This window comes from Panicum virgatum, chromosome 9K (genome assembly GCF_016808335.1).
Source record: "Panicum virgatum strain AP13 chromosome 9K, P.virgatum_v5, whole genome shotgun sequence".
Classification (NCBI taxonomy): domain Eukaryota; kingdom Viridiplantae; phylum Streptophyta; class Magnoliopsida; order Poales; family Poaceae; genus Panicum; species Panicum virgatum.
This window is the reverse complement of record NC_053144.1, coordinates 16,637,550-16,709,638: the sequence shown is the minus strand read 5'-3', so window position 1 is coordinate 16,709,638 and position 72,089 is coordinate 16,637,550. Positions and strand designations below refer to the sequence as shown.

The window sequence follows — 72,089 nt, the reverse complement described above, 5'->3', positions numbered from 1 at the left end:
TCAGGAAGCCAACGGCTACTTCAGTTGCTGTGAGTGACCGGAAGAACCGATGCCCCTGCACCGGAAGTTCCGATGCCTACGCAGAAAAGCTGCTAATGGCTACAAACGGCTAGTTCGACTTGGAGGCCTATATATATGTGCTCCCCCAGCCATTTGAAGATTGCTGGAGTCCCAAGACATCACACACACATCCAAGAATACATTCAAGCCATCCAAGAGCATAAAGATCAAATCCTTTGTCCTTAGCACAAGCTTTATGAGTGTTAGTGCTAGGTTAGCTCTTGAGTGAATGATCAAGTAAGGTTTAGATCCTTGTGCTGTGGTTCTAAAGTGAACCAAACCTGTATCTCGGTGCGCCGGCCTTTTTGGAGCATTGGTGGCTCGCCGGCACATCAACGACCCTCCGGCTTAGTGTGGAGCGGCGTCGACAACTTTGTGCGGGAGACGGAGACTCCTCCTTCGTGGGCAATCTCCCTTAGTGAAGATCGGGATTAAGGTGACCGTGATTGTGTTCACGGAAGAGACTTGATTGTTGGAAGCGATACTCTTCGTGAATGCTTCAACAACGTGGACGTAGGGGCGCCTTTGTGGCAATCCGAACCACGGGAGAAATCCTCGTGTCGAGAGTTCGCCTCCTCTCATCCCTCTCTTTAAGCTTCCATATTTCATATTGCAACTTGTGTGCCTTTACTTTTTTAGTGTAGTATCTTGCTAGGATTGGCTCTAGATTGCAAAAAAAATTTTGGGATGAGGTTTTCACACTAAGGTGAATCGTAGTTGCACATCTAGATAGTTTGATTTAGTTTAAGTTTTTGTGCAAACTAGTTGGAGCCATAGGTTAAGTTTTTATAGTGCCTAATTCACCCCCTCCCCCCTTTTAGGCTAGAGCAACCGATCGCTTTCAATTGGTATCAGAGCCGGGACTCACTTCTCTAAAAAACCTAATTCCATTGGCAAATTTATGTTTACCGGCTCATTAGATTGGTAGGGTTAACCACCTAGTGAGTTAGATCTTAGGGGGAAAGGATGGATCCTTTTATACCTGCTCCATGGTTCGACGGCACGGTCTTCCAACGATGGAAGATTTTAATGCAAGTCCATCTCCAAGCGACGGGACTAAATGTTTGGAGAGTTGTGAGTGGAGGGGTAAAAAATAATGGCCTTCAAGAGAAGCAACATGATGTCACCGCTAAATGTATAATCTTGTCTTCTCTTTGTGATAATGTGTTCAATCATGTTTATTCTTGTGAAAATACTAAAGAGCTATGGAAGACTGTCATTGAGAACTATGAGGGCACGGAGGATGTTGCCAATGAAAGATATCATGTTCTCATTGATAAGTTTAATAGCTTTAAGCAACTTGATAATTAGAATGCCGAATCTATGTACTCACGATTGAATACTCTTGTGAATGAGATTAATTCCTTAGGTGTGAAGCAAATTGAAGAAATATACTTCACTCACTCCGAAGGCCGGACTATGATTTGGTGACCACAATTCTATATGAGAAAGAGCGCAACACATTGACACCAAATCAAGTCCTTAACAAGGTGATCGCCCATGAGCTACGCAATGACATCAAGGCAAAAACGTCATCTTCTTCACCAACACATAGTGCACTTGCATGCAAGCAACTTAAGAAGTTGAAGAAGATGACCATCAAAGATAGCTCAAGTGATGAGGAAGAAGAGGATGCAAGGAGCTCCTCAAATGATGAAAAAGAACCAATGAACCCCAACCTCTACAAGCGAGTGAAAAAGATAAACAAATGCTTGAAGGAAATCAACTCAATGGGATATATGGTCTTTCTCAAAGATAGGCCTCACCATCAACTCATGAAGGTTGAGAAGAAGTTCAAGAAGAACAAGCAAAAGAAGGAGAAGAAGCCCAAGCATGAATCATATGTCATGTTTGGCGAATGGATAAGCGATGGTGAAGAATCAAGTGCAAATTCAAGTAATGAATCAAACAAGAAATTCACCACCCGCATGTGATCATCATCCAACACTTGTTTTATGGCCAAAGATATAGATAGCGATATAAGTGATGATGACTCCGACTCTCATTCAATTGATGAACTTCTAGACTTAGTTCATGAGCACCAAAAGTCATTAAAAAGCAATCAAAGGAAATCAAAAACCTTAATGCTCTCAATGATCTAAATACTTCTCTTGCTACAAATTATGAAAATTTGTTGTGCAAATTTAAATTGCTTAGCAAAGAGCATGAAGAGCTCAAATTAAAATTTGAGAGCATTAATGATACTAATGACCTTTTGAAAATGAAGCAAACTATTCCGTATACAATTTATATCTCTAGATTAGATGCTTCAACTTCTTGCAATGATTTAATTGATGAATCTTGCTCTAACCCTTGCAATGAGAAATGCAATGAGAATGTTGTTGTAGAATCATGTGATGATCTCATTGCCAAGGAGAATGATGAGCTCAAGCAAGAAGTGTAAAGGCTCATGAAGGACTTGTATAGATTGAAGGGCAAAGGCATAGAGAGAGATGTCCAATCTTCTCAAGATAACCGTGAAGACATGGTGAAGAAGCTTGAGAAGGGGTCCACCGTGACTTGCTCAAAGTGCCACAAAGAAGGCCACAAGTCCAACAAGTGCCCTCAACTAAGGAAGAAGCTTCCAGATGAGAAGAAGAAAAAGAACCTCACAATCAAGAGTTCTCTCATCTACACCAAGCCCAACCGAAGGAACAAAAGCAATAGCACCTCCTATATGATAAAAAAGAAGACCAATGGCAAGGTGGTTGCTCACAAGGTTGGGAAGAAGGAAAGGAGTTGGAACCACTCCATTTGGGTGCCCAAGGACATCATCACCAACTTGAAGGGGCCTCAAATGGTGTGGATTCCAAAAGTGACTTGAAACCCAAGAATGACTTCGGGGGATTTAGAGGCTTAGCTCACAAGTTGAAGTGAATATTTAAGCCAAAAAAGTTAAGATCAAAACTTGGACATTTGTTGCCCAAATCCCCCATAAAACAATGGTAGTTAGATTTCAATTCAAGCATCATGTAGCTCCATTGCTTTTACTAGGATGTTTGCATGTATTGCATGTTCTAGTGTTATATATGGTGGGTTGCTTGTGTCATGATTCTAACCCATGAGCAACCTACATGGTTTGATAAGTGTGTAAAAAGCTACACAAGGTTACCCTTCATGGTACATGGAATTCATGAGGTATGTATTTCATATATGTATAATGAACACAAGCTATAGGGTAAACTTTCTAATTATGTCAAAATCAATGTGCATACATTTGCTTGGTGATTCAAACACTAAATGCACACATTTAGGGGGACCTCATCCTATGATTTGTGATTTTGAGACTAACATGTTTGCAAGTTTAACTTTTGTAGTCTCATAATGGAGTTAACACTCTAAGAGAATATTATTCACACTCAATGTGAACAAACAACTCCATAAGAGTGATTAGATATATTGTGCTTCATGCATATTGAGCCATTCTCTATTAAATTTAAATGCTCATATCTAAGTTCATATGATATGTGCTCATACATTTGCTTAACTTTGGTGTACCAAGTGCTTATCTTTTAAAGACTTCAATTGTTGCAAGTCACTTTCAAATTTGTACATGCAAGGTAAATAAAGAATCCCCGGAGGTATGCAAGGTTCTAAATTCATTCAATTGGTATCTTTGTCAATTTCTTATCTTTTTTAGAGTTACCTCTGTGCATGATATGATCTAAACTTTCTAGTTATAATATCTAGTTGTGCACTTAATTTTCACATTATCATTTTGTGCACATACTTATGGAAAGCTTAGCTCATGTCATGCTAGTTTCGTGATTTTGTGATCCACCGTATTGAAATTTTCAATTAGTATTTTCATTGATATCATACTTTTGAATCATTAACTCCCTAGGCTACTAATTTTCTCTTGAGCTATACTGTTTTGCAAGGCCTTTTAGGTGCAAGAATTTTTAGGTGATTTGATTCCAAAGGGGGAGAGATGTGGATCAAAGCAAGACATGTTCCCAACAAAGGAGGAGAGATGTTCCCAAAATAGAAAAGTATATTCCAAATGGGGAGAAATACCGAGTGGATCAAGTCAACATATGAGAGAGGAGTAGCAAATAGGGGGAGGAACAAAGGGGAAATCATGGTTTTAGGGGGAGGTCAAACCGTCATTAGATGGTGGTAAACATCCAAGCGAGTGTAAGTGGTTAAATTTGTCAATTCTTGCAAATTTTATGCTTGCTTTAATTGTGTTGTCATTAATCACCAAAAAGGGGGAGAATGTAACGAACATGGCACCATTTATGCCATTTCGAGTGATTTTGGTGATCGTATGACAACGCAATCAATGGGACTAATGGTTTTGTTAAGTGAACATTTCTAGATCCTAGGGATGAAGTAAAAAGACCATACAAAGCATAACACGAAGAAAGAACTCAAAGAAATGTTGAATTGGATGAGTTCTACTGAAATCAGTAGCACCGGAAGAACCGATGCCTATTGCATCGGTGCATCCGATGATTGCCGGAAGATCCGACGCCCTGGCATTGGTGCAAGACAGAGCGCCTCTGGAGATCAAATGAAAAAAGAAGTGAAGCACCGGTTGAACCGACAGTGTCAAGCCAAGCATCGGTACATTAAACGTACTATGTTCCAGAGACGATGTCAAGTGCCCAGGAGCCAAGTTTTCAGCACCGGTTTAACCGACGGTGCATCAGAGCATAGCGTCGGTGCAATGATGTCAGCAGAAGTGAAAGGTCCAACGGCTAGTCCTGGCGCTGTGTGTGACCGGTTTAACCGATGCCCTATGCATCGGTTTAACCGATGGTCCCTGGAGTCGCTGCAACTGTGTCAGGAAGCCAACGGCTACTTCAGTTGCTATGAGTGACCGGAAGAACCGATGCCCCTACACTGGAAGTTCCGATGCCTACGCAGAAAAGTTGCTAATGGCTACAAACGGCTAGTTCGACTTGGAGGCCTATATATATGTGCTCCCCCGGCCATTTGAAAATTGCTGGAGTTCCAAGACATCACACACATATCCAAGAACACCTCCAATCCATCGAAGAGCATAAAGATCAAATCTTTAGTCCTTAGCACAAACTTTATGAGTGTTAGTGCTAGGTTAGCTCTTGAGTAAGTGATCAAGCAAGGTTTAGATCCTTGTGTTGTGGTTCTAAAGTGAACCAAACCTGTATCTCAGTGCGCCGGCCTCCTTGAAGCATTGGTGGCTCGCCGGCACGTCAACGACTCTCCGGCTTGGTGTGGAGCGGCGTCGACAGCTTTGTGTGGGGGACGGAGACCCCTCCTTCGTGGGCAATCTCCCTTAGTGAAGATCGGGATCAAGGTGACCGTGATTGTGTTCATAGAAGAGACTTGATTGCCGGAAGCGATATTCTTCGTGAGTGCTTCAACAACGTGGACGTAGGGGCGCCTTTGTGACAATCCGAACCATGGAATAAATCATCGTGTAGAGAGTTCACTTCCTCTCATCCCTCTCTTTAAGCTTCCGCATTTCATATTGCAACTTGTGTGACTTTACTTTCTTAGTGTAGTATCTTGCTAGAATTGGCTATAGGTTGCAAAACTTTTTTTGGGATGAGGTTTTCACACTAAGGTGAACCGTAGTTGCACATCTAGATAGCTTGATTTAGTTTAAGTTTTTGTGCAATTTAGTTGGAGCCATAGGTTAAGGTTTTAGAGTGCCTAATTCACCCCCTCCCCCTCTTAGACTAGAGCACCCGATCGTTTTCATAACATTTTATCTATTTTAAAATTCATCTAATTTTAACTAAGTTTATGAAAAATATAGACCGAGACCTGTTTTAGTCTATCCGGTGTACCTAATTTAATAATGTAGATATTTATGGATTTTTTTATAAATTTGATCAACCATGTTTAACTCAGATCAATACTAGAATCACTTATAGTTTGGAGTGAAGGAATTAGACAAATTATCGGTGTTTTACCGGTAAGACTACTTAAGGTAGTAGATTGTAGGCAGGTAGTTGCCAATATCAAGAACACGATAATGCAACCAACACAAGGTTTAGACAGGTTTAGACCGTAAGTTGCGAAATACTCTACGTCCTGTTGGATAGTTTGTATTGCCTGAGGATGATGTATGATGAGGTGTATGCTTTGGAGGGGGTCCATGTCTGCCCTTATATAGCTAAGGGACAGAGTTACATGAAACCCTAGATCGATATGAGCCTAGGAGTACTTCTTTAGTAGTTTAATTCTATACCGATCATTTCTAATGCTAGACAAGTACTTTACATGATGTATGGGTATGAGATGCCACATCAGGTATCCCGTGGGGGAAGAGATGGAGAGATCTCGAGGAGATGGGAGGGGGAGAGGAAGGAGGTGGGAGAGCTTAAGAGAATGAGTGGGAGAGAGAGGAGAGACAGAATGAGGTACCAGGATGATTTTGACCTATATTTTTTCTTCTCGGGGCCGTAATCCAATTCTATTTCCCTCTATATAAAGGAGTGTTCCTCTACATTCTTTTTTTTTGAAACCCAATATAGAAAATTATATTTGCATGCACACTCACTCCTATGAATACATGCATGCAACCCTCCTCCAGTGAGCATCTTCGAGAGATTGAGCCGGTAGATTCTCGAAATTGATTGATAAAGTCAACAGAGAAGACACGTTATCGGCGGGCACATCGCCTACCATTGAAAGAATAGCACTGGATAAATCTTGAAATAAATTTAGGAAAATGCGAGTATCTGTGCCGAGTCGAAGACTTGAACCCGGATAGGCTGATTCCACCCCAATAAACCTTACCAGCTAAGCTATGCTCAGTTCGTCTCTACATTCTCTTTTCTACTTCAGGCCGTTATGAATTTTAAACCTCTCACCCTTCTTGCCTCTCTTCTTCACCAAAGCCTGGTTTAGATGCAAAATCCAAAATTCAAAAACTATCACATCGAATGTGTGGGGCACATGCATGGAGTATTAAATCTAGACGAAATTAAAAATTAATTGCATAGTTTGCTTGTAAATTACGAGATGAATCTAATGAGCCTAATTTGATCATAATTAGTCACTAAATTGCTACATTAAATATGTGCTAATGATGAATTAATTAGTCTTAATAAATTCGTCTCGTAGTTTACAGACGAGTTCTGTAATTAGTTTTGTGATTAATCTATGTTTAATACTTTAAATGTGAAAACATTCTCTTTCAAAAAATTTACACGGTGCATCTAACTGAGGTGCAAATCGAAAATGCTTTACTCCGAACTTGAAGATCGGAGAGGATATGCATGCGCAGAAGAATACGGAAATTATGGAGTATGGGCATCAAGAAGTGGGATACCATAACAAAGAGGTCACATATCTGGCTGTTGACAGTGGCATCAGGCACTCCCTCTCTCTTTGTGTTACGCGCTTTTCATTCGAACGATAAAATCTTTTTTTTTCTTTCTTAGTACTTTGGATTCCATTAGAATATCAGATTTCTCATTTCCTAATTCTTTATCCACATGTGAAATCATGCTTATGTAGAGCCTATCGTGATTTATGTCTCACATAAGCAATGGTATATATGTTAGCTAAATGTTAGGATCGAGTGGCATTACTAGGCTGTACTAATATGAGTGGGATCTTTAGTACCGGTTGATGTTATCAATTGAAATTAAAAATATTTTTATAGACTTTCATCCACCTCAAAAATACCAGTATGAAGAAGATCCGGTCCATGCCGGTATTTTTGTGGTAACCTTTAGCTATTTTCTAGTTGTGATTGTGATAATAGCTGATTGCAGAACATGTTTGCAGCCGCAAGCAACACGTTGTCGAGGACGCTAGATTGGGAAGGCAACTGCATAGCTGATGAAGAACGCACGAGAGTATACTGCGCAAGGCCCAACAAGAAGTCAGGGAGACCTTCAAGGGCCAAAGCAAGCTGAACGAGGTGGACATGGTCAAGCTGCACTACACACAAGACATAACTGTTGATCAAGGAGATGCTAAGGCTGCAGCCTCCCGTCCGACTCTCGCAGAACATGGAGCTCGCGCTCGCTAGCTTTCTGTTCCATTTCGATTGGGAGCTGCTTCCTGCCTGGTGGCGTCAAGCTAAGCTTGAAGATTTGGATATGAGTGAGACGTAGGTATCAATATAAGAAGGAAAACCAAGCTCTGGCTTAAGGCTGCCCAACCCAACAAAGCTGATCCAACCCGCCCGAAATAAACCTAACTCGACCCCCAACAATCAATGTGTGGGCTCAACTCAGGCCCAATCAATGTGTAGGCTGGATTTGGGTCGAAATTTTCAATCTGACACAAAAATTAGGCCGGGCACGAGCCAAATTTTTCGACCCAAAATCCGACCCAACCTTACCGGAAAATCGGGTTTCTCCCAACCCGAATCTGACCAGAGCTTGGGCCAAAAAATCCAGCCCGATGGTCGGATCTGACCGAGTTCGGCCCGAAGAAAAAACTACAGCATATTTTTTACCCTATCCCAACATGGTCTATATGATCAGATCTACCCTGACTACATGCCAAGCCTTGCAATCCTAGAATGAATTAGATATTTAATACAACTAACTGCTACTACAGTGTTTGTCTGGTTTCGCATGAGAACACAGTAAACCTTTGCAATTCAATGAAAAATAGTTTGCTTATATGTCACTTACACCTCATATTGTTTATTCTACACACATGGTATTAAATAGTATTCAACGCACCGGAATAAAATTCTCATGATATTTACTGCTGCAACAGAAGGTCTTGCTACAATAAATACACAGTAATGTGTCACGTCATAATTTCCTGCACACTTTTAGTGCACATTGATTACGCATTCTCTTCTCCCTTTATTTCTCTCGCATACCTGGTTGCAACCGACAAGCCAACAACATGTAATACTTTTCTAATTTTTTTTATAAAAGTTCTACATACAAGCGTAATTCTTAGTTTATGGTGTGTGGTTGGAATACATTTTCTGCCGTTAATGCACTTGAAATATATGGAATATAACTTGTAACTTTGATTTACAGTTCTTTAGTGCTAAAATTACTACAATCAAATTAATGTGCTTGGAGTATATGGTACAAGTGCCGAGAAATTTGAGCATGATATGTGGAAGCCTTTTATTTGAGTTGGTCCCATGTGACCGGACTTTGAATTCCAAGAACTGCAATTGAGTATTGATATTAGTAGTAATATTATCAATATCAAAAAGTATTATTATAAAACTAGAGAAGTAATAACAACATAAACAACTTCTCTATCATTGGGTCGATATCATAATTAGTTTTACTCCTCAAAATTTGGTAAATTACTCCTAGATATTACATGTCTAAATTTTCTAAGAACAAAGGAGTATTTTGTAAAGGAATAATTTCTAAAATTGTGTTTATATAGATGAATGGATTAAATGTCAAGTAAGGAATAATATTGTGGAACAAGGAACAATTGGCCATATACACAAGAAATAAAAATTGAGACTAAAGGAATCTATGTGTTGTATGAGTCCATCATGTGGTTTTTACACATTCTGTAATCATGTTACAAAATGTTGCATCCATACAAGGATATCTCATTTTAAAATACAAATGGATGCTAATTACTCTCCTAAATCTCACTCAAGTTAGTTTCTGTGCATCAATGCTTTTAACAACCTCCTGAAATCCCTCATCCTTCAATTTTATGACAACTGCAGATTCAATGCATTCTTTCTATACACAAAGGCCTGCATATATTTCTCTCACAAATCTCGCTCAAACTAGTAGGCTGGCATGTAGGTTTTGACTTCCTCCTAAAATTGCTCTCTAATGCAAGTTTAAAATAACATCAATAGAGATTCCATGCGTGCCGCATGAACATCATGCTCAAAAGATTTTGCATGATGACACATGCACTCCATGGACGAAAATGTTTTTTTACCGCGGACCACGCACCTCCTCATACGGATTATTACCCCTTGTGTGTGGCATTGGCACGGGCATGACGTTGGTGCACAAGATGGCCGATTGACAAACTCGTTACACGAGAGAAAAAAATGGTGATTGCAACATCTCTGCTACGGTGCACCACTGCCCAACATTCTAACATGCTGCCATCCACGCACAACAGGAGATGACCACGTTTCGAGGGTCCAACAGTGCTAAAAATGGATGCTGACAAAAAAATGATGGATTTTACGGTTGCGGAAGCTTGCCAAACCTCTTTGCAGCCCCAAGGTACACGCACCATGCTCTGCGCACAGCAAGACTCGGTGGAACATGCAACAAATCAACAACGCTAAAAATCAGATGCATAACTAATGTATAACCAAATTTTACGATTGCAGCACATAGCACGTAGGTTTTTACGGTCCTGGAGGCTTGCTGGACCTCCGGCTAGAAGCGCCGCCACGGACGAACCACTAGGTTTACTTCCACAACACTATCGCTGATGAACCACTACTTTTTACTTCCACACCATCCACTTTATACTCCATCCGCATATTTTCTACAGCTCTAGTGTTGCTGACGGGAACGCCGCGCAAATGACCCATGCATGGCGTCGTTTTTACTTGTTAATCAGTGCTTTATTAATGTCAGAGCAGTCAAACGTGCATTAAAACAGACCACAACCATGACAAAACCATTGGCTCCAGGGCCATGTATGCATTAAAAGTACACTCTTAACCAAATTTTACTACCCTTACATTGTAGCACTGTAATTTTGTCTTGCTGAATGCTGACTCCCCCATGGGCGATATATATATAATATTATTTCTTCATTGTCTTCCGCCTTCATGTTTCATTGTTTGCAAGGCTTCATCCTGGACCTTGGAAGAAAAGCCCTTAAGATTTTTCATAAAAAAATATGAAAACTAACGAAACGGAAAACAACGTAGAGATAGCTTCATAATCAAGTAAACAAACACATGCCAACAAGGTAGGAGCAGGTGAGGGAGACCTGCCTTGTGGCACGAAATATTTTTTGGCTGGCGAGCAGCTAGCGTACGTTTCTAACAGATTACTCATCCTTCACACCTAAAACACACTACTCTCCATTATTAATAACTACTTTGGTATTTTTTTTAATGATTGCTATAACAAATTATCAAAATTCAATCACCACATATAGGGTAGAGGGATGAATCTCTTTCATTTAGTTGAGAGGGAGGAATGTTTTGGTTATTACCAAAAAAATTAGATAATAAGAATTGAATTGTTAATCTGCTAAGCACCTCCAATCAAAAATATTAATTTTTGGTGTTAGAAAGATGTGTGAGCAATCTGTTAAATGTTGGAGATGCTAACCCCAGCGCCCATCTCTGTCATACAATCTTGTCAACATATACAAACAAATGCAGAAATGATTTCTTAAATGTACACAAGGAACACACACAAACTAAACATCTCCTCCAGTACTTCATAATTCTTTTTTTTTCGAATCGGCTAATGATGAGGACATCACTCCTATGGATATACAAGAGGTTCCTCCGCTGGACATTCAAACCATTCAAGGTCCAATCACAAGAGCTCGCGCGCGATAATTAAATTTAGAGGTGAGCTCGCTCCTAAGCATTTCTATTAATAATTGTGAGAATGGTTTGCTACCTAATTTTTACAATGTGATTAGGAACCAAGGAGAGGGCCAGGGAACACATGGAGAGGAGCATGGAGGCGTGGAGGAACAGCAAGGGCCGCCAAGCCACATGGAGGCCCAATACAATTTAATTTCGAGTCCACCTCGGAGTCCAGGAGCAGCCTGACATAAATTAGACGCCCAGGCCACATCCGAAGTCCGATTTCGACGATCCACATATGGATGGAAAGCTAATTTCAATGAGCTTCTATTGGCGTTGGTTTCAGGCCCAAACTCATTCTGAGTCGTCGGAAATTGTCCGAGGAAGTTGGTGTCCAGAATCTGTTCCGGTGCTGCAACATCGTAATTTGGCCTTTGGGCCGTGTATCTTCGTTGTGCCCATTAGGGGCTCGTCCAGGGGGAGCCACGTCCCTAACCCCTATATTTCAGTAGGCTCCGCCCTCATTAGGGTTCGGGTTTTGCTTAGATTCATTCTGTCAAGAACAGTTGTCGCCGTTCATCGGTTTGAGAAACCCCAACTCGTGAGATTAATCATTCATCTGCAGAGTCACTTCATTTGAGCTGCGTTTCGTTCGAGTTCTTGCTTTTGTTCTTCATTGCACTTGCAGAGATTAGCCTTCTTGGTGAGGTCAACCGGGTTGTGACACGGTTGATAACCAGAGGAGTTGTGGTGCTAAGATTGCTGGATTTGGGTCTTAGGATCTGAAGCCGGATCGGTGTGTCTCGCTCCGCCTACAACGAGAGTTATCTAGAATCTGACGGAAGATCGGGAACCCACGTCCCCATCATTTGGTAATTAGAGTTTCAGGTATACCGTCAGGTTCACATCTATCTTTAGTTTCATCAATTTCGCCTTTGTCCCACAGTCCACCAAAAAGCCCTAGAAATTTTTGTGTTCGTGCTGTTTTCCCATCCCATTAGCCCATTTTGCCGCTGCAATTTTTCTTTTCAGATTGTTTTTCTGAATTTTGGTCCCTCGCCGTGTCGTTGTGTTTGCCGTGTCTAGATCTTGTTCTAGGATCTTAGTGTCGATTGCCTGCTTGCTGATTTGCTGGTGCATGTATTTTGGTGCAAGCGGTAAGTTGTAAAAGAAGTTGGCAAGTTTAGTCATCGTGGAAGAGAAAGAGTCGTCTTGTAGTTCTGTTCCTAATTTTAGGTGAGTAAAAAAATAAAAGGAAAGACTGCTGCGTGGGAAAAAAGGAAAAGAAAATTTGGCATGTGACGAATGGAATATTAGTTTCCTTGTATCTCTAGTAGTCGCCTGGTCCTTTTTGTGTTCAGATTAGAGAACATGCAGGTGTATCGCCTCGAATTCCTTTGATTGCAATCAAGTTTGAGTTGATCTCTGTATTGCGGCACTTTCTGAGAGAAAAGAGTAAAAGGCAGATGTGCTGAAAAAAAAGTCACACAAAAAAAGAAGGAAAGAAAAAAGGAATAAAAAAAGCAAGGAAAAAGAAAGAGAAAAAAAATTCAGAAGTGCTTGCATCCTTTGAGTCTTGGTGCTGAGTTATATTATTGCTTGCTTGAACTAGGTCCGAGACAAGTTTAGGCCGGCGACATAGACTAGCTTGGGACTAATTTTCAGCTTTGCAATTTCTGAATTGAATTATTGCTATTCCTTGCTACCATATTTTAAGCCTCCCAAGCTCCACATATATACTTCAGATTGGTACAGAAAAAGGATCCTTGCAATTTTGGTACCCTCTTCTCACAGGTTTTCACCATCCACCGGTTGTACCATCCCACTGCTTGTGTTGGTAAGGACTTGGTAAGACGCGTGTGAGGGTGTGATTCCACCAACAAACCCACCTATTTCATAGGGTCTTTTTGTTTCACTAACCATGACGAACGACAAGCCTGTTTTGTCTAGTGAATTGCAGGCCATGAAGGACGAACTCAAGGAGTTTTTCGCTAAGGAGATAAACAAGGTGGCGCAAGACGTCCAAGGGGCCAATCATACGATTGAGGGTGTGAACAAACGCCTCTCTACACTGACCGACAGGGTTCAACATCTTGAAGTCAACCCTTCCAAGAACAAAGATGACGATGATGACTGGCTAGAGGACGATGATGAAATCATTTTTGGGTCTGATGGCGAGCCTGATATGGCTAAGACTCGTGCGGAGAAGGTCCGTCGTCAACATCTTCGCAAGAATAAAATAGGTATGGGAGGAACCAAACATCGGCGCACTACAGGTAATGATGATCCTTATGCCAAAGTCAAATTTACCATACCTTCTTTCCATGGTCGTTATGATGCAGGGGAATACTTAGATTGGGAGATGACTGTTGAACAAAAATTTGCTTCCCATCTTGTTCCTGACCAACATAGGGTTAGACAAGCCACTAGTGAATTTAAAGATTTTGCTATAATCTAGTGGCAAGAATGTGCTCAATTAAATATACAACCTGATTCATGGGACATGCTTAAGATAGCAATGCGTGATCGTTTTGTTCCTGCATCTTATAAGCGTGATATGCGTAAGAAATTACAACATTTAGATTAGGGTGATATGTCTGTTCAGGAGTATTATGCAGAGCTTCAAAAGGGCATGGTTCGATGTGGTGTAGTTGAGGATGCTGAGGGTAAAGTGTGTCGCTTTTATGGTGGTTTGAAACGTGAAATTCAGGACATTGTTGACTATAAATCTTTTACTACCACCAACCAGTTGTTCCAGCTTGCTATGCTTGCAGAAAAAGAATTGCAGGGACGACAACAACAGCAGCAACCACCTCAGAGCAGGAGCACCTCCAACAGATCCTACATGCCCAAGTCTTTTACTCCCAAAGGTGCTTCCACGGCGGTGTCACCAGCTCCAGCGACCACGCCCGCCGATGGTAAGCTTCGTGTGCAGGAACCGACCAAGAGTGACTCACCAGCAGCGCGCTCTTCCTCTGGCATTCAGTGCCATCGCTGTCAGGGCTTTGGCCATGTGATTCGAGAATGCCCAAGCAAGCGGACATACATTGCCACTGATGATGGTGGCTACATCAGTACTTCGGATGCTGAGGACGACACTGAGGATGACCCACCTTCTAATGAGGGTCTTTCATTGAGTGCGGGTGATGCGGGCTCTCAGCGGATTTGTATTGTCCATCGTGTCCTCAGTACACAATTGGGACAAGTAGACAAGATGCAACGCCATAATTTGTTCCAGATTTTATTTGTGATCAACTATCGGCGTGCACGTGTCATCATTGATGGAGACAGCTGCAACAACCTGGTTAGTGCTGTTTTGGTCCAGAAGTTGGGTTTGGCCACTCGCCCTCATAAACATCCTTACCATGTTCAGTGGCTAAACGACTCGGGTAAGGTTAAGGTAAATCAAACTGCACGGGTGCATTTTTCTCTTGGTCCATATTCTGATTATGCAGATTGTGATGTGGTACCCATGGACGCATGTTCGCTTTTGTTGGGTCGTCCATGGGAATTTGATAATGACGCTGTCCACCATGGTAGAAGTAACACATACACACTTATGTATAAGGGCCAGAAAATCACTTTGCACCCAATGACCCCTGCTGAAATTGTACAAGCTGATAAAGAACAACTTGCTTCACCTGATGTTGCTGCTCCAGTTGCAACCCAGCCCGCTATTAAATTGAAAAATCATAATATGCTTGTAACCAAATCTGATCTATATGATATGGATGCTTCTACTGTGTGCTATGCTTTGATATGTAAGGATGCTTTATTTCCTATTCGTGATATAGCTAGCACTTTGCCTCTTGCGGTCGCTGACATTTTGCAGGCGTATGAGGATGTGTTTCCAAATGAGCTCCCAACGGGATTGCCACCTTTGAGAGGTATTGAGCACCAAATTGATTTGATTCCGGGAGCGTCTTTGCCCAACCGAGCAGCATACAGGACCAATCCCGAGGAGACTAAAGAGATTCAGCGACAAGTCCAAGAGCTTTTGGACCGCGGGTATGTGCGTGAGAGCCTTAGTCCTTGTTCTGTACCTGTGCTTTTGGTTCCTAAGAAAGATGGTACATAGCGCATGTGTGTAGATTGTAGAGCCATTAACAACATAACTATTCGATACCGTCATCCTATACCTCGGTTAGATGATATGCTTGATGAGTTAAGTGGCGCTATAATTTTTACAAAGATTGATTTGCGTAGTGGATACCACCAGATTCGCATGAAGTTGGGTGATGAATGGAAAACTGCTTTTAAGACAAAATTTGGTTTATATGAGTGGTTAGTGATGCCTTTTGGTTTAACTAATGCACCTAGCACTTTCATGCATTTGATGAATGAGGTTTTACGTGCTTTCATTGGTAAATTTATGGTGGTTTATTTTGATGATATCTTAATATATAGCAAGTCACATGAGGAACATTTGGATCATCTACGTGCTGTTTTTGACGCCTTGAGAGCGGCGAGCTTGTATGATAACCTTGAGAAGTGCATTTTTTGCACCGATCGAGTTGCTTTTCTTGGCTATGTTGTGACTCCTCAGGGCATTGAAGTGGACGGTGCAAAGATTGATGCCATTAGGAGCTGGCCTACCCCTCAGACTATTACACAAGTGCGAAGTTTTCTTGGTCTTACAGGGTTCTATCGGCATTTTGTGAGAGATTTCAGCACCATTGCCGCCCCACTACATGAGTTGACGAAGAAAGGTGCTTCTTTCCATTGGGGCCCAGCACAAGATCAAGCTTTTGATACTTTGAAAGAGCGGCTTACTTCGGCGCCTTTGCTGCAACTTCCTGACTTTGGTAAGACTTTTGAGCTTGAATGTGATGCCAGTGGCATTGGCATTGGTGGCTTGTTGATGCAAGGAGGTAAACCTATTGCTTATTTTAGTGAGAAATTGAATGGGCCTACTCTGAATTATTCCACTTATGATAAAGAATTTTATGCTCTTGTTCGTTCTCTAGAGACGTGGCAACATTATTTATGGCCTAAGGAATTCATTATTCATTCTGGTCATGAATCACTTAAGTACCTTCGCATGCAAAATAAACTGAACCGTAGACATGCCAAGTGGGTTGAATTTATTGAATCTTTTCCATACATCATTAAACACAAGAAAGGGAAAGATAATGTTATTACTGATGTCTTGTCTCGTCGTTACACCATGTTGTCTCAACTTAATTGTCGTATTTTTGGACTTGAGTCGATTAAGGGACAGTATGAACTTGATGCTGCTTTTAAAGATGTGATCCTGAATTGTAAAGAGGGTCGTGCTTGGAATAAATATATGCTGAATGATGGGCATTTGTTTAGAGCTAACCGCCTATGCATTCCAGTTGGATCCGTTCGTCTTCTCTTGTTGCAGGAAGCACATGGTGGAGGTTTGATGGGCCACTTTGGTGCCACAAAGACGTTGGATGTGTTGGCCAACCATTTCTTTTGGCCACAGATGAGGCGAGATGTTCAGAGGTTCGTGAGTCGCTGCACTACATGTCAAAAGGCTAAGTCACACTTGAATCCACATGGTTTGTATATGCCTCTTCCTATTCCTTCTATTCCTTGGGCGGATATTTCTATGGATTTTGTGTTAGGATTGCCTAGGACTAAGAGGGGGAGAGATAGCGTTTTTGTTGTGGTGGATCGGTTTTCTAAAATGGCACATTTTATACCATGTCATAAAAGTGATGATGCTGTTCATATTGCTGACCTCTTTTTCCAAGAGATTGTACGCTTGCATGGCATGCCTTCTACTATTGTTTCAGATCGTGATGCGAAGTTTTTGAGTCACTTCTGGCGTACTTTGTGGAACAAGTTGGGTACAAAATTATTATTTTCTACCACTTGTCATCAGCAAACTGATGGACAAACGGAGGTGGTGAACCGTACCTTGGGGACCATGCTGAGGGCTGTTTTAAAGAAGAATTTGAAGATGTGGGGAGAATGTTTGCCTCATGTGGAGTTTGCATACAATCGGACAACACATTCTACCACCAAGGTAAGTCCTTTTCAGGTAGTGTATGGTTTTAACCCCCGCGCTCCTATTGATATTTTACCTTTGCCTACTAGTGAGCGAATTCATAGTGAGGCTAAAGAACGTGCTGAGTTTATATTGAAAATACATGAAACCACTAAGCAAAATATTAAAAAGATGACTGAAAAATATAGAGATGCTGGTAGCAAAGGTAAGAAAGAATTAAAGCTTGAATCGGGTGATCACTTGAGAAAAGAACGTTTTTCAGATTTGAGGAAGTCTAAGTTAATGCCAAGAGCTGATGGTCCATTCAAAATACTTGAGAAAATTAATGATAATGCATACAAACTTGAGTTGCCTCCCGAGTTCGGGGTTAGTCCCACCTTTAACATTTCAGATTTGAAGCCTTACTTGGGAGAAGAGGATGTGCTTGAGTCGAGGACGACTCCGATTCAAGAGGGGGAGGATAATGAGGACATCACTCCTATGGATATACAAGAGGTTCCTCCGCTGGACATTCAAATCATTCAAGGTCCAATCACAAGAGCTTGCGCGCGACAATTAAATTTAGAGGTGAGCTTGCTCCTAAGCATTTCTATTAATAATTGTGAGAATGGTTTGCTACCTAATTTTTACAATGTGATTAGGAACCAAGGAGAGGGCCAGGGAACACATGAAGAGGAGCATGGAGACGTGGAGGAATAGCAAGGGCCGCCAAGCCACATGGAGGCCCAATACAATTTAACTTCGAGTCCACCTCGGAGTCCAGGAGCAGCCTAACGTAAATTGGACGCCCAGACCACATCCGATGTCCGATTTCGACGATCCACATATGGATGGAAAGATAATTTCATGGATCTTCTATTGGAATTGGTTTCAGGCCCAAACTCATTCTGAGTCGTCGGGAATTGTCCGAGGAAGTTGGTGTCCAGAATCTGTTCCGGTGCTGCGACATCGTAATTTGGCCTTTGGGCCGTGTATCTTCGTTGAGCCCATTAGGGGCGCGTCCGGGGGGAGCCACGCCCCTAACCCCTATATTTTAGTAGCCGCCGCCCTCATTAGGGTTCGAGTTTTGCTTAGATTCATTCTGTCAAGAACAGTTGTCGCCGTTCATCGGTTTGAGAAACCCCAACTCGTGAGATTAATCATTCATCTGCAGAGTCACTTCATTTGAGCTGCGTTTCGTTCGAGTTCTTGCTTGTGTTCTTCGTTGCGCTTGCAGGGATTAGCCTTCTTGGCGAGGTCAACCGGGTTGTGACACGGTTGATAACCAGAGGAGTTGTGGTGCTAAAATTGCTGAATTCGGGTCTTAAGATCTGAAGCCAGATCGGTGTGTCTCGCTCCGCCTACAATGAGAGTTATCCAGAACCTGACGGCAAATTGGTAACCCTCGTCCCCATCAGCTAATAATACAAATACTCTCTATATATTGGCTCCTCGACTACTCGAGACTCCCAGCAATAGCTGCAGCAACAAATTACTTCTCCCTTCCCCTGGCGAAATGGACATCAGGATCCTGTTTCTTGCCATCTTCTTCCTCGCACTCCTCCTCAAGCTCATCAAGAGCTACATCACGCCCTCACGCACCAAGCCATCGTCGGCGCTTCGCCTCCCGCCGGGGCCATGGCAGCTGCCGCTCGTCGGCAGCCTGCACCACCTCCTCCTCTCGCGCTTCCGCGACCTGCCCCATCGGGCGCTTTTGGAGATGTCCGGAGCATACGGGCCGCTCATGCTGCTCCGCCTGGGCTCGGTCCCCACGCTGGTGGTCTCCTCCGCTGAGGCCGCCAGGGAGGTGATGAAGACCCATGACCTCGCCTTCTGCAGCCGACACCAGAGCGCCACCATCAACATCATCAGCTGCGGCGGCAAGGACATCGTCTTCTCCCACTACAACGAGCGCTGGCGCGAGCGCCGCAAGGTGTGCATGCTCGAGCTCTTCAACCAGCGGTGCGTGCTCTCCTTCCGGCCCATCCGGGAGGAAGAGGTGGCGAACCTCCTCCGCTCCATCTCCGGCGAGTGCGGCAGCGGCGGGCCCATCAACGTCAGTGAAGGGATTTGCCACGCGATAAATGACATCGCCGTGCGCACGGCCATCGGAGACCGGTGCAGGTACCAGGACGAGTACCTGCGCGAGCTCGACGAAGCCGTGCGGCTCACCGGCGGGTTCAACCTGGCCGACCTGTACCCGTCCTCGCCGCTAGTGCGCCGGTTCAGCGCCGCCGCGAGGGACATGGCAAGGTGCCAGAAGAACATGTACCGGATCATACAGAGCATCATCCAGGAGCGCGCAGTCATGCCGACGCCAGAGCGAGATGAGGACCTTCTCGGTGTGCTCCTGAGGTTGCAGCGGGAAGGTGGCCTGAAGTTTGCTCTCACCAACGAGATAGTCGGCACCGTCATTTTTGTAAGATGATAAGATCAGCTTATCGAACATCCTCCAATGCACACAATACTTTCCTATGCACACAAACTTTTTTCAAATTTAGTGTGAATCAGCAGACTAATTTTTCAAATTAATCAATGTATTGCAGGACATATTTTCTGCCGGGAGTGAGACGTCATCAACCGTGCTGCTGTGGGCGATGTCTGAGCTTGTTAAGAACCCACAAGTCATGCGCACGGCCCAGGCAGAGGTGAGGGAGACCTTCAAAGGGCAAGACAAGCTAACTGAAGGTGACATGGTCAAGCTAAGGTATCTGCATCTGGTGATCAAGGAGACTTTAAGGCTTCACACGCCGGTACCACTCCTGGTCCCCCGAGAGTGTCGCGAGGCATGTCAGGTCATGGGCTACGATGTCCCAAGAGGAACCAAGGTGTTTGTGAATGTTTGGGCAATAGCAAGGGACAACGAGCGCTGGCGAAGAATTCAGGCCAGAAAGATTTGATGGTAGCGACATTGATTTTAAGGGCACTGACTTTGAGTACACTCCGTTTGGAGCAGGCAGGAGGGTATGCCCCGGCATCATGCTCGGGCTGGCCAACGCGGAGCTCTTGCTTGCTAGTCTTCTTTACCATTTCGATTGGGAGCTGCCGGACAGTGTCAAGTCGGAAGAACTTGACATGACAGAGGACTTTGGTATAACGTTGAGAAAGAAGTCCAAGCTCTGGCTGAAGGCTAAGCCACACATTAATGTTATAGGCGTATCAAACTAACCGGTTGATCTCTGCTGTGAACTATATTTTCAGATTGTGTCTATATAGTCCATGAATCTTTGCTACTTACGTAATTTGTTGCGATAAAGAGTGATGTATAATATTGTATCAGTTTGTGCCACAAGACAGTAAATGAATGCATAGTTTGGTCGTGTGCTTATGTTATACTGATAAATTCAAGTTTTCTTTTCTTCTTGTTGATGAAACTAGAATGAATAAGACATCAAGAGCACATCGATCAAGCACACATCAATATCAATAGCTAATGCTTGCTAACCTGCTGCAACTTTACCACTTCTTCTATTGGAAGTGGCCTCTAAGCTTCTGTGGCATCAATCTGAGGAATGTTGAGTACTCTATCCTGCTTGTGATGAGTGAATTGTCAACCGTGCGGTGTGATCGTGCGCTTGGTCTTTGGCTTGCAGGTACACGGGCGTCGAGTGTCGACGGGGAGATGCCGTGGAGGTGCTGTGGCCGATGGACCGTACGGTGAACGGCGGTGAAGGGCAGCCGGGACCGGAGCTCGGACCGGGCGGCAGCTGTGGCGTCCACTCCTGGATCGAGAGCGCAAGCGGTGACGGAAGGCGAGTTTCTTGGTTTGCGCCACAAAACTAAGGAGGCGGACGGCGGTTGAAGACGCCAAGTCGTGGAGGCACGGGCGTCAGTCTCGGGACTGACGGAGGCGACGGACGTCGACGGCGTCTAGGGCCTCGCTGCGGGCGAGGAGGTGACGGGCGTCGGGCGGCGTCTAAGGCCGTCAGAAGGCCGAGGCGGGAACGGCGTCTAGGGCCACGGCGTGGAGGCGGGAATCTTCCCGCGCGTGAGGTTTTGGCGGTTTTCTTAAAACCGGCCACCTACCCGGGTTTCGCGGACCCTCCAAAACCGCGGACCGGATTTTCGTCGACGTGGCGGCATCGCAGCAAAGACTTCGAGTCGAAGAAAGAAGCTCCGCCGTCGATCGAGGCTGTACAGCGGGGTGCTGCTGCCCGACCGGTCTGACCGGTCACCTGGACCGGTCTGGCCGCAGCCGCCAGGTATAAATACCCCAACCAGCCCGTGGTTGGGTGAGGCTCTTGAGTCCTTTTCGGTTTTTCCTTTCCCCTTCCTCCTGCTCAGGTTAGGGACAAGGTCTCCAATGCAAAAAGGGTCTAGATTATAGCTAGTCTCTTCGTTTTAAGAGGGTGGATGATGGGTGGAAGGCTCTAGCTGTTGTATAGGTGAATTCCTCGTGATTTAATGAATGAAATTTGGTTAAGATTCACTTGTGTGTGCTGAGCATCTCGTCCTCCCTTCCTCCTTTGCATTTTGGATTCAATTCTCCTCTTTTGGTGCGATTCTTGTTTGGAGGAGAACAATCCTTGTCTCCGTGGTTTAATGAACTCTTTGCAATGATTCTTATGCATCTAGCCTAGTGCTCCACCCACTGGAATCATGAGTTCTCACAGATTGGCGATTTCGTGTTCTTGAGAAAACCCCAATCCTCTTCGATTCCCCCTCGATTTCTCACGATCTGTTGATCCTTCGGGAGAGATCTTTTGGGGATATGTTCATGGGGTAGTTACGACGCTTTCCTCCAAGTTTGATGAGATTTGGACTTCGTTTGCTCAAGATTTGCGATTTGGAGTTTTTGTTCGCGGGCTGTCTGGGAGCAACCGGTCTGACCGGTCTGTGAAATCGGTCTGACCGGTCGGCATTTTCAAATCCCAGCCCGACCGGTCTGACCGGTCCGAGCAAGTGGTCAGACCGGTCTGACTCAGCAGAGCCGCAGTTTGAGAAGTTTTCTTGTTTGCTTCCGTTTTGGAACTTGGGTCTTTTGGCTTTGAGATAGCTTGTCCATAACTATTTTCATTGACCTAGGTTCGAGGGTTTGCGGTGTATTGGGATATAGGCCGACAGGTTTAAATTTCAAAGAAATTTTGATCGGCTCCCATTCACCCCTTCTGGTCGCCAGTTTCGGTCCCACACAATCAATCTTGAGAACAACCAACTCCAAGCTCCTGTCAGACGCCAATCTTCCTACTGTATATTAGCTTTTTTAGCTCAGAAAATCTAAACCGAAAGGCCTCTCCATTTAGTCTTAAAAGGAGAGCCCTCAATCTTTCTTAAAATGAAAAGTATAATCTCACCAGATTTTCAAAAAAGGAAAGTTCTCATTTTTATCTTAAAAATAATTTTAGAATTCGTGTTAAGAAAGTAACACAGTGGATCGGAGGCGAAGAAGAAGACAATGCGGTTTTCTCTTTCCTTTTTTTAAGCAAAGATAATATAGGGGTGGACCCGGTGGCAGGGACGAGGACTCTCGCCTATTGTTTATCTAGAGAGCGCTCTCCCCCTATCAGCCTCAGTTGAAGTACCGTCAGTTGGCTAGGATTACATAACTGTTATTAGTTTTGGTTTAAAGTTAAATGAGCAAATTCAGTCATATTTAGAGCCTGCTTGGTTGGATGTCAAAAGATGGACATGCCAAAACGAGGACATGACAACCTTTTTTACTAAAATATTGGCAAGTTTAGAATAGCACTTGGTTATGTAGGTTATTATTTTTCACCTTCAACCAAATAAGTGCTAAAATTTCTATGCTTACCCATATTTTGGTATGTCATATTTTAGAAGCAAAGGAGTCAGACCTGCTAGTAAGCATCGTCAGTAGAGATAAGGGCTGATGAAATGCGCACTATAATGATGTGACGTGTACGGAAGCATGTATTTTTATTGTACCATTACTGTCAGCCTAGATCATCGAATCTGGTAGTGGGCGATGATTATTATGGCCATTGTCAAACATTTAACGCTTGCTGGGCATGCTTGTGTTCTCTTTTGACAAAATAGCTAAATTCATCCCTAAACTATGCGGTCCGGATCAATTTGGTCTCTGAACTATACAAACGTCCAATTTAGTTCTTGAACTATCCTAATTGGCCCAACTTCAACCTTGAATGTGACGTTGCACATCACGTAGGCTACTCCAATCACCGCTCAGTTAGTTTGGAGTATGAAATGTCCTTTTTACCCTCCATCTATAAAGCAGACTTAACACAGACAGCTTTCAGTATGCATCGAGCTGACTGAAAGCTGCATGTGTTAAGCCTGCTCTATAAATGGAGGGTAAAAATGATATTTTATACCCCAAACTGACTGAACGGTGACTAGAATAGCCCACATGGCGTGACACGTCACATTCATAGATGAAATTGAGCTAATTATAATAGTTCAAGGACTAAGTTGGACGTTTTTATAGTTCAGGATCCAAATTGAGCCGAGACCCATAGTTTAGGGACAATTTTGACAATTTTGCCCTCTCTTTTTCCATATATATATCCAACAAACAGAAAACTCAAGATATATTTTATTGAACAACTGAATGCTTATTCTTGGTTCTAACAGTTGGTTGTGCAGATGTCAATATCCTTAGGATATTGACGATTATATCTAATAGTTTTCTCTTGAAAGATTCGGATTTTATATGTCATATTCGGATTGAGAATTTTATTTGGATTCACAGGCACAAGGTATCTATGTATGCTCTACGTTACTGTGCACCTCAGTCAAGGTGCGTTCCAATTTTATGATTTTTAAACTGAGTTTTATGGAATAATGGTGATGTTTTTGAACCAGTACATTCTGGGAAAAATAGCTAGAGGGCACCGATAAAATATGGTTTTCTTTGTTATAGGTCATTAATAAAAGATATCTTTATCAAAAAAACAATATAATTTGATGCTTATTTACTGATGGACATTATGGCTTATATAATGTCCTGTTTGGAACTTTGGAATTGAATTCCATTCTAATAATCATAATTTAGATACAAATCTATTAAGCTAATATCATTATATACTGTATGTTATGTGCTATAGTTCTACATAGAGGAGTGAGCCAAAGACCATACTATAAGTTATGGTAGAAACATAGCTTGGTGGTGTATATAATCAATTTCCATCTCTCATTCTATGAATTTAGGATAGACTTATATGTAAACTTTAGAAAGTGGTGGTATCTTAAATTCTAAGACATAAATAGTATAATTTATTAAGTAGATTTCAATTCCTCCAAAATGAGAGGATTCAAACTGCCCCTAATAATATTTTCTACTCAAATAGGACACAAAAGCACTCGTAAAAGACAAATATACCCTTCCTCTTCAGTCTTCACCATGCTGCCGCGCCGGTGGTCTGCTCCGCCGCGCTCAGTTGCTCCCGGCTTTGTGCACCTACATCGAGCCCAGCTCATCCCTGACAAATGCTTGCTGACTCCATCCTCTTCCCTACCGCGCCGTGCCGGTCGGCATCATGCTAGGCTTCGGGTCGCGCTGTCCGATATGCTGCACGCGCTGGTGCCGGCTGACCGGAAATAATAGGAGTCGCACGTGTAGGTGGCTATCAACTGCTAGACTATATGGATTGACTAGGCATAAATCTAGCGGGTACAACTTCACTGACTAGGATAAACCGTGGGTGTTCCTGAGTACAAGAACGAGAGAGAGATGTGCAAACCAGAGGCTTCAGCATTGTTGGCCATGGAGATGTTAGATTTATGGGCTTGGCCCATATAAATAATCCTAATAAATCTCAAAGACTCATTAGCGCTAAGAGGAGGTACACCATTTATTAGTCCCGTATTGCTAATGGACGAGGGTGTAAGGGGTTTTTCTCCCTTTAAATACGGATCACCTCCCTCATGGAAAAAGTGAACCATAGATCGCTATACGTGGAGTCCCCAAGGTTTGGGAATTCATAAGAAGATCTAATCTGAGTTAGAGTTTTGCCTCCTCTCATTGCTGCGCCGCCACCGTAGTCTTCTCCATCCCGAGCGCCGGCGTGCACCGGCGAACAGAAGAGCAGGTCTCCAGAACCGCTCGCTCTTGTGATCCTGCACCGGGAGAGGGCGAATAAGGTTTTTGGGAAGCGCTAAGCGCGACTGCTCATCTTCTTCGCCACGGCTCGTCCTCCGTCCAAATTAGGAGCTGCGGCGAACCGTCGTCTGCAACGCCGGTTGCTGCGCTCCGTTCGAAGGACCGTCTTCGTCTCGTCTGCACCTTTCGTCTTCCTGGCGGCTCCCGCACAATACGTATTTTGTGATCAGATCTGTTTCATAATCATGTTTTCTGAGATCATGTTTATGATATACGTACTGTCTAGTATGTTAGAGTCATGCATGATAGGTTTAATTCTTGTCATGATAAATATAGTTCGGAATTTAAACTTACAGTTATCTATTTTTCCAACAGGAGACGCTGGGGTCGGTGAGGCGGAGCTGATGTCGTTGTCCGGAGTCGTGGACGAGCCGGAGTCGAGGACGGTGAAGCAGTGGCGAAGAGGACGGCGATGCACGGCGGCGGCGGTGGCGCTTCCCGCTGCTCGCAGTGCTCCCTCAGATCGGGTGGGGCTAGGTGTGTCGGTGGGGAAATGGCGGCGACAGTCAACCTCGTGCACTGCGCCCCGGCCCCCACCTTTTCTACATAGCACTGTGCAGCGGGGGCCCACCAATCACTGATTGATTGGGTGCCCCCGATCAGGGCGCAAATCAAGGGATTGACCCTACCGTTGGGCTGGGCTCGAGATCAACTCTAACATCAATCTGTCGCAGAAGGCCTGGCGCAAGCTACTGCGCATATGCAGCAGCCCAATAGCCAACGTTTGCATATAGATGCCCAGCACAGAGAGCTTAGAGCAAGCTCAATGTATATGAACCAACTGGTCTATATAGATGGGTCCCACGGCAATGATCTATAGTTAAATTGTAGCTCACAATGTATATGGACCAACTGGTCTATATATAAGGGTCCCACGGTGCTAGGTGGAGGGGCTTGTCGCCAACTCTCTTGCTGTTGCACACCTTGAAATCTAGGAGGAGACTGGCCATATGGTGGACCAAAAGAAAGTTCTGTAGGAAATTGAATGCTCCAAAGGAAAACTAGAATTGGGGTGTAGGTGGTGAGATTTGGCCACTACACTCTGAGTATTGGGTTGGAGAGCCTTGATTGAAGATGCTTGAAAAGTTTCTGGGTGGGGGCTCCATTATTGAGTTTTAGGGTTGAAAATCTCAAGTTGAGGTGTGGAGAATGGAGCTCAAAGTTTCAGTTTTGTAGGCAGGGAGGAGAGCTCAAAGTTTCAGTTTTGTAGGCAGGGAGAGGGTTCAGCAAAAGGCATGTACAGGAGGCCAACGCCTAACGACCAACACCCAACGGCTACCATCCGAAGGCCAACAGCTCTTTCTTGTTTATTGCTGTATGCCAAAGCTACAGTGTAAATACTATTTTTTACTACCTTCTGGGCTGCCCATAGGACTATGGTTAGCTTTTAGCTATGGACTGTTTATGGATTACCTCCACAATATACTAGCTACCTAAGATAGGGAATATTTAATTCTTTATGGACTGGTTTTGCTAACATTGTGGTTGCTCTTAGGCTAATCTCAGTGGGAATGTCATGAGAGTGTCATGAACACAATATACCAGCTACCTAAGATAGGGAATACTTAATTCCTTATGGACTGGTTTTGCTAACATTGTGGTTGCTCTTAGGCCAATCTCAATGGGAATGTTATGAGAGTGTCATGGACATTAAATCTACTAACATGTACTAATAGTATGAGGAGAGAGGAGAGAGAAGTATTATGGCCCATAACACTCCACTAGCACAGTTTTTAAGATTACAATCTAGGTAACTGTGTCGATGACACTCACATTAAAACTAGCCTTAAGCCATCCACAGCGTGGAGTGTTGCCAGAAAAATACCGAATCCCACAGGGAGACAAACAAGCATCACCTTACTGTGCTGCAGCGTGTACATTTTTGGGCACCGCAGCTATCTAAAATCTTGGGACTCACATCAAATAAAATAACCAGCGTTCGTTGGCCATCAGTTCCCTTTCGTGCGAGGAAAAAATCTCCCCTTTCATCTGTTCATCTTGAGGCAGAGTGCAAAAACCCCAAATCGATTCCTCTAGTTCTGCGTCTCCTCCTAATCTCTTGCATCAGCAAGCCAGTTGCTTTCTCCCGCATCTCGTCGAGTTCCTTCTCGGGCCACAACAAGGCCCTGCACGGCCGGCCCTGGCTGGCGGGCGTTGCAAACTTGCAATGTAGCAAGAGCTGCGGGTGTTGCAGGCGGCTCCAAGCAAGAAGACGGAGCTCATGGAAACGGGGTCAGCGATTTCGAGCTTAAGCTGAGGTGGCAGAAAGAGAAAACGTAAAAGGTATTAAGCAAGCGACTGTTTACTCGCTAGCTTATGGCGCGTTTATTCAGGCGCCTTGCTACCTTAAGAAATGGGGGAGGCCGCCGCCGCCACGCAGGCCAGATCCGGCCCCTGCTCGCCGGATCTGGCCCAGCGCGGAGGTGCGACACCAGGTGTTGTTGCAGCCACGCCTGCGCCGCCGTGGGGCTCGCCATCGCTGTAGCCTCAGGCTCGCCCATTGTGGGCCGCCGCAGGCCACCGACGCCGCACGCCGAGCACCGCCGAGCCTCGCCGCGCGCCGCCTTGCGAGGGAGGAGAGCGTGTCGGCTGAAGAGGAAGAGGGAGAGGGAGAGAAATGTGCGACCAAACTCTAACTCCATATATTTATATGGTCGAAAGTTCTCGGGCCTCGCCTAGGCTAGTTGGGCATCAGCCTTTTCCAAGGCATGCTTTTAAGATGTCCGTCTCCATAAATCTATTAACTGAGTTGTTTGTTTTAAAACAATCATCTCAGTTAATTAATATTTAATGATGCATATCTTGGTTAATTAATTTTGCGATGCGATTTAATTCTATAACCGTCTCGGTTAATAAAAAATGACCACCTCAGTTAATATTGGCCATTAACCAAGGCGGTTGTTTTTCATACAAACTCGAAAGGCTTTTTTAAATATCACGATTAATGTTTTTTAGTAGTGTCAATAGCAAATTACTGCTGCCCCTGCTCCACTATACCTTAGTTCTACAATGCTACCGTGTTTACTTCATGCTCGTAAGAACAATAACCCCTGGCAAGAGCCCCACTTAGACAATTTGAACGAAGATTTTGATGACTAGTTCTCTTGGCAGCACATTGTAAACAGTTTTTTTTAAAAAAATCTTTACTTGTCTGATTTTTTTTTGATAGATCGAAGACAACATTTCGCTTATAGGTAACGAGGGACCGAAAAGGCGACCAGAGAGGGGGTGAATGGGAGCCAAATAAAAATTTTACGACCGGAAGCGATTTGGTCAAATCCCAAGAGTACACCCAAACTCTCGAGTCCTAGGAGACGTGTGGAGTATCTATGAAGGAGTTACACCAACACTAAACACTCCTAGGAACAAAGTGTGAACAAGTGCGGAAGCATACGCGAAGAAACAGCGCAAGAAACAGCACGGTATAACTCACCGGTTGATCCGACGCACAGATTAGAACAACATCGGTTCAACCGATGAGCAGAGCCGGCAGCAGAGAGAAAAAATGAGCACCGGTTGATCCGACGGATGGGTTTGAACAGCGTCGGTTCAACCGGTGTTACACACCGGATGATCCGGCAAAATCAAACACCAACGCCGGTGCAGTTGTCCAGAGATACCACAAACCTGAGATTCCAAGCACCGGTTAAACCGACGTAACGAAAATTCGAACATCGGTGCAGTTGTCCAGAGACACTGCAAAACGAATCACACTGAACACTGGTTGAACAGATGCTCAGAAATTTCTATACGTCGGTGTAACGAATCAAACAGCAAGCAGAGTAGTACTGGCTCGGTCTCACCGGTTGAACCGATGCACAAGAGAGAAAATGCACCGGTGCAACCAGACGCAAAGCATAAAACCCTAACGTGCGAAAAACCAACTCACCGGTTGAACCGACGCAATATATCACAAGCGTCGGTTTAACCGGTGATACGTAGAAACTCAGCCCGACGCAGAAACAGGTTTTTTAGCCCGCGATCTTTGGAAAACTTGGTGATTGGAGGATCAAATCAAGTCAAAAATTCCCCAAATTTTGCAGGCATGATCACAAAGGACTTGTGAACCTACCTACCAGAGGAATCGAGGAATCGACGAATCACTCCAAGGTTTGGGAGGAATCGAGGAAATTCCGAGCAAAAACGGGGTTTTCTCTAGAACTCAAAAACTTCGAATCGAAAGAGCTCGTGAATCCTAGGCGTTTGGCACTAAGTAAAGAGCGATGGATTCACCTCAATGTAACATCCGTAAATTTCACCCCAATAAATCACTCATTAAAAACAATTTTAAAACTTTGCAAAAATCTTCTTGAGCTCATTTTCTTTCCATCCAAAAATATTCTCTTCCAACCTACCACATCTTTCGTTCATTTGTCTTTCCATCAGTATATAATCTTCTCTCTAAAATATCCCTAATCACTTCTTTCACGTGTACGTGCCCTCATGCACAAGCACCAACTCCCTTTTATCTGAGCTCTGGCACAAACACGGCATGCAGCTTGCACGCGTGCAAACAACACTTGAACACAGCACGCACGCAAGCGAAGCACTAGCATCAGCGTGCGTGCAACACACCCACGCGCTGCACGCGCGTCCCTGAGCCCCACGCGCACCACGTGCCCAGGACGTCCGGCGCGCCGCTCGGCCCCTGACCGACCTATCTTGTTGTCCTGTGCCGCCTCGCCGCTCGCGATGCCGAGCGCCATCAATGGCTACCCGGATGCTCGCCGCGCCGCCCGTCGTCCGGCGCAGCACACACCCGTTATCCTTGCAGCGCGTCCTTGCACAACTCCGCGTGCAGCTCGCCAAGCCAGGGCCCCCTTTGTCGTGCTCCTCTCTGGTACGCACATGCAGCAACGCTTAATCGCATGCATGCTGCAATTAGCTAGCACCGTCAAAGATCAGCGCCCTCGCCGGTCTTTGACCGGCCTCGTCGCCAGCGCCGTCAAGTACAGTGCCGCGGTTGGCCGCACATACCCGGCTGCATCCCCCTCCCCGGCCTATAAAATGCAGCGCCGAGCTCTCTTCCCCGCCGCGCCACCCAGTCCTCACTGTCACCGAGGTTCCCCGCTCTGCTAGCTAGACCACCGCTCTCAAGAACCAGAAACTGTCCTCACTCTCGAGTGCTTCCATGTGAAGGTGAGACCCCTAGCAGCCTCTCCACCCGCAGCTCCATCCACATCATCATCCCCATCACAGCCGCCCTCCAGAGTTGAGCTCGACGAGCTCAGGAAGCCACGACCATGGCTGCCACGCGGCCGGAGACGACTTGCGCTTCCCATGCTCGAAGCTGCCAAACCGGAACCCCCTCGGCCCCCTCTATCTCCCCATAACCTCAGTTTCATTTTTAGTGGCCCGTGCTTTCAATTATATTAGTCCATTTTCGGAATTAATTAAACACCCAATCTTATAACTCCAATATCTCATCCATCCAAGCTCCGATTTAATCAATTCTTTTACCTATATTCCCATAAAATCATACACTATCCACTCCTCCTATTTTCATTCCCCGGTGAACTCATTTGATTTTATATATGTGCTTGTTTGTATTTGTTTGTTGTTGTGCCGTTCTCGTCCGTAGCCGACGGAGTGACTGACGAGGAGAACGCCGAGGAGTTCGCCGACCAGTACCGCGAGCTCGAACCCGAAGGACAGTGCCATGATCAGGACTTCCCTGAAGGCTTTGAAGACGGCAAGTTCAATCCCGCCCTTTGATGCATGCTTTTGTCCCAGTTTTTATAAACACAACCTATTGGCCTGTTTTATAAAATTGCATATGTTTTGACTGCTGAAAACACGGTTGGATAGCCACCCCTTGATTTGTTAAAACCATTCCTTGACCACCTAGATTAATGTCTGAATGTGTTTTGTTTGGACATTAATCGCTGCTAGAACGCTTAGGATCTTATACACAATACAACTTGTTTTATAAAGAAAAGGTATGTGTGTGTGGGAAGGGATAAAAGTGGAATTTTCGAAAGATAAGCTTAGACGGGATGGATGGCATTTCTGTGTGATTTGCCAATTGGTGTGCTTGTGTCTGTGTGGCAGAGCAAGGAAGGGAGATATCCATCTTGTCACAACTAAGGACCGAGTTGGTGTGTCATCTCACCTAACTCCACTATGGTGCAAACCACTCGACCGTTGAATGGGCAACGGCTTAGCATAAACCCCACTAGTTAGTCTGATAGCCATCAGGAGAGCTGAGAGCAACGGGTGATCAAGGAGAAGGGATTAGCTCTGTGTGACTTATGCCCCGGTTAAAACCTCTGTGATAGGTCAATGACCCCTTGGTGCATCCCGTGATGGCTAGTCAGGTCTAGCTAAGGTGGGTAATGGCTTTGTTGGGATCTGCACCGACACTAAGGTGATCGAGTTGCGGTACCTCTGCAGAGTTAAGAACCTATTCGAATAGCCGTGCCCACGGTAATGGGCGAGTTACGGTGTGGTCACATAACTAGTGTTTATTGTGGGATGGGTTGGCGTGAGTTGTTTCGGAAATGTGTCCGGCAGTTGTGCCGTGTGCTACGGCGGATGAGGAGTCCGGTAGCAGTTTAAAACTTGGATCCTGTGTGGATCAACCCTTCGTGTTACTCGGTACAAGAAAACTAGTTTTGGAAATGTCATTCTTCCAAATGAACCCTTGCATAAAATATTGCTTTCCGCAAAAGTAAACCTTAACCTTATCCTTGAATTACCCTGTGCATTATACTCTGTTTATTCCCCCTCCGTGGGTGTGGTTGGACTTGCTGAGTACGTTTGTACTCACCCCATTCTCAATTTTTATAGAGGAAGACCCAGACTTCGTTCCTGACGACGTCGAGTAGGGTACCGTCCTGCACCCAGCCTTGCCTGTGGATTAGGGTCACCCGCAGGAGATACCGCATGGCGCAAGACTCTGATGACCCTCTTTTTATATTTAATATCATTGTGTGGGTGTGGGTTGTAATCCTCGCGATAGTGGTGCTTCTCTGCTCACTACCGCATAGAGTTGTACGGTGATGAACCATCTGATGTAATAAATGTGTCATCAGTCTCCTAGGACTGATGTTTGTATCACATTTAAGTCTTCTCTTATGAGGGGATGCTTCAGGTGGTATCAGAGCCGTAGGTTGGCCGTAGGACGTGACCCCTAGGAGCGAGAATCCTTTTCCAAGCCTTTCCCATTAGGTCCAACCATGTTTAACCTCATAGACCGTTTTTATACAAAACAGATTCACCTAATCTTTGTTTTTCAGATGGCTGAGGAAGGATGGACCCAGGGCAATTGTCAAGCTGCACCTGGCTTCCCCAGCCTCTTGATCAACGCCCTGGAAAGCCTTGGCGTCACGGAACGCACAAGGTACTAGAGCAGAGAGTACGAGCACCATGGTACCCTCCGCTGCAGGGTGATTCTAATCATCGCCAGAAGTGATCGCTACCCCGATATCCAGCCATGGCGAGTGACCGCTACAGGGTTTAGGCACCAAGACACCTATCCCTTGGCCGTTAGAAAGGCGCTCCGTTACCTGTGCCGGATTTTTGAAAGACACCTCGCCTCCACACCAATGAGGTTCTTTCCGCCGGCCATCAGAACCCCAGTTTGGGAAGCACGCATGAGAAGTCTGGAACGGCGCCGCCCTGAAGAAGATCCTCTGTACCAAGTGGCCACTTACCTAGCCGCCTTGGATCAGCTCTTTGACGAGCAAGCCAATATTATGAGGGAGCAGACCCATCGAGCCGAGCAAGCAGAGCTCGCGGTGAGACTGCAACAGATACGAGCAACCCAAGCCGAGGCGAGATCCGCAGCCGCGGTCAGTAGTGAAGCAGTTGCTCAGGAGAGCCTCAGGCAAGCCCGAGACCGGCGTATGCAAGAATGGACCAGAAGTGGAACCCCGGTCCCGTCAATTGGGGAAGACCAAGTTCTACTCGGGACACCCGTCATAGGATGGGGACCACTCGTGATAACCCCACAAGCCCCACCCGAGAACCCTGAAGGGTCTACTGCCGTCGGTAAAAGAGAAGCTGCTACGCAACCCAGGGAAAATGGAAACCTAGAGGACGGCGAGCAAGGACAACCCGCACACTCCGCCCCGGAAGAAGGCTCGCCCCGCGAGTAGAATGGCCGACGCCATCCTAGTGTTGTACTTCCCAGCCCCACTGGCTTAAGTTGTACCCTTAAGTATGAACCTGTACCCGGACATGTTGTACGCGTTTTAGTCTTACCCCGTGATGTACCCTCCCTTGCGATAATAAAGTTGTGTGTGCTTGTTGTTTGCTATGTTTGTGTGCTTGTTAGTTGTGTGCTTATCGGCAGAAGGTAGATTCTGCCTTTTCAAAAATACGAATTAAACAACTTAAACATCACTTAATCCCAATCTCACAAAAACTCTACCCAATCTCCAGATGGCTTCCCGAAGCGTTACAAGGGCCTCCCGCATTCGGAACCCTGCAGTCGCTGGTACGGGAGTGCAGCCTAATGGACAGAACCCTCCCCAGGATGAACAGGAAGTGAGCCAGAACCGAGGAGAAAATCAAGGAGAAGTGCCACTGCCACCAACAGCACCCCTCGGGGACCTGGCACATATAATCCACAACCAGACCCTCATCCTAGAAACACTAGCCAATGCCCTCGTAAACATGTGGCCTCGAGAGCAAACCATGAATGACAAGCTGACAGCTTTTCTGAGGGCCAAGCCGCCCACCTTTGCCGGATCCAGCAACCCCTTGGATGCAGATGACTGGCTACGTGTAATTCAGAGGAAGCTCGAGCCGTTCGAGTGTCAGGACCGCGACAAAGTCCTTCTGGCAGCCCACCAACTCACCGGGACTGCCTTAGCCTGGTGGGAGAATTACTGTGCCGCCGCCGAAGATGCCTCCACCATCACATGGAAGGAGTTTGTGAAGGAGTTCCGCCGATATCATATTCCCTCGGCCACCATGAAGCGCAAGGCGGATGAGTTCCACACACTACAGCAAGGAAGCATGTCGGTTGAAGAGTACACCCATCAGTTCATGGAGCTGGCCCGATATGCACCGGAAGAAATGTCAGATATACACCCAGTATTTCATGTATCACAACTAAGAAGGTATTTGAGGATACCCGAGACAGAACACGTACCAGTAGAAGCGATAGATTTGTAGCCAGACCTGCGATATCAGGAGATACCGGTCAGAATTCTGGACACTGTCACAAAGAGAACAAGGAATTCAGAAGTACGGATTTACAGAGTGCAATGGAGCAGACACGGAGTAGAGAAAGCTACGTGGGAACGCAAAGATGCTCTGAAGAGGGAGTTTCCCCATCTGTTCAGGACTCAGCCGAATCTCGAGGACGAGATTCAATTTAAGTGGGGTAGGTTTGTAACATCCGTAAATTTCACCCCAATAATTTACTCGTTAAAAACAATTTTAAAACTTTGCAAAAATCTTCTTGAGCTCATTTTCTTTCCATCCAAAAATATTCTCTTCCAACCTACCACATCTTTCGTTCATTTGTCTTTCCATCGGTATATAATCTTCTCTCTAAAATATCCCTAATCACTTCTTTCACGTGTATGTGCCCTCATGCACAAGCACCAACTCCCTTTTATCATCTCTCGTCTCTGAGCTCTGGCACACACACGGCATGCAGCTTGCATGTGTGCAAACAGCACTTGAACACAGCACGCACGCAAGCAAAGCACTAGCATCAGCAGGCTAGGCAACGCACCCACACGCCGCATGCGCGTCCCTGAGCCCCACGCGCACCACGCGCCCGGGACGCCCGGCGCGCCACTCGGCCCCTGCCCGACCTATCTTGTCGTCCTGTGCCGCCTCGCCGCTCGCGATGCTGAGCGCCATCAATGGCTACCCGGATGCTCGCCGCGCCGCCCGTCTTCCGGCGCAGCACACACCCGTTGTCCTTGCAGCGCGTCCTTGCACAACTCCGCGTGCAGCTCGCCAAGCCAGGGCTCCCTTTGCCGTCCTCCTCTCTGGTACGCACATGCAGCAATGCCATGCATGCTGCCATTAGCTAGCATCGTCAAAGATCAGCGCCCTCGCCGGCCTTTGCCCGGCCTCGTCGCCAGCACCGTCAAGTACAGTGCCGCGGTTGGCCGCACATACCCGGCTGCATCCCCCTCCCCGGCCTATAAAATGCAGCGCCGAGCTCTCTTCCCCGCCGCGCCACCCAGTCCTCACCGTCACCGAGGTTCCCCGCTCTGCTAGCTAGACCACCGCTCTCAAGAACCAGAAGCCGTCCTCGCTCTCAAGTGCTTCCCTGTGAAGGTGAGACCCCTAGCAGCCTCTCCACCCGCAGCTCCATCCACGCCATCATCCCCATCACAGCCGCCCTCCAGAGTTGAGCTCGACTAATTGAGGGACCGAAAAGGCGACCAGAGGGGGGTGAATGGGAGCCAAATAAAAATTTTACGACCGGAAGCGATTTGGTCAAATCCCAAGAGTACACCCAAACTCTCGAGTCCTAGGAGATGTGTGGAGTAGCTATGAAGGAGTTACACCAACACTAAACACTCCTAGGAATAAAGCGTGAACAAGTGCGGAAGCATACGCGATGAAACAGCACAAGAAACAACAAGGTATAACTCACCGGTTGATCCGACGCACAGATTTGTACAACGTCGGTTCAACCGATGAGCAGAGCTGGCAGCAGAGAGAAAAAGTGAGCACCGGTTGATCCGACGGATGGGTTTGAACAGCGTTGGTTCAACCGGTGTTACACACCGGTTGATCCGGCAAAATCAAACACCAACGCCGGTGCAGTTGTCCAGAGAGACCACAAACTAGAGATTCCAAGCACCGGTTAAACCGACGTAACGAAAATTCGAACACCGGTGCAGTTGTCAAGAGACACTGCAAAACGAATCACACTAAACACAGGTTGAACCGATGCTCAGAAATTTCTATACGTCGGTGTAACGAATCAAACAGCAAACAGAGTAGTACTGGCTCGGTCTCACCGGTTGAACCGATGCACAAGAGAGAAAATGCACCGGTGCAACCAGACGCAAAGCAGAAAACCCTAACGTTCGAAAAACCAACTCACCGGTTGAACCGACGCAATATATCACAAGCGTCGGTTTAACCGGTGATAGGTAGAAACTCAGCCCGACGCAGAAACAGGTTTTTCAGCCCGCGATCTTTGGAAAACTTGGTGATTGGAGGATCAAATCAAGTCAAAAACTCCCCAAATTTTGCAGGCATGATCACAAAGGCCTTGTGAACCTACCTACCAGAGGAATCGACGAATCACTCCATGGTTTGGGAGAAATCGAGGAAATTCCGAGTAAAAACGGGGTTTTCTCTAGAACTCAAAAACTTCAAATCGAAAGAGCTCGTGAATCCTAGGCGTTTGGCACTAAGTAAAGAGCGATGGATTCACCTCAAAGAGCTCAGAGAAGAACTACGATCTCGTGCTTCATGATCACACAAACGAAAACCAAAAATCGTCACAAACAAAGCACAAGACGTATGAGATTGAAACGAAATCAAATCCCCGGAGGGCACAAGGAGGGAAGGGCCTCCTTTCCCATTCAATCTCAGTACAAGGACTCAAAAATCTATAGTTCAAACCCTACCCCCAGAGAAGGAGGAAGAACAGAAGAGAAAGGGAGAGAGAGAGCGCCTGGGAAGGGGAGGCGGCGTGCTGTTTAGGCAAAAAAAGGAGAGCCCCAAGGGAGAGGGGGTGAGGGGGGTATTTAACCCCAACAACTCTCAACCCAAAAGACTAAACTACCTCTAGAGCTGAAAATAAACTAAAAGGCCCGTAGGGGCAAAACCGGAAAAGATACATAGACTCATCCGACGGCTGAGGTTCTTTCTTCGAATCGAAGTCTTCTCCGCAATACCGCCACATAGATGAAGATCCTGTCCGCGGTTTTAGAGGGTCCGCGAAACCCGGCGAGGTGGCCGGTTTTGAGAAAACCGCCAAAACTCCACGTGCGGGAAGATTCCCGCCTCCACGTCGTGGCCCTAGACGCCGTTCCCGCCTCGGCCTTCTGACAACCCTAGACGCCGCTCGACGCCCGTCACCTCCTCGCCCACAGCGAGGCCCTAGACGCCGTCGACGCCCGTCGCCTCCGTCAGTCCCGAGACTGACGCCCGTGCCTCCACGACTTGGCGTCTTCAACCGCCGTCCGCCTCCTTGGTTTTGTGGCGCAAACCAAGAAACCCGCCTTCCGTCGCCGCTTGCGCCCTCGATCCAAGAGTGGACGCCACAGCTGTCGCCCGGCACGAGCTCCGGTCCCGGCTGCCCTTCACCGCCGTCCACCGCACGGTCCATCGGCCACAGCACCTCCACAGCAGCTCTCCGTCGACACTTGACGCCCGTGTACCTGCAACCAAAGACCAAGCGCACGATCACATCGCACGGTTGACAATTCACTCATCACAAGCAGGATAGAGTACTCCACGTTCCTCAGGTAATGTGTTCAAATCAATTTTAGACGGTTTCATTGTTTTTTTAACTGTCTGTGATTCACCTAATGCTGACATTATTTACTTCCCCGATTGCAATAAGGGATATCGTTTCACCAACGTTTGCTGTAATAGAAAACCCCTCCATAGTGGCTTTTTAATGCGTACGTGTACTGTTCTTTCTTACTACGTAGTGAAACAAGGAAATAATGCGCGACCCAGGTAGGAAAAGTGTATGCCAAGCCCCCGCTTCTCGTCTTTTCTAAGTAAATAATACCAGACAGTGAAATAATGCGCCAACAAGGTGGGAGCAGTGCGCCCCTCCGCTTTGTCTTTTGTATTTGTCACCACTGTCTTTATGCAGCCTAGACAACAAACAAGATCAAATGATTTCTTGGAGGCACGCACAGGCACCAGCTGAGCATCTTCTCGTGGGCACCATCTCGGATGGCCTACCAGGAATATGATAGCAATCAAAACAACCTTCGATAATTTTTCATGAGATTCATTAAGATTCTCACTGCTAATACATCAATCTTAAATTTTTTTTCTTAGAGATAATCTGCTTATTTGCTACGGAGTATATGTATAAATGTCGTGAAGCTAGGCCTCTCAGCATTAGCCAATCTGAGCTCCAACAGCTGGTTTGGCCAGATAATGGACATCAGGACACTGTGCCCAATCTTCATCTTCCTCCTCCTCATCCTCAAACTCATCAGGGCAAAGTCGTCGTCGGCGCTTCGCCTCCCGCCGGGGCCATGGCAGCTGCCGCTCGTCGGCAGCCTGCACCACCTCCTCCTGTCGCGCTTCATCAGCGGCCTGCTGCCTCACCAGGCACTGCGCGAGCTGTCCGCGGCGTACGGGCCGCTCATGCTGCTCCGCTTCGGTTCCGTTCCGACGCTGGTGGTCTCCTCCGCCGAGGCCGCCAGGGAGGTGATGCGGACGCACGACGTCGCCTTCTGCAGCCGCCACCTGAGCGCCACCCTCGACATCATCAGCTGCGGCGGCAAGGACATCATCTTCTCCCACTACAACGACCGCTGGCGCGAGCTCCGCAAGGTGTGCATGCTCGAGCTCTTCAACCAGCGCCGCGTGCTCTCCTTCCGCCCCGTCCGGGAAGAGGAGGTGGCGCGCCTCCTCCGCTCCATCTCCGGCGAGTGCGGCGGCGGCGGCCAACCCGTCAACCTCGGCGAGGCCATCTGCCGCATGATAAACGACATCGTCGTGCGCACGGCCATCGGCGGGCGGTGCAGGTACCGAGACGAGTTCTTGCATGAGCTCGATGAGGCCGTGCGGCTCACCGGCGGGTTCAACCTGGCCGACCTGTACCCGTCCTCGCGGCTCGCTCGCCGGTTCAGCGCCGCCGCGAGGGACATGGCAAGGTGCCAGAAGAACATCTACCGGATCATCGAGAGCATCATCCATGAGCGCGCAGTCACGCGGATGCCGGAGCGAGAGGAAGACCTTCTGGGTCTTCTCTTGAGGCTGCAGAGGGAAGGTGGCCTGCAGTTTGATCTCACCAACGAGATAGTCAGCACCGTCATTTTCGTAAGAAGATCAGCTTGTTCATCACTCGATTATCATATTAAAAATTTATTTTCAGTACTAGCTAATTAAGCTTTTGGTACTTAAATTTGGATCTAGTATATATTCTTTGCGTCCAACAAAATTTTCTCACATGGTAAATTGGTAATTAACTAAGAGTTACTGTAGGATATTTTTGCTGCCGGGAGTGAAACATCATCCACAGTACTAGTATGGGCCATGTCAGAGCTTGTAAAGAACCCACGAGTGTTGCATAAGGCGCAGGCAGAGGTGAGGGAGACCTTCAGAGGACAGGAAAAGTTAACTGAAGACGACATGGTCAAGCTAAGCTACCTCCATTTGGTGATCAAGGAGGCTCTACGGCTGCACGCTCCGGTGCCGTTCTTGCTCCCTCGGGAGTGCCGGCAGACATGCCAGGTGATGGGCTACGATGTGCCCGAGGGAGCCAAGGTGTTTGTGAACGTTTGGGCAATAGCAAGGGACGGCAAGTTCTGGGGCGATGGCGAGGCGTTCAGGCCGGAGAGGTTCGATGGTAGCAGCGTTGATTTCAGGGGTAATGACTTCGAGTTCACACCGTTTGGGGCAGGCAGGAGAATCTGCCCTGGCATCACGCACGGGCTGGCCAACATGGAGCTGGTGCTCGCTAGCCTTCTTTACCACTTCGACTGGGAGCTGCCTGGAGACCTTGACATGACTGAGGCCTTTGGTATAACGTTGAGAAGGAAGTCCAAGCTCATGCTGAAAGCCAAACCTTGCATTGGCTTTGTACCAAAATAAGTAGCTAGGTTCATCTACGCTATGAAAAATAATATGACTATATATCAAGCTATGTTCTCCATTTATGCATCTAGTCGATGAATTATAATTACAATTATGCTAGCACTTTGTAGCGCTAGACAAGAAATATATTCAGAGGTGCATGCAGTGGTTGATTTACAAAAAAATTTCAAATGGTGGGGTAAAGTAAATAATTAATTAATTTGTACTTTAGTTAATGTTTCAATGGGTTTTAGTGTGAAGCGTGCAAGCAGTCTACTGTTGACCAGACATTAGTAACCCATAAATGGTAACGTTGACTATGCCCATTACCAACGTTAGTCTTTCCGCGTTATACCAATAACCTTTTTTTCCCGTAGCGATATATGAAGGCCAAGTGAACACACCCAAAACAAACGCATCTCGAATAATGAACATCTATGCTGCAGCGCAATTGTCTATATTTTTAACATAGCGCGCGCACACACACACGAATAATCACCTTTTCTGAATGCACTCATCACGCACCTCCTACCTCTAGCACCTCAAATAGTCTAGGCCGGCGGATATGGTGTTGACGAATTAAAATAATTCACCAAAAGAATAATCAGGAAATGATGCCAAAACTAATTAATAAAATACGAGCACTTGTGATAAGTTGAAAACTCAAGGTCAAATGGTCTGCTTCTACCTCACTTTTCCATTGATTTATCTCTTCTCCTGCCGACATTTGAGAAAATTAAAATTACTTCGACACCAACATCTTGTTACGCATAATAATTGAGCCATGCAGACAAGCAACTAAACACCAACATCTTGTTGTGCGAGCAGATCCGGCAGCAGCAAGCAAACAACCGGCATCCAAGGGCAAAGGACAATTGTACTCCTTCCGTCCTAAATTATTAGTTGTTTTGACATTTCTAGATGTATAATTTTTATTATGCATTTAGATACATATCATGTCTAGGTGCATAATAAAATTAGTGCTCGCAGAAAAACCAAAACGACTTCTAATTTAGAATGGAGAGGGTAGGTACATTGGACCCCCACGCCAACGTTGCCACATGCGAGCAATAATCAGGGCCAGATCTATGTAGTTCCTCTCAACCGTACGCAGGCTCCAAGAACAAGTCGTTAATTTGTTTCCTTTTTACATCACTGGGCTCACCGAAGCCGTCTCCCCTGTGGTAAATGCATTGTGAGATGCGAGCCAAATTCACGCAAGCTTCGGCGAAGGGCCAAATTCACCTGCGTGACTGCGATGCCATCCATCACAGCAAGCTGCTCTAACTCTAGATTTCGTGTTTTGAGCCTAAATCAGCCTAGCAAACTAGCCCACATGTGTAATTCAGTCCAATTTATTTCGAAACAACTTTTTTATTGTCGAACAATTTTTTCATTGTTCCAGCAATATAAAAAATTGTTCTGGAACCAAAAAAATATTCCGGAACAAAAAAGAGTTATTGTGCCTTATGTAATGATTTGACTGTCAATCACACGAGCGACTCTCAATATTTGCACTAAAAAAGTAGGGAGTGGTGAATCAGAACGGCCAACTAGAGGGGCTAAACCGAATATTAAAAAAATCTCACTTATCTGAGAGAACAAGATCTATATCATGAATTCAACATGAGACATCTAAGGTGACACAAACTCTCGTGACGAGTTCACCCTACGAATGGTTAGAAAAACCTCGTGACGAGGCCTGCAGGTCACCTGGCCTCCGCCCACGCCGCCTGCCCGAGCCGGCGAGCCCCCTCCTGGGCCACGCGTGGGCCTCGTGTGGCTGGCTGGGCCGCGCGCCAGGCCGAGCCAGCCTCAAGTGAGGGCTGGCTGGTCCACTTGCCTGCGTGTAGCGAGCACGCCAATCCTATATTTTCTAGTAGATTTTTTCTTCCCAACCTTTTTAGTGTTTGAGATTGATAAAATCATCTACAACCGTTAGATCAACACATCCAAACTTTAACCCTCACACTCTCTCACTCGAACTTGCCATCGCTTCCTCCTTGACTTGACTGACACTGTTTTCATCACGTTTATGTACTCTTGCTCTTTCGTGCACCACGTGGATCACTCATGACTCCACCCAGACTCCTCGGATCCCTCAGTCCAAACTACTCATGTTCACTCTTCACCACCCTTAGTCTATTGGTATGAATCTTTAATTTGACCTTCACCGCATGTCGTCAACCATTACGTCACATCCTATGTGTGCATACCACGAGCCAACGTTGTCTATCACTCATCATCTAAAGATGATCACTTGGTCCGCAAAGATGTTGCTGACAATAATGGGGGCGGGGAATACAGAATTTAACTACTTCAAACAATTGCAACTTAATGAGTCCCGTGTTCAATTTCTATAGGCTTGGTTTCGTGCTACCAGTTGAACTAAATATTCTGAAAACAACTGACATAATTTGCAGCAACCATCTTTAATGTTCAAGGAACCAGACGGAGGTAGTACTTGTATTTCCTAATTCATTCAATACACAAAAAAAAACCATGCATATATACACAAGTAAAACATCATTCTAAAACATGTAGATTTTAGTAAAATTGACGAGCTTTGGATACACATGTAGATTTTAGTAAAATTGACGAGCTTCGAATACAACATAATTTATTTACTGGTGTCAATAAACATGTGACACTACAAGATAAGGCATATATCTGGGCCCTACATTCATACTCAGCAAAGGTATGCATTGGTGGATCCAAGAATTTAACATTTTTTTTGGGAGGGAGGCTTTCTCTTGTTCTTCTTTCTTTCTCTCATTTTCTTCTTCTTCGGTTCTTCCTCAACTTTTCTTATTCCTACTACTCATCGATGGTTAAAAATTGTTGGAGGGGGTTTTATTGGATGCATATCCCCACGCTGGATCCGCCCCTGCATGTATACTCAGATTTTTTTTATTTAATCAAGAAAAGGAATAGATCGGTATACGTGTATGAGAGCAGGCTACTGGCGCTACAGGTGTGAACGTGGCAGATTTAATACTCGTATACAACAGTAATTTAAGCACGGTGTATAGGTTTCGCAGGAATTAACACATTATTTTTGCAAGCAAATGACCCTTTGGAGTAACCGGAGGGTTATAGCTAGAGGTAGCTAGCTGCCGATGTGTGTTGTCTACTCCCATATATATGTAAAGAAAAAAAAACAGCTATGTTTGGCATGCATGAGTCACACGTTGATACCTTCATCATCAGGCATGCATTGTTATTACAAGCTTGATCTATGGAAGAAACTACTGCCCAACTTTTTGCTGGTGGGTTTGCCATAACGATTTTGGCCTTTCTTGTTGCATTGCGTGATCAGGTCACCGCAGTTGTACCACATGGTATCCGCGAGCTTAGCTAGGGAACACGAACCGGTAGAATACCCTGTCCCGGAACCGCCTGACCACATGTACCCACGCACATCTAAGGACTAAGCTCCCGCGTCACTCTCCCAGGCGGCACGGGGGCCTCCACGCGCCGCCGCCCAACCCACGCCATAGGCCGCCTCCGGTGGCCGCCGCCGCCGCCGGCGACCATCCGGGCGGCGGCGGCCCACGGCCGAGCTGAAGCCGGCTCGGTTCGTCCCTCCCTCTCCCTTCCTTCGCTTCTCCTCCCGCCGGCCTTCTTGACATGCCTCCCCACCGCCGGATCCGGCCTCTCCCTCGCCGCATCCGGCGGTCCCTGGGCCGGATCTGCGCGCTGGGCCGGCCCGCCGGGGGTTTGGGGCCCATGGCCACGCCACCGTCGGGGGTTCGGGGCCCCCTGGCCGCGCCGCCGCCGCCGGGGGGTCGCCGCCGCGCTGCGCTCCGGCGGTTGGGGGACCCCTGGCCGCCGCCGCGGGGGTTCGGGCCCCCTGGCCGCGCCGCCGCGGGGGTTGTCGCCGCGCCATGCTCCAGTGGTTGGGGGCCCCTGGCCGCGCCGCCGCTCGCTCGGGGCGGTCCTCCTCTCGCGCCGCCACCTGGTGGTGGCTGGGGGGCCGCGGCTGCGCCGCCGCTCGCCTTGGAGGCCGGCCGCCGGCACCCCATCCCCATGCGCGGGCTATACGCCTAGTTAATGAAAAAGATCCGAACATAGAGAGAGAGCGTGCAGAAATGCGAAACCATATGTACATGTGACCGCATCAGGTTCGAAAGAGAGTTCAATCATTATGCAACATTATCGATGAACCTTTGCTTTGAAACTCTGGAGGCCTTGCTTGCTAGACCAATCTCAATGTGTGTCATATAAGTGTTATTAGTATTAAATTTGCTAACATAACAGAGTTATTGTAAAGACAGAAGAAAAAGTTTCATGAAATGTGAGAGGAGTATCATCACCATGACACTCTTTCAACTCGTTATCTAGTCTACAACTATACGATGACACTCCCTATTGAGATTGGGTTTGTTGATAGGGCTTTTGGCAGCCAAAATTGCATATTGGGGAAAAACTAGGGAGAGAGGAGAGTACACCAAGATGCAACAAAGGAGTAAGAGAACTCACAAACAAATCAGATCAAAGATAAAACCATAACACAAAATGAAAGACTGCCATCGATGGTTGATTAGTGCCACTACCAAAACAGCATATACTTGCCAGTTACATCGCAGCCATTGCACACAGCACCACCCCTCGTCACTATGCCGACCCGCTGCAGCATTGCATCTGAGAGACCGCCCAACAGAAATGGGACTAAAGCCGGTCGCGATGGAGACGACTCGAGGGGGTCTAACTCGCCTGTTCTTCAACGTATAATTCTGTGGCATGAGCCTATAGCTTGTGCCTGCCGGCATTTTCACGTTTGCCTTCTACTAGGCCTTGGTGTCTTGTGTACTATCTGGCGGCGGCGGCGTGTCCACACCATCCGCTCCGGCGCCCGTGTTGGCCATGGCGCCAAACAGCGTGCCCATCTCCTCCAGCGTCCGGCCTCGAGTTTCCGGGAGGTAGGCGAACAAAAACACCCAACCGAGCGTTGTGATGCCAGCGTAGAGGAAGAAGCTGCCGCCGGTGGTGATGGCCGTCGATAAGGACAGAAAGGTCATGGTGACCACGCCGCTCGCCAAGCGGTTGCAGGCCACGCCGAGCGCGCAGCCGAGGGCTCGCAGCCGCTGCGGGAAGATCTCGGAGCTGTAAACCCACGCGATGGGGCCGAGGCCCATGGAGAAGAAGCCGACATACGCCAGGTTGGACGCGACGCACAGGGCGATGGCCCACGGGATCCTCGTGCCCGGGTGGCGTCCGACGACGGCGAGCCCCGTCGCGAGGCCGAGGAGCGAGAGCACCATGCCTGCCGTGCTGCCGAGCAGCAGCGGTCGCCTGCCGACGCGGTCGACCAAGAACGTGGCGACCAAGGTGAAGAGCAACTTGGAGGCGCCGACCGCGCAGGTGGCGCCGAGGAGCTCGCCGTCTCCGGCCATGCCGGCGCTCTCGAACACGCGCGGGCTGGACAGAACGACGGAGTCGATACCTGACACCTCTGAAAGAAGACGAGGCCGAGAGCCGAGAGCGCTACGGGAAACTCCATGTTTGCCGAGTGCTCAACCTTTTGCCGAGTGTATTTTTTCCTGCACTCGGCAAATAAAGTCTTTGCCGAGTGTGATAAAAAAACACTCGGCAAAATAAATATACATGGCAAACAATTTTTTTGCCGAGTGTATTATATTTTAGCACTCGGCAAAGATGAGAGTTTGCCGAGTATTTTTTTACACTCGGCAAATAGTTTTTTGCCGAGTGTATTTTTTTTGGCACTCAGCAAAGATAATAATTTGACGAGTGTTTTTATTTACACTTGGCAAAGAATAAAACTTTTTCTCACTTCCAACCGCAAAACTTTTTCAACTCTCCACATACAACATGTGTTACTCCATGTTAAAATTTTGTACATTTTTGTATTTGTTTGCTATATTTAATTAATTGATTACATTTCAAGCTATTTTTTGAATCAAGTCAAATTTGAAATGCAAATGATTCAAATAATGGAATACAACGAGTAGAAAAATTATATTCATGTTATTTAGCCCAATTTGGGGTCTTACCCATGAAATGAAAAGAAATTTAGAATATCTTGTTCAAGAAATATGACCACTAATATGTGTCCAAATAATTTTTAAGTTCTAAAAAAACAAATGAAGTCTGAAAATTATGAGATTTGTCATGATGTGGTGGTATCGCACGTGGAGGCTGTGATAAAAAGTTGAGAAGATTTAGCACACTTTATCATAATGATGTCTATAAAATCGAAACTTCTCACAAGAAGTATATGTGTGATTGTATGTGAGAGAATAGTGGATGTAGATTTTGAATACAAATTTTTTATATGATCTGGTATGAAAAAAAATTTATACCAAAATTGTAGAGCTCGACGAGATATAAAATTTGTAGTTTACAACTTTTTTATTTGAACTCATTTACCTCTACTAAAATGCATTGGAAATTCTATACCAAATGTTGATTTGCCAAGTGTTCTTTTTTTTTACGCACGGCAAAGAAAGATGAAAAAAATGACTATCCTATTGAAATAAAAAGCTAGCCTCTCCCTCTCTCTCCCGTAATCTCTCTCTCCCTCGGCACTCTCCCCTCCCGCAGTCTCTCTCTCTCACTTCATGGCCGGCGGCGACCACCAGCGCGGCCCGAACACGGGCCGGCAGCGCGGCCTCTAGCATTGGCCGGAGTAGGCCCAAAGCAGCAGTGGCGTGGGTGGATCCGTCCCCCACGAGCGGCGGCGCTGGCGGATCCGACCCCGGCGGGCGACGACGTGGGCAGATCCGGCCCCGGCGGGCAGCGGCGCGGGCGGATCCGTCCCCGGTGAGGGGGGATCCGTCCCCGGCTGGCGGCGGCGCGGGCGGATCCGGCCCCGGCGAGGGCGGATCCGTCCCCGGCGGGCGGCGGCGTCCTCCCCTTCCTCCACGGCCACGGCGAGCGAAGGATCCCGGCGGAGCGGACGGATCCGGCGGCGGCAGAGTCTTCCCCTCCCTCCGCAGTGGCCTCCACCCCTCCCTCCGCGGCCCCGGCGTCCGGCTGCGGGTTCGCTGGCGTCCTGCGCGGCTTGGTGGTGGTCGACATGGCCAAGGGGGCGCTCAAGGCGGCGTGCGACAACGTCTCCTGCGCGGACGTCCTCGCCTTCGCCGCCCGCGATGCCAGCGCCGTTCTCAGCGGCGGCGGCGTCAACTTCATGGTGCCCGCGGCTGCTGCGACGGCCGCGTTTCCACCTCCAGCGGCGCTCTCCAGTTCCTGCCCCCGCTGTCGTTCAACCTCTCCGAGCTCGCCGCCAAGGGGCTCGACACCGACGACCTCGTCGTGCTCTCCGGCGCGCACAGCGCCGGGCGCTCCCACTGCTCGCCCTTCGTCAGCGACGGCCGCGCGGATCATGTCCCGGCCTCCTCCCATCCCTCCAGATGCTGCGGCGGACGGTGGCAGTGGTGGACGTGCTGGTGGTGGCGGCGGACCATTTTTTTTAATTTTTTTTCCAAAAATATTTGCCGAGTGCCAATGTGTGCCCGAGAATCAATACACGGCAAATAGCCGCTTTGCCGGCCGATGTATGCCGTGTGGCGTTTGCCGTGTGTAACACACGGCAAATCATTTGCCGTGAGTTTTCTTTGCCGTGTGCCCGAGAACCAATACACGGCAAATAGCCGCTTTGCCGGTCGATGTATACCGTGTGGCGTTTGCCGTATGTAACACATGACAAATCATTTACCGTGAGTTTAACTGACTTTGCCGTGTGCCAAAAGCACACGGCAAATGAGTGGCGTCCCGTAGTGAGCAGGATGCGCCGCGTGGCGGGGGTTGGGGACAGCACCAGCTCCTTCCAGACCTCCTTCTCGTGGCATATCCTCCTCCCCGGCACGGCCACCGTGTCACCAGCAAGGCCGTCGTCTGGGATGCTGGCGCCTGGCGGCCGCCTTGATGGCGGCTAGGTGGTCCGCCGCCTCCTCCGGCGTGTCGGCGATCTTCTCCAACACGGCCGTGGCGTCGGCGAGGCGGCCTTTCATGACGAGCCACCGGGGAGACTCGGGCATGGTGAGGGTGACGAAGGCCAGGGCGACGGACGGCGCCGCGCCGATGCCGATCATGATGCGCCAGCCGAGGTGGAGAGGGAACCGGGCGAAAGCGTAGTTGGAGAAGTAGCTGAGCAGGATGCCGAGGTTGCTGAAGATCTCGGGGAAAGAGGTCAGGGAGCCGGGGGGCGAAGCGGGCGATATCTCAGCGGTGTACACGGGCGGGATCGTGATGGCGTAGCCCGCTCCGATGCCGGTCGCGAACTGGCCGGCCATCAGCATGGCGTAGTTGGCAGCGAAGCTCGTGAGCAGCGCGCCGGCGAAGAAGAAGACGGCGGTGAAGACGACCGTGTAGCGGCGGCCGATCCAATCGGAAGTCCTGCCCGCCGCGAACGACCCTAAGATCGCGTAGAGGTTGACGATGCCCATGAGGATCTCAAGCTGCACGTCGGTCATCTTCAGGTCCTTCTTGATGTACAGCGACGCCCCGCTCATCACAGCGACCTCTGCAGACTGCAGAGATAAGCACTGCGTGCACGAGAATTTAATGGCATACACGTATAGAAATTATATAGATTTGTACCATAACTACATACCAATATATATAGTGGAGGGATGGTCTGTCTGATTCTGACCACTTGCAGTAAAAATTCCGTGCAGGAGGGCTGCATACTGCCCTCTGTGCAGTCCCACGCCCGATGTTCGCCGCGTGGGCAGGTGATGGATCGGACGCACGCGCAACGAGGAGGCCTTTCGATGATGCTGAGTTGCGGACTCTCCTTTTTTTTAGCCTGCCGTCCGACGCCGCCCCAACGATTCCTGCCGTCCAACTGCCCACGCTCGTCACCGATTTGTTTCCCAATCTATTTCTCATTCACTCCTGTGATGTGTCTCAGTCATTCATTTCTCCAATTTATTTTCCCATTCATTTCACTGGTTGGGATGTGACTTTTAAAATAGGGTTAGTTGGATCCATGCCACTACAATTTCTTGAAGTTGGATTTCATGTTCAAAATCATGCCATTGAGTGGCATGATTTTGAACATGAAACCCAATTTCACGGAGTTGTGGTGGCATGAATTGAATTTTCCCTTTAAAATATGATGAGCAGATTGTTGGATTGATCTCATTCCTAATAGGCCCAATGGCCTATTAGGCCCTTAATCCGTGCCCTAATCGGGGGCGCCCAACCCAACACATGGTTGGTGGGCCCCCGTTGCGCTGCGCTATAAAAAGAGGTGGAGGCCGGCGGCACACAGCACGAGATTCGCCGTGCGCCGCCAAACCCACCGAAAAACCATAGCCCGATCTGAGGGTGCGCAGAAGCAACGGGAAGCCGCCGCCTCTGCGCCACACCAGCCGTCGTCCTCGACTCCACCGGCGTCTCCACCGCCGCCGTCGCCATCGTCCTCGACTCGTCGCCGTTGGTGCTGTCGTCCACGACAACGCCGCCGCGACCGTGAAGCTGCTGCGTCACTCGCCGCTGCCCTAGAGCAGATCTTCATCAGCGAACCAGAGATGGTCGCCGGATCGAGTTCAAGCGCTGGTGGTGATGGTCTCTCCCTCTCTCCCTTTGTGTACTCTATGTTCTAGATCTAGGACTCCTTTGTACTCATGAAAAGGAAAGAGAAAGGAAATACCCGCTCGATCTGTGCACTAGTCGATCCTAGAAGTATAACACAGATGCAAATCTATTTTTTTTAGATAACGGAAATGAGTTCTGACCTCTGCAAAGTGTATATAGCCAAAAGATTATTACAAAACAAAACCGTCTATTTGCTAACTAGGGGGAAATTAAAAGAAAAAGGATCTAAACCAATTCTGAGGTTATTCTTTCACCTATTGCCTATTTCCAAGGTGACGGTCTCCAAAGCAAGACTCGCCCTTCGGAACAGCACCTTCATCAAATCTTCATGTTGTAGATACACCCACAGGCGCAATCAGTACACTACTAGAAAACGGGCCAAAGATCCAAGCCAAAGGAACCACTTGTTGCTTGAACCGGTACTAATGTGAGACATCAGCACCGGCTGCATCAATAGCCGGTACTGTTAGTATGCGCCGAGCGCTGGCAAGGTGCACCACGGCAAAAACCGGTGCCAATGCACTGACAAAGGCACCGGTTAACTCTATCAGCCGGTACCAAATTGGCCATGCATCAATGGCACCGGGTGGTGGCATGGCCTGGTGCTTATGGAGCAGACATTAGCACCGGATCATACCATGACCCGGTGCCTATGCTGGCCCTGGACACAATGGCACCGGTTAAAATGAGCACTCGGTACCAAAATGCCCGGACTGATCTCCCTCCTCGATATTTTAAGTCCTGGCCACGGCTCCTCTCTCTTATCTCTCTTACCCTCCTCTCCTCCGTCTGCCACCCTCCGTTGGCCCCCGCCGCCGCCGGACCCCTCCCCCCGCCGGCCTCCGTCGCCGACGCCCGCCACCAGCACCTCGGCTCGCGGATCCGGCCGGCGTGTCTCCTCTCCGGCAGCGCGACCCCGGCTACACGAGCTCCCTCGGCGGCGAAGCCTCCTCGACGCGCGGATCCGGCGGGTGCGACCCCGGCTAGGTGGCTACACGAGCTCCCCCGTGGTGGATCCGGCAGGCGCGGCTCCTTGCCAGCGCGCCGCCTCCACTCCCTCCCGACCACGACCACGGGTCCAGTCCCCTGCCCAGCCGCCGGTGCGACGGCGAATCGAGGGTGCGTGGCTGGGGGAGGGCACGACGCCCGGGCCCTGCGGCCTCCGCCTGACCGCCTCCAGCCTCTCCCCTCCCACCTAGGGTCGGCCGCACCTTCTCCTCACCGAGCGTGCCACCGTGGGGGCCCCCTCCTAGTCCTCCTAGTCCTGAGGCTGGGCGATGGCAGAGGCGGGGAAGCACGGCGTGCTAGGTGAGTTGGGGGAGCGGCACGGGCGGGACAGCGGAGCTGCACCACGCCGCAAGACCGGGCGATAAGACCGAGCGGGACGGACCTTGGCGAGCGGCGCGCGGCCCCGACCGGGCATGACGGGGGAGCGGACTAGCGGCGCGGGGGCGCACCTCATCTCCGGCGGCAGGTTCGGCGGGCGGCCGTTGTCTCCGGCGGCGGGTTCGGCGAGCGACCCGCGGCAGCCGGCGGCCCCGAGCGGGATGGACCTTGGCGAGCGGCGCGCAGGCCCGAGCCGCGCGGCCCCGACCGGGCATGGCGGAGGAGCGGACGAGCGGCGCGGCGGACCGACGAACGGGGCAATGGTGGGCGCGGAGGCCTCGGCCGGCGGCCGCGCGGAGGCCTCGGCCGGGGGCGCGCGGAGGTTCCTGCCGGCGGCGGCACAGGGGTGCCGGTGGCGTTCAGGGCAGGGGTACCGCCGAACGGGCTTATTTTTTTTGTTCGCCCAAAATACTTTTGGTACCGGTTGGTCTTTCCAACCGGTACCAATAGATGTCTAAGGCACCGGGGAAAAACCCGGTGTCTTAGAGCGATGTCATTGGTCTCGGTATGCGGGTACTGGTTGGAAAACCGGTACCTATGGGCGTTTTCAACCGGTTCTAAAGGCTGGTTTTCTAGTAGTGGTAGGTCTACCTGGAAAAAGACTGCATAAATGAAGAATACATGGTATTGTTAAAAATAATATCAAAGGTATGATATTTTATTCCAGTATTTCCATTCGATTCGTGGTTGCTTGATAGATTTGTTTACCCAATGTCCATACGGAATCATTAAAGTGCGCAAGTATAGTTTGTTTGCTTGGTTAATTCGTTAACACAATCTATTTCTCATGCATTGAATCTCTTACAGTGCCCAATAATTCATCATTGGTTGGATCGTTATGTGGCTCGTTGGTTCCTTTTCCCCCTTAATGCTTGCAGTACGCAATAATTCTCTTTTTTTTTTGCGGATAAAAGAGAGCTTTATTGATTAGTTCAAAGGATTACAATTGTTCTTGAGGAGGTCTTGCACGCGCCCGACCTCGCCAAACTGCCGTATGAGTGATCTTTCGAGCTAACTCATGTGCTACTAGATTACACTCTCTTTTAACCATGGCCATGCGCTAATTAACCAACAGCTGGGCATGTTCCTTATCCTCCGCATGAGGAAGCTATGCGACGAGCGGTATTCACCTTCCCAATGGCCTAGGCGATGCGGGCACAGTCTGACTCAATGATCACCGATCCCTGGGCCTATTGGCTTGCCAATCGCATTCCCTCAAGGCAAGCTTGCGCCTCTGCTTCTACCGCGTCCTGGCACCTGAACAAGACACGCCAAGCCGTGAATATTACCTGCTTCTCGCAGTCCCGAGCAACAACGCCGATGCCCGCTTCACCGGTCTGTGGAACGAAGGAGCCATCCACATTGACTTTAATCCACCCTGCAGGGGACGGTTTCCACGCTGTCTTCCCGAGATCTTTTGAGCCAGCGCTGCTCTGTCTCCTGTTGTCGGATAGTGAACAGGTTCGCTTCCCTTTGTCATTCACCGTACTGTCCGTAATTCCTGATGGGCTTGATGGTGTTGTTTGATGATTATTTATGCTAAAAAATACTAATGAGATGTTGACCTTCCCGGCAGCCACAACTCTGGGTGAGCGATGCTAAGGAAAAATATATATATACTCTATTATTTCTTTCCATGGCTGGATCACAATGTTCGGCGGCACTATATATATTGTTTACATAGCCATAGTGTCCTCGGATCGAGACGGCTACGGCTGTTCCCGAGTTCTACATACGAAGCATCTACAAATTCTTTCGACATCTACATCATTTTTCTAGGCAAGCAGACAAGCATAGAGCAGCCTCCTAGTGGAGTTATGGTAGCACCATGCAATCTAATATGTTTAAGGTGCAAAAAGACCTCTAGCCTAGTGGTTAGAGCACCTAATAAGTAGCATGCAGGAGCAGCAGGAGGCACAGATTTGACTTCTCGTGGGAGCAAATTAAAAATAGATCTGGATTAGATAAAAAAAACTTGTATAAAAAATAGATAGGGATCTTCCCTGCTGACTTCAGTAGAAATAATCTAATGTATAAGGTCCCGTATTATTGTGGTAAAAAATATTAGTGAGTATGCAAGTGCGAGAGCCACGGTTAAATTCAGTGGATGTTGAAATGTCTGGAAAGTTTCTAAATGTTAGCATATAGTGTTGTTTGTACATTTATTATAGTTATTTTCTCCAAAATTCTTTTTAATGTTATCAATGTTTTGTAGGGTGCCATTTCTTTAGGCCACCAGGTAAAATTAATGGAAAAATCTTAATTTTTTTTGGAAAGGAAGAACTTTAATGTTTTATATGTCCAAGTTATGCTTTAATTTTGATCATCTTCGATTTTATATTGTTTGTTATCTACTAGAATAGATACTCTTCCATGTTCCTACAGATAGGAGTCTTGTTAATCTACTGCATTTTCCCCCGGTTGGTCCACAAGATTGGTGGACACCAACTATTGCCCATGTCAATTTTGACTGTTTGTTGTTTTTCGGTTGATTCAATGTTTGTTTTTCAGCCAATTTTTAATGTTGTTGTTCTTGTATAGAATCGACTGATTTTCTTTTATCTCATCACCAAATCCCATCGGCTGGATATGCTATGTGTCTTTGTGTCATTGGCCAAAAGAATCGACTGAGTCGGTATAGAAAATGCTCGTTTGTCACGGAGGCACTCCCATATTTTAATATGTGATTTGAAAATATTGTTGGATTTAGAGCCTGATTGGTTGAATGCCAATTTTTGCCAAGCCAAAATCACGGCAAACCAATATATTTGCTTCCCAAAATAAGGGTAGCACCAGAGCATTCACTACCGGCCCTGCCATCAGCACAACCATGAGATGCATCACCATGTTTCATTTTCATGAGAGCCATCACCTCAGGCTCCACCATCACCAGCGGCTCCAATATCACGAGAGACATCACCACCATCAGGAGAACCACCTCAAACATCACCACCACCACGAACATCACCACGAGAGATAGCTCCGCCAGCACTAGAGCCATCCCCACAGGCCCCGGTATCACCACCACCACGAGAGCCATCACCACATGCTCCGGTATCACCACTGGCTGCCACCGACCCGATCACAAGAGTATACTCCACCGGCCCCGGCTTTGATGGCCCGATCAGTGTTGCCTCAAATACTGCAGCCTTACCAAAAGGACAAGGGTCAGAAATTGTGAATAGATGGCACACAGCAAACAAGAAATCAGATGAAATTGTTAACAAGGCTAAGTCCAAGGATAATCCAGCAAATTCTAGTGCCAGCAGACGGTCAGACTTTTCTATGCCCCGCACTGACACGGAGCACAAAAAGTCAATTGGGATTGATAACATCCAAGACTTGGACGATGCTCCTATAATGTTTGAGTACGGAAAAGACTTGCTACCGGACTGAGCACTAAAAGATTGTCCTCCTTTTATGCGGAGGTTTCATAATTGGTACAAGTGGACACGTAGACTTGGGCTCAAAAGCATATATGCTCCGCACCATCTGGATGTATTCGAAGTTAAGGGTCCACAAATCTTTGATATCATATTCGATTTTGCAGACATCCAGCACATATGTTCCACCTCAAAGAACTTGGTATTAAAATGGTTCGACTCTGGTGCATGTAAGTGCCTTATAATACTAATTTATTTTATATTACGTCATAAAGTATTGTAATATATGCATAAGTATTTAATTGTCATACATTATATTCTACAGGATGCAAACATATGATGCTATTATTTTAAAGAGAAAGGTCTGATACCTTGACCCCACGGCGATTTGCGAGTCTGCGCATGCCTCGCCATTATGGATGAAGGACGACGACGACCATAAAGACATTTGAAACAAAGAAGGAAAAACAAAAGGAACAAAAAAGATTTCACCAAGAGACCTTCACAAAGCTTGCGGCCTGCATATCGCATATGATGACACGATGGGAAGACATAAATGTCGTATTTGCCCCATACCACATCCTGTAAGTCTAATATCAACCATTTCATAATAAATCGTTGTTCCGATCCTACAAAATGTACATAATATTATTTTTTGCATAAATCACTGGATTGCTTTTCAGATACAACCAAAGCTCGGAATTTTTTTTGTATTGGACTCATTGGATTGGTCAACCAAGAGGTACCAAGAATTATTAAATATTCTAGAATTGTGAGTGAATTTCTTATCTTCCCTATGCATATCATGCTTATTTCTCTAGAGAAGTATACATATATAATTAACTTTTTATTTCTTTCATTTTAAAACAGGGCTTACAGGTTCTACATTCGTAAAAGAGGAGCTCATCTCGCCGACAGACCAAATGAAATGACTCTGCGCACAAGGTTCTCGTGCCACAAGCAACCCGTACTAGTGCGAGCATCTAAGGATGCAAGGGAGATATACTACGCATCCCAAATGTGTAAGGGGCTACTCTTTAATACGGATATATGCATATGTGTATACTGTTTTTTACTATAACTAGCACTTGCTTAATTTTACCATGGATTCAATAATTGCAGATTCACCCTGACACACACGGTGTCCAGCTCCACGAGAAAGAAATTCTAAATGTAGTCGACGATTTGTGCCGTTTCATTATGTATGAAGTGGTCAACGTGACGGGCAAGCTTTTTCATGAAGCACAAGATTTGGTAACGAAAGATAAATACATTGGGCTTCGTGAATGGGACAATCAACTGCACCGTGTCGACACTAGCAGCGGTCCTAGGGAGGATTAGGGGAAAACATGTATTCAATGTGCACTTTAATGATGTACTCTAATGATGTTTGGTTTTTATATAATTTAATTTTGTATGCATAAGAATTTTTGGTTACCGAACATATTCTATGTCTCGATAGTCAACTAGATTGAATGATCAGAATTGACGGGAATGGAAATTACAAAAGGTAGCAGGAAACGTAATCGAAACTTTCAAATTCAAATCATTGAACTGTTTGGCCGGCGGGAAAAATTTTCCAAGGGCGGGTGAGGTGGTAGCCCGCCCCTGAAAATCCATTTAGAAGCGAGTGGCGAGGTGACCCGCCCCTACAAATGCATTTTTAGGGGCGGGTGAGGGGGGAAATGAGTTTTTAGAGGGGGTTTCGTTACCCATATTTTTAGCAGCGCAAACTAGCAACGGGTGTGCTACCCGCCTCTAAAAATGTGTTTTTACCGGCCTCTACAAATGCTTTTCGTAGTAGTGAGTGTAAAGATTAACTCCAGATTCATTATCATAGTGACAAAAAAAACAAATCAGAGATTTGATGAACAATGGCATAAACATAATTCTCTCGTCCTTGGTAAGATGCCACTGGCTTTAATTTAAGGCAGGGTCAATATTTTCCCTTGCTTTCCCTGCAGATACACAGCGTGGTGAGCTTTCGCGCGATGACGCGAACGACGATTTCCTCCAGAACGACATCAGGGTGAAGCCGGACCTGGACGCCCTCGGCGCGCTCGGTGACGTCGGGTGGTACTGCATCCGCGCCATCCTGTGGGCCGTCGGCTACGAGCTGCCCCGAAAGCGTCGCCGCGCTCCCTGAGGCCGCCAGGAACGACGCCGGCGTGCTCCTCGCCTGCGGCGCGTCGATGCACTGGCCGGACGGCAAGGTCGCCACCTTCACCTGCTCGTTCCTTGCTAGCCTCGCCATGGACGTCACCGTGGTCGGCAGTCGGCACAAACGGGGCCCTCCGCGTCGCCGACTTCGTCTTCCCGTTCGATGAGAAGTCGGCGGGGTTCAGTGTGCTGGCGAGCCCGGCGGTGGCGGAGCTCGCCGTCGGGTGGGGCCCGCCGCCGGCCGAGCGCACCGTCGCCACGGACCTGCCGCAGGAAGCCCTCATGGTGCGGGAGTTCGCGAGGCTGGTGAAGGATGTCCGGGACGCCGGCCGGTGGCCGGCCCAAGGCCAAGTGGCCCGACATCACCAGGAAGACGCAGGCCGTGATGGATGCCGTGAAGGCCACTATCGACAAGGGATGTGAGCCCATTGAGATTACGGGCTAAATAAAAAGGCAAGCAACGCTAGCTATCATGATTATATGTTGTTATGCTCATCAGTTTATGCATCTCCGCTCCTATGTTGCTGTTTGGTACATTTACCCCTGTTTCTAATATATTATATTAGAGATTTTGGCGTTTTTACCTCTATTCCGATCTCAAATGGTGATTTTACCCTCATTTTTTTAACTGTATGATTTTACCCCGCTTTTTAAAATGAAGTCAAGGTTTACCCTTGATTTTAACTCTAACTCTATTAGTTCACCATAAAAAAAACTCTATTAGTTCAATTTCCACTAAAAAAATAAAAAAAATTAGAGCAATAGCAAAAGACCATAGTACCCTAAACCCAATCCAAGTGTTCTCCCTTCCTCATCATCCCTCCGATGTAATCCTAGCGCAGGCGGCGACAACACCAAGAGAGAGGGGCTCGTGCACTGGCCGGAGCATACAGGTTGGCCCTGCGAGGGCTCGCGTGGTGAACCCAGCGCAGGTGCGGGCGCAGGGGCGGAGCCACCACTAGGGCGAGCTTGGGCAGCCGCCCTAGGTCCCTCCACCCGAGATCCCTAGCATATCTCCGGTGCTCAAGGCCCGGCATGGGATTACGGTGGCGCGGCGATGCCCAGATGAGTCCCACACTTGAGGATGACTGCGAGATTGGAGAAAACGAGAGACGGCCTCGCGTTTCCTCACTTGTGGGCCTCGTGGACCAAGTACTAGGCCGCCGACCGCATCCTCTTTGGCCCAGGCTGCCCAGCCCAACGCATGGTCGCATCGCACCGTTAGGTTCGGCGTTCGCGGCCGCGTCCCCTGTCGGTACAACGCAGCCCCCACCCTCGCTCACGCTCAGTCTCGGCGCCTCCCGCTAGCTGCTTCCCGCCGGCAATGCCAACGCCAAGTGGATCCCGCACAGGGCATGGGCGCGCCGTGCGCGCCTACAGCCTGCCTCCGCCAGTGGATCCGGCACCGGCGCGCCTGCAGCAGCCCGCTTCCCGACGGCCACGCTGCCAGTCTGCCACAGCCCACAGACGGTTGGAGATTTGGTCATTTGGATTTTGGGGGATTATTTAATTTTGGTCATTTGGTGATGGATGAGGGAGCAAATGAAGCCGTTGAGGGTGGGGAAGATATAGCTTAGATGAGATCGGCAGACAGCTTCAATTCCAGTAACAAAGAAGCGATTGCTTCATTCTTTGATTTGATTTGATTACCTATAGTCAATTGAATAATTCAAAAATTTATGTAGAATTCCGCCCTAGGTCATTTTTTGGGCTGGCTTCGCCACTGTGCGGGCGTACATGGTTAAAACAGGAGAGTCGAAACATACCTATCTCCTACGCCGGATGATGAGATGCTGCGACGACGATAGTGAGTAGCAGCAGCAGCAAGAGGAGTCGGCAGGAAGGCCTTGTCATGGCCCGCATTGCCGGCGGAGTGGAGTGCAGAAGCAGAGCAGATATATGCTAGGGTAGTTTTTTTCATAGTTTGGAGTAGTATTCTATTCATATTCAAGTAGTATTTTCACACTTTTGAGTAGTATTGTTTTATAAATTAATGATAAATATTGTAGTAGGAATTTTTTTTCCCAATGGTTAAGCCAATTGGAGCATTGGAGCAGTATCCAGAATAGTAGTAGTACAAGCAATACTGTAGTTGTAATTTTCATATATAGCATAAAAATTAATCATTGCGTTTCCATGTTGCAAGGCAAATGCTTGCTAGAGTAGTATTTTTTTATAATTCAGAGTAGTATTTGGTTCTTATTCAAGTAGTATTTTTCACACTTTTGAGTAGTATTGTTTTATAAATTAGAGTAGTATTTTTTTTCTTACTGAAGTAATATTTTCCACAATTTAAAGAAGTACTTTCATAATTTTTAGTAGTATTTTTGTATAGATTAGAGTAGTATTTTTTGTGCTCTATAGTAGTTCATAACTCGTGAATCATGCGACCATTAGGTCCTGCTGCCACGCAACAGCACAGCCAATTCAGCAGTCCATGCACTACTACAAAAACGTTGATTTGTCCCGGTTGGGAAACCGCTGTTGTCCCGGTTTCCCAACCGGGAACGCCTGTCCGGGACAAAAGGGGGTGCCCTTTTGTCCCGGGTGTGGCAACCGGGACAAAAGAGGACCTTTTGTCCCGGTTGGTAACACCAACCGGGACAAAAGGTGCAGCCAGCGCCCACGTGGCTGGCGCACCCTTTTGTCCCGGTTGGTGTTACCAACCGGGACAAAAGGTCTCTTTTTTTTCATGTTTTTCTTTTCTCAATTCTTTTTCTATTTCAATTATACTTTTGCATTTCAATTAAACTTATGTATTGGAATTCAGTGTGTATGATCTCCACTAATATATACATATATATAGTTACTTATATAATATTTGTCCTAGATAGTTTTCATATATAAATTAATTCACTTATATATATATATGTATACACATATCTATACATGTGAATTCCTTTACATATGAAAATGTCTAGGACCAATATTATATAAATATATATATACACATATATATTATTGGAGTGCTTATATATATAATACATACATACTCCATCATATTTGCATAGGTATATTCGTTCTTAATTACATAGTAGAATTCGCCTTTTGGAAATTTAATACATACATACATACTCATAAATAGAAATTTAATACATAGACACACATATATATTTACATAGTTATATTCGTTCTTAATTACATATATACGCGTATATTGTCATATTTACTGTGATTGTCAATATTAGATATTCCATCATAGTAGAATTCGCCTTTTGGATCGAGGACTTGCTCAACAATAAATCCGGAGAATTGTTCTTGAATCGCCATAATCTTTTCCTCCGGTATGAGTTTATCGCGCATCTCCCCGACCTATGGAAAAAGGGGATAATTAATTTCGACTAATTAAAATACGAGTTCAAATATTAACAAGTTTTTTTTACTTACTTCCTCCTCCCAATCTGTCCAGCCCTTTGGAGGACCTACCAGACCATGGATGTTCTCGCATACATAGTATGCGCACAATACAGTGCCTGGTTTCTGCCTCATACACTTTAAGAGAGAAGAAATTATCAGGTATTTACATGAATATATAATAAAACTAATGAATCGTGCAACGAATCATCCAAGCGCGTACCGGAAAATCTGTCTTGATCTTCAATTCATTGTCAAATTTGCCTGGATGATTTTTAGCGAATTCTTTCCAAACCCTGTGCATGATTAGAACAATTATAGTCAAGTAACAAAGTGATTCAAATTATCGGTCATGGACGGAGTAGTGGTAGAATTACTTTTTCATCATGTTAAGAAGATTTTCATATTGTTCTGGAGGTCTCCTCAATGAGTCCATAACCACGAGTAGGCTCTTCTCGGAAATTATGACAATTAGGACAAAGCGTTCACTGCAAGATTATACGGAGGCAGTTCTTGGTAGTTAAGGTTTAAACAATTCGATTATAGAATAGAAAGAGTTAGACGGAAGGAATCACTCACGCAAAGTTGTAAGGAAACAATATCATTTGCTTGTTGTGATGAACGCTTATGTACTTGAACAAGTTTTGGAATATGTCATCGGGATTGTCCCGTAGAAGTCTCCAATTACAAGTAATTGGGTCGATGAAGCCGAGGTGAGAGTATCCCTTTCTTCTGCAAGTATGTATCTCCATTCTACATGATACCGAATAAATCAAGAGATCAGTATGTTGAGATCATGCAAAACAATACGTAAGGAGAGTAAAATACTTATAGAACCCACAAGCCGACCATAGAGATGTCGAGGGCCTCCTGATGGAATAGTTGGTAAATTTCTTCCCAGTTTATCCATATAATGGCCTCCCCCCGTAAGAAATCGTCATCTTTAATCTTTGCGCCCTGCATGAAGATGCAATCGGCCATCGCACGCATGTAGTGCTGGTGCAGCTTATACATTTGTGTTGGAAGCACAGACACTACTTCGGGGGGTACAAGAGTTTTGCCGATCTCAAACGTCCATTTGACGACCACATCGGCCTTTGGAATATCTTCTCCCCCTGCAATCTGAGCGGCCGTCAGGTTTGATTCTTTCAGAAATGTAACAAAGTCTTGTTCTTGCGTCGTCTGTCCCACTACGAGAGGCTCTATTGATTGTTTCTTTTGGGCTCCGAGCTGTGGAACGTCGGACGACGACGACTTTGATTGTCTCTTCTTTTTCTCAGTAGTTTTGATAATTGTGCGTTCGTAGTCTGAAGGGGGGTCTCTCGGAATGAATTTTCTCTTATTTGCTTCGCACATTCCCTTAAAAAATTTCAAATCTATCGGATTTATGACTTTCTCGGGCTCCGGCTTTGGCTTCGGCTTGAAGTGCTCTTTAACTCTTTCTTGAGTTATCCGATCGCATTCTTCAAGGCTCATGTCCCAGGGTTTAATAGGAGCCTCCTTGGTTTTCTTCTTCTTTTCCTTCTTTTTTGGAGGCTCCCTAGCCGGTGCAGCTACCTTCTTTGCCGGCGGCCGTTTCTGCTTCTTTGCCGGCGGCGGAGGGGGTGACCATGGAGGCGACGGTGACGCTTGAGTGTTCATCGGCGCATGAGATGATGGTGATGGAGAATGTGCCGGTGAACCTTGCCGAGACAGTGCTGCCCTTGGGGAGTTTTGCGGAGATGCCGGTCTTGGTGTTTGATCATCCGATTTTAGGACAATGTAGCGCTTATCCCATAGGATGTAGCCATGAATGGCTTCTGCTAGTGTCCTCTCCCCATCGCCTCCAGGAATATCAAGCTCGAGCGTCTCCCAACCCTGGCACACCTGCTCCACGCCAACTCTTGTGTATCTAGGCGGAATTTGCTGCCCGTGGTACACGTCGCCTGGTTCGGTTGGCATGGCGATACCGTACGCAACAGTGAACATTAAGTTCTTAACGGCAGTCTGCAGGTCACAAGGTGTCCGGTGGGTGATCTCATCGACTGGAAATCGCTGCGGGGCCGACGCTTCAACTGCGGCCTGGATCCCCGTGGGCTCGGCGGCGGCGACGTCTGTGGAAGCGCAGCTGCTTTTCCGCTGAGACAGGTGATCGGCTGCGACACTAGGCTCTGGAGTCAACATTTGCGCTTGCTGTTGCTGGCTCATTGCTACGGCCACTTGGCGTTGAACCTCTTCCTCCAGTCTTTGATCGTGTGACATGAGCCGTTCCTCTAGCCTTCGCAGGTGCTCCCGCTCATCATTCTTTCTTCTTTGCCGGCTTTTATATGAATCAATGTAATCCCTGAACCCATTCTTCCACGGAACCACGCCTTTGCCTCTTGTGCGGCCCGGATGCTCTGGATTCCCAAGGGCGTAAGTCAGCTCGTCCCTCTCTCTATCCGGCTGGAATGTTCCCTCGGCCGCTGCTTGTATGGCCTCCTGTAGTCTCTGGGCTGCTCGCTGGATGTTTGGCCCATAGATGCAGTCACCATTCAATGGGTCCAAGCTTCCCTCGTGACCATAAAACCAGGTCCTTGACCTTTCAGGCCAGTTCATGGTCGCAGGTCGGATGCCTCTGTCAAGCAGATCCTGCTCCATCTTCTTTCATTTGGGTACTGCAAGCTTGTAGCCTCCTTGGCCTAGAGTGTGATGGTACACTTTCTTCGAGGCGTTGTCTTTGGCCTTCTGCACCTTTTGAAGCCCAAGCTCTGAAGACTTGTATTCCACAAATGCATCCCAGTGACCCCTGAGCTTTTCGAGCTCGCCGGTAAATACGGGTGTGGTCCCGGTCTTGATATATTTCTTCGTCAAAATTTTCTTGAATGATCGCAGTTGTTCGGCCATCTTACTCAGGGTCCAGCGCTTGCATATCTCTTCGGATTCAGCTGGAACCGTGAAGTTTTTCTTAAGCTCCCGCCAGCACCATTCTTTTTCTCTTTCGGGTACCGCATCCCGTTCCTCGCTTGGATTGGAAGCTTTCCAGAGCCTAAAGCTGATCGGGATGTGGTCCCTGACAATACATCCGGATTGTCTTATGAATTTTTTGGCGGCAGCTTCTGGAGCGATCGGTTCGCCATCTGGACCAACTTCCGTTATAATGAACCGCCCTTCCAGTTTTTTTGTTGGGCCTCGCTTCGTCTTTTTCTGCTGCGACGATGATCCAGACGGCTATAAAAAACATTCATAGTATTCATATAAATTCAGATGAAAATATGATTGTCACTACAAATAATTATAGTTGTGATATGTACATTAGCACTTTGTTCAGCAGCAGCGTCATCCTGAATAGATGGTGCCTCAATTCCATCACCGGACATATTCAAATATATGTCGGTATTGCTGCCATCATCAGCTTGTTCAGCGACATCTCCTTGACCTTCGCCAATCATATTCAACAAGAACTGTTCGTCTTCCGCGTCTGTGTGTCGCGGGTCCATCGTAACTAAAATATGAATACAAATAAAACTTGACTAAGTACCGATCGATGGACGAGGTCGAGTAATATTCTCTAAGTAATTCAAGAAATGAACTTGAAATATTCTATCGATAATTTCACTAAGTACCGATCGATGGATGAGGTCGAGAAATATTTCACTAAGTAATTCAAGAAATATACATGAAATATTTAAAAGAAATTTAAACTCACTTTACACATACATACATACATTTAAAAATTTGTAAATATACCTTTATTTACACAACAAATTATGATTTCACTCTTAACAACAAATTATGATTTCACTCTAAATAACATGAACTCTAAATTATGATTTCAAATTATGAGCATGTCCCAAAGTTACATGAGTGTAGCTTCCTAGCTACTGAAAATGAGCCATAATTGGTCGACGATGTCGATCTCAGTGCTGCAAACACTCGACACACTCTGAAAACTAAAAATTAAAGAACATTGGGGAACTATACAGAGGCAGGAGCTTCCCAACGTAGCGAGAGGTTCTGGGGTTCAATGGAATAGAGGCACCTTGAAATTGGGACCATAATCCAGCTCCCATATCTCTTCAATGTAGCCGTAATATGTGTCTTTTTTTCCATTATTGTCCGTGGCATCCATACGAACACCGCTGTTTTGGTTGGTACTCTTTTTATCTTGGGCTATCGTATAAAATGTGTTTCCATTTATCTCGTACCCTTGGTATGTTAAGATATTCCAAGATGGTCCCCTAGCCAATAAGAACAGTTGTTCACTTATATCCATGTTATGCATTAGATGCTTCCGCAACCAGCTGCAGAAAGTGTTCATGTGCTCACGTGTAATCCATGCCTCAGACTTTTCCGGGAAATTGGAGAGCAGAATTTTCTTGTGTTCCTCGATATATGGGTCAACCAAGGATGATTGTTGAAGAACCGTATAATGCGCTTTCTTGAATGAGAAATCATCTGTGCAGACATAAGATTTCTTTCCTAATGTACCCTTTCCAGTTAGTCTCCCCTCATATCGCGATTCAGGGACTCCAATCGGTTTAAGGTCATCAATAAAGTCAACACAAAAGTTAATGACCTCCTCAGTTCCGTAGGCACTGGCGATGCTTCCTTCTGGACGAGCTCTATTACAAACACATTTCTTGAGTACCCCCATGAACCTTTCGAATGGGAACATGTTGTGTAGAAATACTGGTCCGAGAATATCAATCTCTTTGACAAGGTGCACTAGAAGATGTGTCATGATGTTGAAGAAAGATGGTGGAAATATCAGCTCAAAGCCAACAAGACATTGCACCACATCGTTTTGCAGCTTTATCAAATTCTCCGGGTCAATTATCTTCTGAACATCGAGTCTTTCTTGCGTTCCTCTTTGTGCCATCGCATCAACTTAGCATTATCTTTATTTCTAAACAGACGCTTCAAACGTGGTATTATAGGCAAATACCACATGACCTTCGCAGGAACTCTCTTCCGGGGAGGCTCCCCCTCGACATCTCCAGGATCATCTTTTCTAATCTTGTAACGCAATGCACTGCATACGGGACATGCATCCAAATTCTCGTACTCGCCTCGGTAGAGGATGCAGTCGTTGGGGCATGCATGTATCTTTTGCACTTCCAGTCCTAAAGGGCAAACAAGTTGTTTGGCTTCATACGTTGTGGCAGGCAATTCATTGTCCTTAGGAAGCATTTTTTTAACAAGTTTGAGTAATTCACCAAATCCCTTGTCGGATACACCATTTGTCGCCTTCCATTGCAGCAACTCCAAGGTGGTGCCAAGTTTCTTAAATCCATTTTGACAATCTGGGTACAACAACTTATGGTGGTCCTCTAACAACTTCTGGAACTTCAACCTCTCCGTTTCACTCTCACAGTCTGCCTGCACATTGTGCAATGCTTGCCCCAGATCGTCGCTGGGATCATTTTCTGCTACATCTACTTCGGGCTCTTCCATGGGAATATCGTCATCGAATGCACCGATTCCAGCATTCCCGGGAAAGTGGTCGTCAAAATCTTCTTCTTCATTGTCTTCCATGGTAACCCCCTGTTCTCCGTGCTTCGTCCAACAAACATACTTTTTCATGAAACCATTTGCGAAAATGTGGCTGTGTAGGATTCTTGAAGATGAGTAATCCTTGTTATTGTTGCAATGAACACACGGGCAGCACATAAAACCATTCTGCTTGTTTGCCTCAGCCACAGACAAAAAATAATGCAGGCCATCAATGAATTCTTTCGAACGTCGGTCAGCATTGTACATCCATTGCCGGTCCATCTGCATTTTAAATAAATCAATTTGAATTCTTTACACGTATCAAATAAATAAAATATATCAAACCTAAATTAAACTAAATGTAACATAACATGAATAATTAAAAGATATGCAATATCCATCATACATCTTGATTAATTAAAAGGGGTACTTAATCCATTACAGAACTTAACAAAGGAGTACTATACATGAAATTTAAAAATTCGGTCAACAACACATAGGTTTTCAACCGTCCTTGCGTTGGAACGCAGAATGTTCTAACGGATTTCTTGCTGGCGCAGAATAAGATGGCGGAGCTGAAACCTCCGAGTTTGGTGGTGACGAACCGTAACGCCGCAATAAATCCTCAAGATCAAACGGAGGTTCCTCGCCCCTTGCCATGCATTTTATATATTCTTTTTCCAAATAACGGAGCGCTGCCCTATGAAAAGCTCTAGGTTTTTTGGACCGACGACCTACTCGAGTTGTGCCCTTCTCTCCAGAAGGACAACGATCACCCCCACCGGCGCCACTCACTCCAGCTGCTGAAGCCATATTTTACTAAAAAATACCTTTATTTTCCACAAAATTATAAATTCTTACCATTACAAAGCAAAAATTATTTACTATTACAATTACAATGATCAGATTAATAACTCTTGCAAATAACAATGAAATTATATAAAAAAGACGAAATGTATCATTAATCCTCAAGAAATCTCTAATTAATTGAAAGAAATCTCTATAACTTCTAATTACTTTGACACCCTTCAGTTCCAGGAGTACACTCTTTTCAATATCCAGAAACCCTCTAGAAGAAAAATAAACCTTTATTTCTCAAAATGTATATGTCAGTAACCTCAACCCTGCGGTGATGACACTGCCTTTTGGGGGGACACGGTGCGGTACAAGGATGTCACCAATCGGCTAGTCGCAGCACCAACATTTACGATTAATAGGCACAGCACTTGGCACAGGCAGCATGCTCGTTGATATGCTCTCAGTACAACAACGGGCATGCTGACTGCGTCAAATACTGTCTTCTTATCAATCGGAAGTGCTGGTGATGCGACCAACCGATTTGCGACGTACTTATAGCGCATCGTGTATCCCTGAAAGGTAGTGCCATCACCGTTGGATGGAGATTAACGACGTATACTTGTTTCAAAATAAAGATTTTTTTAGCTTCTAGATGGTTTCAATGTGAGCCTGATTAAATACATCACTAGAGTGTCAAAATAATCCATTCATAATACAAAAAATTCTATAATATACTCATTTCATTAATTCATTCACGAATAAAAAAATCAACTATCCACAATATGGTCATATATACAAGTACATCACATGAAGTATCTACACTCATTCTAAAAATTTCTACTATCCATATACTCATCTAAATCTAAAAGAAAATTACACCTACATATGCAATCTAGCTAGCTAAATGTCCAAGAAATGAGCTAGCTACACATTTTCTCTATTTCTAAAGTATGAAATGAGATATACAAGCCAAGGAAGAAGAGAAAAACAAGTCACAAACCTTTAGAGCAGATGGATGGACGGGGAATCAAAGATCTTCACAAATGTGGTGAAGAAATGAGCAAGAACTCCTCTATCCCGAGCCAAGAACAGCAAGAAAACAAGTGAGCTGAATGGCTCGGGCGGGGGGAGAGGGAAGGGGATAAGGGGCGCAAGGCCTTTTGTCCCGGTTGGAGACACCAACCGGGACAAAATGAGAGCCTTTTGTCCCGGTTGGTGGTTCCAACCGGGACAAAAGGCTACGCGGGCCTTTTGTCCCGGTTGGAACCACCAACCGGGACAGAAGGCTCCCATTTTGTCCCGGTTGGTGTCTCCAACCGGGACAAAAGGCCCCCGTCCCCCCGCTGGCCCGGCTAGCCGTTTGACCCGGGACAAAAGCCACCTATTGTCCCGGGCCCAAAGGCTGCCGGGACAAATGGCCAGGAACAAACGCCTGTTTTGTAGTAGTGATGTGAAGTTATACTATAGTGAAAATAATTCTACAAGTCAATAGTCATATTTTTTTATTGTTCTGGTAAGCTACGCCCTAATAAAACTGATATGATGAATAATTGAACTAATCAATTTGTTGTGCTATCACAGAATGTATATTTTAGCTTCAAGATACCAAACCTGAAGTTGTGCATTGCCACTGATGTGGAGAAGTGGGGGAATAGAGAAATGCATTTATTTAAATATTTTGTTTGCCAATCAACTCGTTAAATGCTTACTTTCCGCTAGTGATTTTTGTGAGATGCCTGGTCAAGCAACAAGGCACCCATGCACACCTTTTACTATCAGATGGTGCATTGGCAGTACTATTATTAATAACTAAATATTGATACGAGCAGTAATATCAATCTCAAAAAGTATTATCATAAACTTAAAGGAGTAATAGTAAAAGAAATAGCTTCTTTATCATCAGGATGCTGTCATGATTATTTTCACTTCTCGAATTTTGGAAAGTTACTCCTGGAAATTATACGTCTATGTCTTTTTGTCCATTACAATTATCTGTATCATTGTGAGCTAAACTTTTATTAGAAAATTACTTGTCTAGGTTTTGCAAATTGTTTCTGAATTAATCTTATTTGAAACAGCTAAAAATGAAAATGGTGTGATTGGCTTACTCAAATACGTCAGTCGTGTTCCCACCCTGTACAACTAAACTAACTCCTGCTATTGATTTCTAGCACACCATTGAAAAAAAACTCCGAAAAAGTACTCCTGTTTATTACTTGGAAAAGAATCAGGGAATGAAAATATTCATGTTATCATTTCAAACTACCATTCAATTGAAAAATACTTTCATTGTCAATTAAAAAATACACCCGACGGTTGGAAAAAAAAAAAGCACTCCTCATATCAATTGAAAAATATCCTAGACAATTGCAAAACACTCATGTTATTTGAAAAATAATTCTGTGCTCAATTGAAAATACTCATAACATTTGAAAAAGAAACAAACACTGACATTTGGTTAAAAAAACTCCTCTAGTAAGTAGAAAATTACTCCTGGCATCTGAGAGAGAAAATTGATCGAGGCTGTGTTTAGATGAGGTGAAAAGGGGGAGAAAAAGTCACATCAGTCACTGTAGCACATTGTAGCACTTTTCGTTTGTTTGTGGTAAATATTGTCCTACCATGACCTAACTAGCCTCAAAAGATTCGTCTCGCAACGTACATCAAAACTATGCAATTAGTTTTTTTATTTAACTACATTTAGTACTCCATGCATGAGTTATTTGCTATATTTAATGTTTCGATGTGATAGGAGATGTGATGGATGTGATGAAAAGTTTGGAAATTTGGTGGGAACTAAACACACCCGGACAGATGCCTGCCAATCACATGATCTGACCGGCAGCGGGAGTCTAGCGGCTACAACCTTTTCTGAGGGAAGGATCCAATAAGAGCAAGGCTAATAATTTAGCTCATTACTGGCTGCAAGACTCTTTGCAGCTCATCTCTCAGCCCACTTATATAGTGGTTTAGCTCCCCATCAGTAATACATGGCCCATTTGTCTATCTCACAATATTTTTTTGGTTCTTATGTCAAAAGCTGGCTGTAATCTTGCAGCCCACTTCCTCTCTCTCCTACACCTCATCTTTCAGTCTGCTTATAGCCCACCATAATACTTGCTCTAACTTCAAGAGACTAGCAGACGTTAAAAATGGGTTCGCAATAACACTGGGAGACGCTTTTTACTTCCTGTGATGAAAAACTTTTAACTTTTACAGTTGGAAAGGCTCGCCGGAGCTTGGTTGTGTGCGCTGAATATTATTCAGCTCGCAGCGACCTAAATAGATCAGTCCTATTATTTCTTCACTGTCTTCTGCCTTCATGTTTCATATATTGTTTGCAAGGCTTCAGCCCTGGACCTTGGAAGAAAATCCCTTGAGATTCCTCATGAGAAATTATGAAAATTAACCAAATGGGGGAGAACGACATAGACAACGTCATAAACAAGCAAATAAACATGCCAGCAAGGTAGGAGAAGGCGAGCTAGCGTACGCTCCCAGACCCAGACGTTGGACGTCTCTGCTTGCTTAACCCCCATATTGCCCATCGCTATCTTATCAACGTATACAGACAAAAGCAGAAATGATTTCTTAAATGCACGCCAGGCACGCACAGATTAAACTTTTTCCCCTCGCATTGTTTTCCTGTACGGACGGTACTACCGAATAACGTGCACACGCTAATGCGCCTCTTTTGCGGTATGCACGGTCGTGCTTCTACAGGTGAAATTGCGATTCTAGTGGCCGGATCTCCTTCCTTGATTCTTAGGCGTACCAAGAAGCATCACGTAGACCAAGGTTTGTGTTAATGCTGTGGAAGTTTGTATGGCTGAATGCAAACGTCGCTTTGATTCTAGGGAAAGCATGCATGGTCGCATGCAGCTAGCCTGTTTTCCTACTTGTGAAAACCTGCATAGCTTGCTCATTCGCTCATAGCTCATACCGAGGACAATTATTATTGGAGTCTGAGAAGTCCCGATGGTACGCGCCTTATATTGGAAGAAAAGTGCAAAACGCTCATGCGCCTTAGAATCGAGGAAGGAGGGAGTATATAGCAATGGAGTTTTCTGAAGCAATGAACGTCGTCAGATGCAAGAAAGATGAATAAAAATCTAATGGTGTGCTTCAATATAATTTTATTTTATGTTGAGATCTCAGTTGTAAAAAAAGATTCTATACTTTAATGAAATCCGGTCTCTTTTTAAAAAAAAGTATATGCTAATCCACTAATTTCGCGTAGAAATACATTAGTTTCCACAGCAACCTATTTAGAACAGATCCACTTAGGCCATGTTTAGTTGGTGAAAAGTTGTTGGTTTTGGTACTGTAGCACATTTCGTTGTTACTTGACAAATAATGTTCAATCACGGACTAATTAGGCTTAAAATATTCATCTCGTGCTAATCAGTTAGACTGTATAATTAGTTATTTTTTAACTATATTTAATGCTTCATGCATGTGTCCGAATATTTAATGTGATAGATACTGTACCGAATTTTTTAGCAACTAAACAGGGCCTTGATCCGCTCCTCTCCCTACTTAACTAGAGTTGCCTCTGACTAGCCTGTAAGCATCCGGCTATGCTAACTCCTACTCCGCAGCCCAAGCAGTTTTTTACGGCGTACTGCCAGTAGCCACACACACTTTACTTAGGGATACAAGTTATATATATTTCGGATTATTAGGTCGATCAAAAAGGTTGATAAAATGAAATAAAATATATTTTACGTAAATAATTTGGGACAAGAAATAACTAGAGTGGCGTGTCATAATTATAGCATGTCATCATAATTAATTAGCTGACAAAATACTACTGGATACCCACTTACATCCTCAATAGCGCTTCATGATTTTTTTGCAGAATTAAGTAACAGTACTCTATTACTCTATATCAAGATTCTAAATAGCGGGCTAAGGGGTTTAGCGGCTGGACTCTGAAAACAGCTAATAGCGGACAAAATGAGGTTATAGCGGACTATAGTAACTAAATTACACGTAAGTTCAAATAGCGGCACCATACATAAATAATTATAGCGGTCTATAGCGAAAGCTATAACGGGAGATTTAAAACTTTGCTCTATATACGCTGGCTCCTCAAGACTCCCCAACAACAGCTGCCAGCAAACAACAAATTACTTCTCCCTTCCCTGGCGAAATGGACATCAGGATCCCATTTCTTGCCTTCTTCGTCGCCCTCGTCAAGCTCATTAGGAGCATCACGCCCTCACACGCAAAGCCATCATCGGCACTTCGCCTTCCGCCGGGGCCATGGCAGCTGCCACTCGTCGGCAGCCTACACCACCTCCTCCTCTCGAGCTTCCGCGACCTGCCCCACCGGGCGCTGCTCGAGATGTCCGGAACATACGGGCCGCTCATGCTGCTCCGCCTGGGCTCGGTTCCCACGCTGGTGGTCTCCTCCGCCGAGGCCGCCGGGGAGGTGATGAAGACCCACGACCTCGCCTTCTGCAGCCGCCACCTGAGCGCCACCATCGACATCATCAGCTGCGGCGGCAAGGGCATCATCTTCTCCCAGTACAACGAGCAATGGCGTCAGCTCCGCAAGCTGTGCATGCTCGAGCTCTTCAACCAGCGGCGCGTCCTCTCCTTCCGACCCGTCCGGGAGGAAGAGGTGGCGAACCTCCTCTGCTCCATCTCCAGGGAGTGCGGCGGCGGCCGGCCCGTCAACGTCAGCAAAAGGATCTGCCACGCGATAAACGACATCGCTGTACGCACGGTCATCGGCGACCGATGCAGGTACCAGGACGAGTACCT

At 46.4% G+C, this 72,089-nt stretch overlaps 2 protein-coding genes, 1 long non-coding RNA gene and 3 pseudogenes across 3 annotated transcripts in view; 4 read left to right on the top strand and 2 right to left on the bottom strand.

Annotated features, from left to right (window-relative positions):
• Positions 1-18,929: 18,929 nt before the first annotated feature.
• LOC120650433 lies at positions 18,930-20,771 on the top strand (annotated as a pseudogene).
• Positions 20,772-25,284: 4,513 nt separating this feature from the next.
• On the bottom strand, positions 25,285-28,130 carry LOC120650435. Its single transcript, XR_005665601.1, has 2 exons — positions 27,864-28,130; positions 25,285-27,716 (listed from the first exon to the last, which is right to left on the bottom strand). It is a non-coding gene; the product is annotated as an uncharacterized LOC120650435 (long non-coding RNA).
• Positions 28,131-38,350: 10,220 nt separating this feature from the next.
• On the top strand, positions 38,351-40,367 carry LOC120650434 (ent-isokaurene C2/C3-hydroxylase-like). Its single transcript, XM_039927578.1, has 2 exons — positions 38,351-39,462; positions 39,628-40,367. Exons 1-2 carry the CDS (start codon positions 38,572-38,574, stop codon positions 40,234-40,236), a joined length of 1,500 nt encoding a protein of 499 aa, XP_039783512.1. The 5' UTR covers positions 38,351-38,571; the 3' UTR covers positions 40,237-40,367.
• Positions 40,368-44,912: 4,545 nt separating this feature from the next.
• Positions 44,913-48,698, bottom strand: LOC120648550 (annotated as a pseudogene).
• Positions 48,699-51,203: 2,505 nt separating this feature from the next.
• LOC120647763 lies at positions 51,204-57,156 on the top strand (annotated as a pseudogene).
• Positions 57,157-71,423: 14,267 nt separating this feature from the next.
• Positions 71,424-72,089, top strand: part of LOC120650432 (zealexin A1 synthase-like) — a 1,921-nt gene continuing 1,255 nt past the window's right edge. The window contains exon 1 of the mRNA XM_039927577.1: positions 71,424-72,089. This exon is cut by the window's right edge and continues 277 nt beyond it. Within this exon, the coding sequence (XP_039783511.1) occupies positions 71,473-72,089 (617 nt within the window). The 5' untranslated portion in view covers positions 71,424-71,472.

Coding starts and splice junctions, on each gene's coding strand:
- LOC120650434 (XM_039927578.1), top strand. CDS start 38,572: ATGGACATCAGGACACTGTGCCCAATCTTCATCTTCCTCCTCCTCATC. Junction 39,463..39,627: donor TAGTCAGCACCGTCATTTTC/GTAAGAAGATCA, acceptor GAGTTACTGTAG/GATATTTTTGCTGCCGGGAG.